At 53.6% G+C, this 70,160-nt stretch overlaps 2 protein-coding genes and 1 long non-coding RNA gene across 3 annotated transcripts; 2 read left to right on the forward strand and 1 right to left on the reverse strand.

Annotated features, from left to right (window-relative positions):
* The first annotated feature begins 4,296 nt into the window (after positions 1-4,296).
* On the forward strand, positions 4,297-10,843 carry LOC309833979. The gene is made up of 3 exons (XR_014297828.1): positions 4,297-4,555; positions 5,368-5,598; positions 10,528-10,843. It is a non-coding gene; the product is annotated as an uncharacterized lncRNA (long non-coding RNA).
* A 19,960-nt stretch (positions 10,844-30,803) lies between these two features.
* On the forward strand, positions 30,804-40,695 carry KLF11 (KLF transcription factor 11). The gene is made up of 4 exons (XM_082672644.1): positions 30,804-30,934; positions 32,529-32,798; positions 34,080-35,040; positions 38,072-40,695. The coding sequence occupies exons 1-4, from the start codon at positions 30,893-30,895 to the stop codon at positions 38,350-38,352; spliced, it is 1,554 nt and encodes a 517-aa protein (XP_082528770.1). The 5' UTR covers positions 30,804-30,892; the 3' UTR covers positions 38,353-40,695.
* Positions 40,696-45,202: 4,507 nt separating this feature from the next.
* Positions 45,203-70,073, reverse strand: CYS1 (cystin 1; the record flags this gene model as incomplete). The annotated part of the gene is made up of 3 exons (XM_082672857.1): positions 45,203-47,393; positions 51,985-52,037; positions 69,735-70,073. 3 exons carry the CDS (start codon positions 70,071-70,073, stop codon positions 47,288-47,290), a joined length of 498 nt encoding a protein of 165 aa, XP_082528983.1. The 3' UTR covers positions 45,203-47,287.
* Between the last annotated feature and the right edge of the window lie 87 nt (positions 70,074-70,160).

The following is a 70,160-nucleotide window of genomic DNA, read 5'->3' on the forward strand; positions in this document are numbered from 1 at the left end:
ATGCGCAACACCCAGAGTGAACCCTAATACAGACTGTGGGCTTTGGGTGATGATGAGGTAGCACAGAGGCTCATCAACTGTGACGAACGTCCCACTCTGGCGAGGGATGTTGATAACGGGGGAGGGAGGCTGTGCATGTGTGAAGGCAGGGGGGTAATACATGGAATATCTCTGCACTTCCGATTTTGCTGTAAACCTAAAACTGTTCTAAAATAATAAAGTCCTAATAAAGAAATGTTTTTCCCGCACAAATGCACAGACCTGCTCTCCTTCAGGCCTGAGGTGCCCGAGAACGCGCAGCCGGCCAGAACCCAGCCCGCCCTCCCCTCCTGGCTGCACACCCAAAGCCAAGGCTGAAGAGTGACCCTTTGGGCGTGCGTGGACCGCCTGTCCTGGCTCCCCATCCCTGGGCAGTGTTGGGGTGACCCTATCCGAAGGTGGCCTGTGCGCCCAGATCTTGGGCTCAGCCGTGCAGGAAGGGTGGTCCAGGTGGACACAGCCCTCTCGGCCTCCTGGGACCTGAGGCCAGTCAGCTCTCTCTGCTGCGGTTCCCGGACTTGCAGCAAGCCAGATTGTCCCCCAGCCTCACCCTCCCATGTCCACGTCCTGCTGGACCACGTGGAGGCCGTGGCCTCCTTGCCCCGTGGCCGCAGATGGAGCCCGAGGTGAGCCTGGCAGCCGGCACAGATGGCCCAGTTACCAGGCGCCCACATGGAGCTCCCCACGTCTGTTTGCATGCGGGCTGCGATAAGAGCAGGCAAACATCCTGCAGGCCACGCAGGCTGAGGGGTGTGGTTCCAGAAAGAGAAGGTGCCCCAGGGACAGTAGCTCCTCTCCAGGAGGGTCCTGGGGGAGAAGCCGAGAGAGAGGAGGAATCCGCCCTTACAGTCGGTCTGCCTTTGATTCTCAAGGCAACGCTGTGAGGTGGGAGGAGAGGGGTTCATGATCCACTTCACAGAGAAACAAACAGGCTCAGAGAGGCTCGGCAGCCTGTCCCACATCACACAGCAGCAGACAGAGCCGGCCATCCCTCAGCCCTCCCCAGAGCCGCATGGCGCCGGTGTCTGAAGACAGCCATGTCCCCTTCAGTGTCCACCCTGCTCCCAATAGCTGACTCCCATTTCCCATTTTTATTCACGTGGAGTCTGTCCTCCAAGCCTGGTGTGCCCAGCTCAGTAGAAACAGGCAGGATGCCCCCTCAGGCTGAACCAGCTGCTTCCTCGGAGGCCGGCTGGCCTGCTACTTCCCTTCCCACTCCCTCTGGGTTGGATGGGGGCCTTGAGGGGCGTCTGGTGCCCCCCAGCCCAGATTTCCAAGGGCAGCCATCTCTGGGCAGCCCTCAGAGGGCGCAGGTTGGGGGGCAGCGTGGGTGACCCTGAGCGAGCCCACAGCACGAGGGCTGCCGTCCAGTGAGGCGTCATCCTCTTGCTTTTCGTTCTTTAGACATGGTTTCCTGTAGGTCTGTGAACACATTTAAAATAACTGATTGAACACCTCTGTCCAGTAAGTCCAATATCTGGGATTCCTCAGGGACAGTTTTATTGGTTGGGTCTTTTGCCTCTTTATGAGTCATACTTTCTTATTTCTTCTCACGTCTTGTAATTTGTTTTGTTGAAACTGAACATTTTAGATAAGGCAGCACAGCTACTCTGGAAATCAGACTCTCCTGCTTTCCCAGGGTTTGTTGTTGTTTGTTAGTTCGGTGACGTTTCTGAACTAATTCTGTAGAGCCTGCATTGCACGTTGAGCATGGACACTGAAATCTCTGCTCACTTAGTTTAGTGGTTGACCGACGGTCAGAGATTTCCTGAAACGGCTGGAACCAGTGAATCGCCTAGTCTTTGCGGAGGGGCTCAGTGTGGATGCTGGGGTGCAGCGTCCCCGCTCAGTCCCGCTGCTCACAACTCTGCCTTAGCCCTCCAGCTCAGCCCGAGGCGAGGGCTCAGGGCCCCCTCAGGTCTCTTCTGGGTGTGCACACAGCCCTAGACTGTGCCTGGCCTTCCAGGCTCCCGGGAGCCTTTCAAAGCACCTATGCCTTGTCATGGCCCAGTTTTTCCCCGTAAACCTTTTGGTTGGCCTTTGTCTGCCCCACTGTCATCCGGCTTCTCAGGCAGCTGTGAAATTGGACAATTCCATCCAGATATTCTCGACAAGTACCCTCGGGGAAGAAGTTTTTGCACTGGCTGGGCTCTGAGTTGGGTCAGATACAGAGAGCTTTGCGAGCAGGGTCTTCCAGGGAACCCCCAGGTAGGCCAGATGATAACCGTTCTCTGGGAAAGGGGCTCTGAAGGAGCTCCAGCTCCTCTCTGCCCCCTGCGGTGGCTGCTGGCTGTCATCGCGGCTGTGGGTTTTGGATTTTCAAGACTCCCTTAGAGCTGAAGAATACAACAGGACACTACTCTGCAGTAAAAAGAAAAGCTATAGACACACCCAGAAACATGGGTAAATCTCAAAATAATTATGCCAAGTTAAAGAAGATGACCAAAAAAAAAAAGAAAAACCATATTATATGACTCCATTCACAGAAACCTAGAAAATGCCAACTAATCCACAGAGCCAGAAAAGTCAGTGATGCTTGAGGTTGGATGGGGGCAGGGAGGGGTGGGTGAGGTACAAAGGGCACAAGGGAGCTTTGGGAGTGATGGAGACGTTTGTCCTCTTCACTGTGGCCATGGTTTCATGGGTGTATACGTAGTCAGAACTTATCAAACTGTACCCTTTAAATGGGCCCAGTTTGTTATATGAATTCTACCTCATTAAGTTTTTTTTTAATGTAACGACTACGTGAGTTACTAGTAGTAGATACTACCTGAAAACAATTTTCTCCCTTCTCCCCCCACCCCCACAGCTCCCGTCCACCTGCATCCAGAGCTGACGCCAAGGTGCGTCTCCCGAAGTCACAGGCCACCGGCCAGGTCCCCGTGGACGTGGGCCCCCCTCTCCCCTCCCGCTCCAGCCCCTGGGCCTCTGCCCCTGCTGCTCCCCTGGCCCGCACGCCTTCCCGCGACTGGCCCCTTCCCCTTTACCTGGTGGATACCTACACGCCCTTCAGCTGAGCCGGAGCTCCCCAGGCCAGGGCCGGGTCCGCCCGGGTCTCCCCCAGCAGCTCCACTGCTGCTCTCCGCCCAGGCGCTGCACCCCAGCCCCACCCCTTGATCCTGGAATCCTGTTCGTACAACTGCCTCTGTCAGGAGCAGGGAGGCTCTCGGACGGGCCCTGGGAAGCACTTAGCAGGAGCCGGGCTTCAACATCCGCTGCTTGAAACAAACTCAGCAAGAATCTGGAAACAACCTGAATGTTCAACCCTGGAGGCCCGGGAAGGTGGCTGGCGGCGCCCCTCGGTGGGATGCTCCGTGCTCGGACAGAGAGTTCGGGGGCATCTCGGGTGAGGTCGGTGGACCCGAAAGGGCGGGATGCCTGGACAGGTGCCCCACGGGCCGCCTGTTTCCCACCTATGACCTGGCGTGGGCAGGCCTCGTCGAGGGAGGAAACTCCGAAGCTGACCCCCGTCCACCTCTCTCCTCTCTGTTCTCGTGTCTCCTCCGAGAGCCTCTGCCTCCGGTGCGGAGGGACAGTTAGCTCTGCGGGGCCTCACACCCACCAGATCCCCTGGGCCGCCGCCCCGGCACCTGGCCCTCCGTTCCCAGGAAGCCCTCCCTTTGGGAAGCCAGGCCCGAGGCTGCAGAAGCCCCGGTCAGGGGCAGGACGGGGAGGCGGCCGCAGCGGGGCCTCCGCCCACCGAGCGCGCCGGGCCTCCACGAGCTTTGTGCCGCCTTCCCGGGGCGGCCGGCAGCCAGGCAGGCGCCGGCCCGTGGGTGTCTCAGGCCCAGCTGGCCGCCGGCCGCCCTCCTCCCGCGGGCCCTGGCGCACGGCCGCCGCTGGAGCGACGCTCCGACCTTTCCCCCACTTCCCGCTCTGGCCTCCGGATGATTCCAGGCCCCTGCAGTTGACAGGAGTCACATGCGGCTGGCACAGGGCCTCCCAGGCCATCCGCTCCTCCCCTCTCATCGCTCGGGCCTGAAGGCCGCCCGACGGAGCAGGGGAAGACCTCTGGCCCCGCAGAGGGCCGGGCCTCTGGCTGCAAGGCTGGGGCCACGCCCAGTGCCCCGGCCCGGCCCAGGGCCCGCCCCGCCACTGTCAGGCTCCTTCCCGCCCCCGCCCCAGACGTCCTGCTCCCGTGGGCATCCGCCCTGGGGGCGGGGCTCAGTGACCCACCTTCTCGCGCTGCCCACGCTGTGGGTGGTCCTCCGCCTGGGAGCCTCCCTGTGGCTCGAGCCTCTGTCGTCCGCTTTTAGTTCCCTGAACACTCCCCCAGGCCGGCTCTCGGCTCCCCCGCCCAGGGTCCCAGCCCCACTGAGCTCCCTCAGCCCTCACACTCCAGACACAGCCCTCAGGACAGAGGCAGACAGCTGTTCTCTTCCCATCAGGCCCGTGACAACACGGGGACAAGGGGCTTTGTCACAGAGCCACCACGGGGCAGCAGGGCCCGGGTGTGAGCGCAGGTCTGCCCGAACCACAGCTGGAGGCGCAGATGGGGAAACAGAGGCACCGAGAGGTAAGCAAGGGCCAGACAAACTGGGCCTGGTGACCCCAGCTCCACACCCTGCCTGGACCCTGGAGCACAGAGCGGGGCTGGGGGAGGCAGGAGGGATTCGGTTGCAACCCCGTCACGCCTGCACGAGGGGCAGAAGCCGCTTCCCGGAGGGCGCTGGGCCAGCCTCGACCCTGCGCCCTGCACCGTGCAGCTCACCGGTTGGGCGGGAATGTGGGGAGGTCACCTTGGCTACTCGCGGCATCTGGAGAGGGCGGCAGCATCATGGGAGGGAGCCCCGTCCACATGGAAGCCTGAGGACGTCGGTGCTCCCCCTGCTCACCCTTGTCCTCTGCTCTGGGAAAGTGCTTCTCCCCCGCTGCTTGCTGACTGCCGGGCAGGGGCACCCAGAGTCGGGGACCTGCTCCTGGGAGAGTCGTGGGGACTTAACGAACTGGGAAGTGGCATCCCCCGGGCCTGCACCCTTCCTGCGTCTCCGGGCAAGCTCTGGTCTGCCTGCAGCTGCCCAGCTCCTGGGTGGGCTGCCCCCTGCCTTCCTGTCCCTGCAGGGACAGCCCCTGGGGGCTCCCAGGCTGCAGGGAGGTGACTGCAGTCCCTGAGCGAGCCCTTCTTATCTAGAGCTTGAAAGGACATGGTGCGAGGGGAGGAGGACCCAGAGCTGGGGGCCTGGGACAGGTGAGAAACGGAATCCAGTGGTACTTATAGAGGTGTCCCAGGCACACAGAAACACCCACGGGGCCGATGCCTAGCTGCTGCGCTTCTCTGCTGTGCGACGGCATGGTCACTGAACCTTTCCTGAGCTTCAGTTTCTGCAGTTTGAAAACAGGAGCCGTGATAAAACCAGCTTCGCGGACGTGTGTGAAATGGAGAGGGTGCTGAGCTGGCTCAGAGTCTGTGAGCCAGGGATGCTGTTAGGACGTCCCGTCCCGGCTCCAAGCGCCTGCCCCCACCTCCTGTTAAGAAACCACAGCTCTTCCCCTCCCCTCCTCCGCTCTTCGCTCCCTATCCTAACCATTTGGTCCAAAGCTTCGGGGAGGCAGAGCAAGGTAGGCATTGGTACCTGGCTGGGGGACACAGCGGCCTAGAGTGGGTGTGGTGCGAACAGGGCGTCCGCCCAGACTGAGAGGGTGGGGGGGCAGTCCGTGGAGCACGGGTGGGGAGTGGTGCCCAGCGGAGGCCCAGAGCGGGCATCATCCGTCTCAGAGACACCTCAGAATTCTCCGGCCTGGCGTCTTCCTCAAGTAGTGTGACGTCGTCTGCTCAGGGGCTTCTCCATCCTGGGGGTACTCGGTTCACCTCGCCAGTGTGGGCAAAGCCAGCGCGCTGGAGAGGGCGTCTGCAGAGAGCATCTCTCTAAGGATGCTGTCAGATTCTGGACAGAGAGCTGTGGGTGAGCCTGGGAGAGGGGCCTGGAGGGGGGAGGACAGAACTGTGACCAAATCAATGAAGGCCTCGTGGGGGGGACAGGAGAGGTGTGTAACCCCAAGGGACAAAAGGGGTTGGAGGGATGAGAAGACTGGGAGAGAAATCTGGGTCCAGCGTAGTCAGAGAACCCCACTGAAGGCAGCCCTGAAACTGGGGGTGCTCGAGCACCCCTGCAATGAGAGTGCTGGGAGGGCAGGGTCTCAAGTGGCACCTACCGCCTTACGCAGGTGAGGCGCGGCCGTGACAGATGTGCGCGTGTGTGTGTGCCTGTGGAGGGTGGGTGGCCTGGTGGGTTTGCCAGTGGCCTGGCCTCTGACTCTGGGAAGAGGTGCTGTGGGCCGGGCCGCCTGGGGCCGCTCAGGAATTCCTGAGGGAACTGTGCCAAGTCAGCCTGTTTCCCGGGACACTTTCAGCCGTGCTGTTCCTGCCCCAGGGAGGTTTGCCTGCAGGTGGCGTGCCAGTCTGGAGGCAGAGGGAGGAGGAGGCTAACTTTCTTGGGCTCTGACCTCACCCTGGGCACAGTGCTGGGTGCGGGGATTCTGGCATCTCAGCAGGCGTCCTGGTTGCAAGCAACGGAAAATACTCTTAGTCAGAGAGCTGGGAAACCATGGGAAACAGGAAAGAACCACAGCTAAGGCCACACCCACAGCGTCCCAGGACACGTCCTCCACCCACCCCGTCACTGGTGGCTGCAGGGCCCTGCACTGGGCCCCAGTTCCCCTCTGGGCCTTGCTCAGGGTGAAGGCTAAACCAAGGTCACTGCCAGGGCCTGGCCACTGCAAGAGCAGGGAGGTGAGCCTGGGCCTCCGCAGCGGAAGACAAGCCGTCCCCCTCTGTGACTTCCTACCCAGGGATTCCCGGAGGCAGGGTTTCTGGAAGGATGGGATGCAGGGTGGCCCTACATACCCACATCCCCCATGACCCCATCCCAGGACTCTCAGAAAGGTGGGGAGTTAACCGGAGTCTAGAGAGGTAGAAGCTGTGTGGGGAGGCCTGGAGACTGTGATCTGGGAGGCCTTCACAGAGGAGGTGACGGTGATTCTGGACCATGCAGGCTGGGCAGGAGCTCCCTGGGAGGAGACATGGAGAACGTGGGCAGAGAGCCGGGCCTGCTTCGGAGCGGCCGGGCTTTGCTGGGAGTGCCTCAAGCGGGAGCTCAGGCTGCAGACCTGGAGGGACAGAGTGATGGAGCCGCCTGCCTCCCCCTTAAAGGGTGTCCTTCCATGGGAAGGGCTGGGCACATGTCCACCCCTCGGCCCTGGGCCCCTCCCACTGATGTGGGCACCTTCCCAGTGGCTTCCCAGGACACCCCGAGGGCGCAGACCCAGGCCTGGGACTTGAATTTCTCACTCTGCTGCTGTGTGTGTTTGGAACTGGCCCGGAGGGAGGTGGAGCCACTGAGGGGCTTTGAGCAGGGGAGCTGCAAACCCGCTCTGGGCTACAGAGACAGGATTCTGGGTCCAGCTGGACCAGAGACAGGACATACTAAGGCCAGAGGCAGGGCTGTGAAGGCTGTGATGAAATCCAGACACAGACAAGATGGTGGGGGACACCCGTGAGAGGGGCTCCATGACTGGTAGCTGGTGGAACACAGCTTTACCTGAACAAACCTTCCCGTCGGAGGGAAGGCAGCAGGACAGTCCCTCCGGCCTGTCCAGGCAGCAGCCCTCGCACACAACATCCCTCCCCCAGAGCAGGGCCCTGGGCGGCAGGCTCAGGGCCAGGTGGCCTTCTGGGAAGGTGGCTCTGATTTCCTGGAAGAACCAAAACAGCAAACGCACAGCCTTTCTCTGCACTTCCCATTGTGCCCCGGCCTCTGCTCAGGGAGAAAAGGCTGTGTACGCAGCCACACTGAGAGGGTTGGCTGGCTTCCCCAGCGGTTGCTGGGACCCAGGGGTTGCTGGGACCCAGGGGACGGATGGCAAAAGGATCTGAGGGCACAGGGACCCAGGAGCCTGGGCCGTTCCCCACGGAGCTGCACCTCACACAGGGCGGGAAGCACGGCCAGGGGCCTGGGCATCCATGAGCAGCAGTGCAGGGCCTGGAGACCGCACGAATCACGTGCGTGTGCGCATGCGTGCGTGCCTGCACTCATGTTGGGGGGTGTGTGCACGTGTTGGGCTGCCTCACGCCTTTGCTCAACAGAGGCTGAACAGGCCCAGCACATAAGAATGTAGCAGGGACCAAGGTGGTCGAACCTGCTTTCAGGCCTCTCAGGCTATGGGGGAGGCAAACAAGATGTTACCGGGGTGCACAGGGAGACACAGGAGCACACTGATGGGCCCTGGCCCGGGGCATCTCAACAGAAGCTGAAGGATGAGTAAATGTGTGTGGTGGGGGGAGGGTCAGCGTTCTGCGCAGAGGGGACGAGCATGGGACATTCTGGATCGTTCATGGAGCACAGAGTGGGGAGTGTATGCATGTACACTGGTGAGGAATAAAACAGAAACCCAGGGCTTTCCTGGTGGCGCAGTGGTTGAGAGTTCACCTGCTGATGCAGGGGACACGGGTTCGTGCCCCGGTCCGGGAAGATCCCACATGCCGCGGAGCAGCTAAGCCTGTGTGCCGCAACTACTGAGCCTGTGCTCTAGAGTCCGTGAGCCACAACTACTGAGCCCATGTGCCACGACTACTGAAGCCCGCACACCTAGAGCCCGTGCTCTGCAGCAAGAGAAGCCCGTGCACCACAACGAAGAGCAGCCCCTGTTCGCCGCAACTAGAGAAAGCCTGCGTGCCGCAGTGAAGACCCAACGCGGCCAATAAATAGATAAATGAGTAACTTTAAAAAAAAAAAAAAAAAAGAGTACTACTCGTTTCCGGCTCCAGCCATAAGAGGTAACAGGTATCAGACTTACCTTCCCACCATAAACAACTAGAAAACTGGGCAGACTATATGAAGCAACTGTTTTCATGCACTGGATGACACTGCAGGGCAGTGGTCCCCAGAGAAGGACACACATGAGGGCAGCTTCTCTGCCTGGAGCCAGCCCAGGCACTTTCTATACCACACACAGGAAGTGAGGCCCAGAGAGTGGTGGTCTCACCAGACAGAGACAACAGAGGCTGGAGTTCAGGGCAGCTGAGGTGGCTAGAATTTATGGGGTCTCAGAAGAACAGAGAAGAGACTTCAGCCAAGAATTATGCATAGGAGGAGCCCCAGAAGGTTGTGTGGGCGTCCCCTTGAGTTTTTGGAGCAAATACTAAGCTGCACAGGTGCCGGGCAGCTGTCAAAGAGCCTCCTGGGAGCGGTAAGTGGAGGGAGACTCCAGAAGACACCCTGTAATGGGGACATCAGAGTGATAAGACCTTGCCAAACACACTAGGTATCCAGTGGTGACCTCAGAAAAGCAACCATCTTTTAAAATTTAGGTTAGTGCGGTATCATTTACATATAGTATAATTCACCACTTTTAGGTGTACAGTTCTGAGTTTTGACAAATGCATACAGGCATGTAATCACACTACAATCAAGATATAAAACACTTCTGTCACCCAAAAACATTCCCTGTGCCCTTTGACTGTCATCTTCTCACCCTCCTCCAGCTCCTGGTGAAAAAACAGCACTTTCAGTGTAGAAAGACACTAGCCCTGGAGTAAGGGCTGCTCTAGACTAAAAGCCTGAAAACAAGTCTTGACAGGATAAAACTAACTTGCAAAAAAATGTAACTAGCTGCTAAAACAAAGCTCGGTAATCTTTAAAGGAAGACAACACAATTCAGACTCTCAGCAATGTAGTTCACAATGTCCAGCATCCAACCAAAAATGATTAGACATGTGATAAGGCAGGGAACTGTGAATCATAACCAGGAGAAAAGTCAGCCAATAAGGAGCCCTGGTGAATTCATGGGGCAAGCAGGCAATACTTTTTGTCCTTATGTATTTTCCCACTGATAGATGATACAGTTGCCATAAAAGTGTTAATATTGAAAAGGAGTTCTCAGAAGCAAAAGAAAGAGGACCTCAGGCATTAGAGCCAGCCAGAACCCAAGTAGATCAAGATGGCCAGTAAGTACACAGTGTGGACAGGCCTGGAGCCAGGCACTGGGACCCAGAGATGTGGGCTACACAACCACATCCCTGAGAAGTTCAGCCTGGGTGAAGACAGACGTGAGAACTGCGCAGATGGTAGATGCCAGCAGAGAGGCACAACAAATTCTCGGGGGGTTAGAGAGATCACCTGTTCCTGGGGGAATTATGGAAGGCTTCACGGAGGAGACTCCTTTTGAATTGAGCTTTAAAAGATGGTTGGATGTCAACTGTATCTCAATAAAACTGGGGAAAATTAAACTTAAAGATAGTTGGGAAATAAAGAAAATAGTTTTTAAAATCACCCATTAAATCATCCCATTACCCAAATGTGATCACTGTTAGTGTTCTAGTAAGTTTCTTCTTTTTGAATTCTCTTTTTCTCTTCTCCTAAACGTAGCTCAAACCTTGGCTCCTCAATTCTGTTTTGCATTTTCCAGTTGAGGTCATTTCAAAATAGGATTTTCTGAAAATTCTTTGTAACATACTGTTTTTTTGTTTTTGTTTTTTTTTGCGGTACGCAGGCCTCTCACTGTTGTGGCCTCTCCCGTCGCGGAGCACAGGCTCCGGACGTGCAGGCTCCGGACACGCAGGCTCAGCGGCCACGGCTCACGGGCCCAGCCACCCCGCGGCATGTGGGATCCTCCCGGACTGGGGCACGAACCCGTGTCCCCTGCATCGGCAGGCGGGCTCTCCACTGTGCCACCAGGGAAGCCCTGTAACATCCATTTTTGACGGCTGTGAAATATTTCGTTAAATGTTTGTGACATGGTCCAATTAAGCTGTTCTCTGTTGCTGAATATTTAGGTTATTTTCAATTTCTACTTAATGCTGCAATAAGCATTTTGTTCTCCCCTGTTGATGATTAGGCCCTCAAGTTAGATTCCCACGAGTGGAATGATTGGCTCAAAAGATATAAACATTTTGAGGTTCCTGATACCTATTGCCAAATGACTTTTCTACATTTGACTTTGTACAGACTTACACTCCCTCCATACTTATTCTCTTACGTTGTAATATGTGCTTTCATGCCTTCTCCCCAACGAATCATGTCCTATCCACCTTCCTATCCTCAGTGCCCAGCACAGGGCAGGATTCCAGTGACATCTATTGCACCAATTGTAACCACACTTTTGTAAAAAAAAAAAAAGGAAGGGTCAGAGTCAGGGATAAAAGCCCTGAGAGATTCTCCAGGAGCCAAGACTCGGCCAAGTGTAGGTGGACACGTGGGTCTCTGGAGCCTGGCTCGAACACCTGGTGTGGAGATGGGGCAGCTCTGAGAGATCTGCAAGTTCAATATCTCATTTGAAAGCTGGGGAGACTGAGATCCAGGTGGGGCGGGCGGCTTTCAAGGGCACAATGCCTGTTCCTCTGCGTAATGGCCCCAGTGGTGTGGACGGGCAAGCCAGGATGTTGGGGCATCAGGCACCCACCGCGACCCGCACAGCCAGGGACCTCACGTCACAGCACTCACTCTGCTGTGCTGTGCATGTGAGGAGGTGGGACAAGAGGCAGAGGCCAACCCCCTCTGAGCCAACAGTTGGACTCAACGACAGGAGTCGGGAGAACGATATTTGACTTGGGGGAAGCAGGGTTTGCTCTCTGTTCCGTGAGAGGTTCCTCTTCTTATCGTCCAGGGAAGACCCTCTAAATGGCTGTCACCCCTTCAGAGACCCAGTGTCACAGAATCACACCATCTAAGAGGCATCTGGAGCAGGAAGCTCTTCCTCAATCTCCCAGACCAGCTTCAGCCTCTGAGAAGCAGAGACCGGGAGCAAGTGTCTGAACCTTTCTGAACCTCAGCCTCTTGTCTGTAAACAGGGGCTGGTCCCGCCTGTCTCCGGGGCTACTGGGAGCACCCAGTGGGGTGGTGGCTGCAAAGCCCTCAGGCCTTGTGCTTGGTGCAACGTCATTCAGGACCCAGGCGGGCGCTGCGAGGTGTACTCTTTAGAAACCCTGATTCCCCATCATGGCTGAGTCCCACTTTTCTCATCCCCTCCGGTTGACACCCCAGGGATCCGCACCTCCCCGTGTTCAGGACCTTCTGGGTCCGTCCCACACTGAATCTCGACAGGTCTGGTGGCTCATTTGGCCAACAGAAGGGGCCAGAAGTGAAGCTGGGCCAGTCCCAGGCCTAGACCTCGAGAGACCTGGCAGCCTCTGCGCTCCTGCAACCCAGTCGCCATGCTGTAGGGAAGTCAGGCCATCCTGCTGGAGAGGAAGGCCTGAATGCAGCTGCCAGAGTGAGGCTGGCCAACTCGGGAAGCGGGGTAGCCACGGCCTCAACCCGCAGAATCGTGAGAAAGAATAAATCACTGTCATTTTAAGCCACTGCGGTTTTCGCGGGGGGTGGAGACGCTTTACTCGATGACAGATAACTAACACCCCTGCCCTGCATCCCAGCCTTCCCTCTGGGTCTCTCCAGTGCTGTGCTGGTAAGTGTTTAACAAGCAGCTCTCTGGGCAAGGGTGGGGGGCTAATCTGTAGTGTTTTTCCGATCTCTGTGGTGTCAGTATTCTCATCACGGCTGATTTCAAGCTACAACGTGACACCACTAAACATGGGCTGGAGGGGACGTGCAGAGTCAGGGTGCGAGCCGGCTCAGGCCACCACAGCTCTCCTCCCTCCAGCACGTGACAACCCGCAGAGGTCGGTGGTGAGTGAGCTCAAGGCAGGTGACATGTGTGGCTAGAAGCATTTTTTTCACAGGCACTCAGAGTTCCGGGCTCAGCCTTACCTTCAGGGCAGCAGGTGGCGGAAAGAATTTGGAGTCACGCACACACCCGCCTCCTCCTCTCCGCCTTTGCCATGTGGAAGCAGGGCCCTCGGCAGGAGAACTGGGGCCCCTCGTCTCCGATGTGGGCAGGTGAAGGCCTGCGGAGGTGGCAGCCAGGCTGTGTGTGCCGGGCTAAGGCGTTGCCCTAAGGCCAGGGCAAGGGCCGGCCAGAGGAGATGGGTCTGAGCACCAGCCCTTAGCTCAGCCCCTGGGGAGTCCTTCAGTCAAGTCCTGAGCCCTGTAGGAGCGGAGGGCATGCATCTGAGTGAAGCCCTGGGGACTGGGGAGGCTGCCCTGTGGCTCCATACACCCCCGCCACCCACCGGCCCACACGCACACACACGCGCACGCACACACACACAGCAACCCAAAGGCGGAGAGGCAAGGACAGCAAGGGCTGAGACTTGCTCTTTGCCGCCAGGACCTCAGCAGCTCTCGGCCCCTGGGTGTGATGGTTAGTTTCACGTGTCAGCTTGGCCCGGCTCTCATCACCAGTTACTCAGTCAACACTACCCTAGGGGGTAGCTGTGAAGGGGTTTTGTCCACGCGGCTAATGTCTACAGTCAGGTGACTCTAAGTAAAGGAGGTCACCCTCGATAACGTGGGAGAGTCTCATCCAACCGGCGAAAGGCCTTAATAGCAAAGCTGAGGTCTCCGTGAAGACGAAGAAATTGCACCCGTGGCTGCAGCGTCGGTCCTGCCCAGGAGGCTCCAGCCTGCTGCCTGCGTCACGGATTTCTGACCCGCCTAAGCAGCCCTCACACATGTGCACGTCGGTTCCTTGTGACAAATCTCTCTCGCTCGCTCTCTCCCCAGATACACGTGTAATCTTATACAATATATATTATATAATACATATTATATATGGAAATCATATATATACATACAGAGATTTATTGCAGGGAATTGGCTTCTGCAATATATATATACACACACATACACATCCATATATATACACATACACAAATACATACCTATGTACAGCTACACACACACACACACACACACACATATCCTACTGGTTCTGCTTCTCTGGTGGAACGCTGCATGATACACTAGGGGTGCTCAGAATCCTGTACCATGAGTGTGACCCTCAATAGCAGAAGACCCTCGTCTCAGCCCCTCAGCCGAGGCAGGGGTGCCCCTCCTTGCTGGGGGTGAAACAGGCGAGCGTAAGGCAGGGGCTGCCCCCAGGGTACCCGAGGGGATCTGCAGTCCCAGTGCTGCGGCTGCAGACAGCGCTGCAGAAAAGCCTTATCTCCATGAACGCTTTGTGCCCTGAATCCTTTCTCCTCCCTCGAGAGAGGGCTCGGGGTTTCTGAATCCAGAGCTTGGGAAAGGCTCCCGGGCTACATCTGGGTGTAGCCCGCCCCCCGGCGACGGGCCCAGAGCCGCCATCTTGAACCTCCTTGAGCTGGGAGGTGGGAGGACTGGAGGGAAGAAAGGGGACGCTGAGAGGGACGTACAGGTGCAAGGCTGACCCTGCACTACTCGTTGGGTGTGGACGGAGGCCAGCGGAGAAGGAGCCGGGCCCAGCCCTCCAAGCTGCAGGTGGGCAGAGGGCGACACTCAGAGGGCGTCAGGGAGGACTTGAACCTGGAGCGGGGAGGGGAAGGGGAGGGCTTGCAGCAAGTGCTGACGGGAAAGGCCTCTGCTGGGTGCTGAGATCAGAGGTAGAAAAGCAGCAAAGACGCCACCTGGGTAGTTTGGGGGCAGACAGAGACATTGGGGTGAAGAGGAGGGATGTGGGTCCCTCCTTCCACCCTGATGTCTGGTTAACATTGAGAGTAGTTGCAGGGCGTGGATTTGAATTTCAAGAACCTGGACGGTGGCAAGGCTTCTCTGAAGGAGGCCACAAAAGCTGTCTCAGAGGGTCACTGACCTAAAGCTCAGAAACTCAGGTTTGTGTCACTGACGTCGTGACCTTGGTCTGTCTGGCTTCGGGTTCTCCAACCATAAAATGGAGGACATCTTACCTGCCCTTTGCGTGTCCTTTCACGGCACAGCCGAAATGAGGCTGAAATGGAAGTCAGACTCCTCTCACACTGTTGAAAAGAATTGAGGTGTGTGTGCGCGTGTGTGTCCACACTTGAGGACACACATAGACACAATCGGTGCGTCAAGTCTCCTCAGCATGGAAACACACAGAAGGTGGCTTTGACATTGAAAATATGGTCCTGACAACCCAACAAACACAAACTGGCAAAAGATTCAACCAGACACCTCACGAAAGAAGATGTACAAAGGGCCGATAAACACATGAAGAAATGCTCAGCATCACTAGTCACCAGGAAATACCCATGAAAACCACGCTAGTACGTGACTTCAGTCCCTCTGGACAGCCAGAATTAAAAAGCCTGACAATATCACAGGTTGGTGAAGTTGTGGAGCAATTGAGGCTCTCACACGATGCTGTTGGGAGTGTAGAAAGGCGGAACCATTTGGAAACACAGTTGGGCAGAATCCTATAAAGTTAAACACATTTACCATGTGGCCCAGCGATTCCGTTCCTAGGTTTTACCCAAGAGAAATGAAAGCATACATCCACACAATGACTTGAACGTGATAGTCACAGCAGCTTTATTCCTAAACACCCAAAACTGGAAACAACCCAAATGTGAATGGATAAATAAAATGTGGTACGTCCATACAATGGTACACTATTCAGCAGAAAACAAAAAAGCCCAAATTACTAATATCAATATATTCACCAACATGGATGAATATCAAAAACATTGTGCTAAGCAAAAGGAACCAGATGTAAAAGAATACATGCTGTGCGTTTCCATTTACGTGAATTTCTATCGTGACAAAAGGCAGACCACTGGTTGCCAGGGGCCCAGACAAAGGGAGAAATTCACTGCAAAGGTGGACGGGAAAGTTTGGGGGTGGTGAAATGTTGTGTCTTGAATACATACTCACCGAACTGTACACTTTAAATGGATGTAGCCCCTTGAGCAGAAATTACACCTTAAAGTTGGTTGTTTCAAAAAGATAGCTGAAGAGCATGGTCCCAGTCTCCACACACTTTCCTAAAGGGACTGACAGCCTTTCCCACAACGTGTTAGAGGCTTCCCACGGTGAAACCACCCTCATGTCACTAGCCTGCTGCTGTCTTTTGGGAAGTCCTTCAGAGAAAGCTCCAAGCCCAGCTCCCCCTGCCCCCAGCTGGACCGCAGCGAGGGATACGCACTGGGAAATTTAAGAGATTTAATTCTGGGACACTTTTTCAGTTACAAGAGTCAGAAATCCCAACTCAACTAAAGGAAAAAAGAAAAGGAGGGGGAATTTACCTGCTTACACAGTTAGGAAGTCTGCTGACATCCAGGCCTCAAATGAGTCATCAGGGCACTAATTAGGTCATCTCTGCTTCTCCGTCTGTTTTGGCCCATCTCCCCTGCTGCTGACAGACTCCCTGCACAGGGGTAGTTCTATGGCCCCAGCACATGCTCATAGCCACCCTGGAGAGGAAGGAACGGTGATTCCTACCAGCCCCAGCCCAAGTCCCAGAAGAAGCCTTATTGGTCTGGCTTATGCCACATCCTACCCTTTAACCAATCACTGTGTCCTGAGGAATGCAGAATTATGATTGGCTGTTGTTGCCACTTGGTGGGAGAGGGGCTGGTCAGATCTTGGTCACATTTTTCTGACGAGGCCTTTCAGCCCTCAGGTAAATTCCTGGAGAGGAGCAGACATGTGAGAGAAAGAGCTTTGTGCAACTGCTTTGCAGCCTCTAAACTCCCCAGGATATTTGTGGGGAGGGAGGAGAGCTCCAGGCCCCTGACCAGCCAAGAGGGCCAGCTAGGTGCGTGGGTTTGTATATAAAATCTTCTTTTTAGGTTTCCATAGGTACTGAAGGGTGTGAATACAAGTAAACAGAAGGAGGCCCCTGAGGCAGCAGAGTTCGAAGATGGCCCGCATGATCTCTCACACTGGCCTCATGCCCTGTTTAAGCCCCTCTCCTTGAGCATGGGTAGGACCCATGGCTTGCTTCTAGCCAATGGGATACGCCAAAGATGAGGTCACTCTGATGGCTACATTCCCACCCCAGCCCCCATAGAAAACTCTGTCTTGGCTGACCAGAGAGAGTGTCTCTCCTGCCGGCGTGGAAGAAAGGGCTGCCATGCTGTGCTGCCTATGGCAGGGAAATGTAGGCGGCCTCCAGGACCTGAGCATGGCCTCCAGGACCTAAGCACGGCCTCCAGCACCTAAGTGTGTCCTCCAGGACCTAAGCTGACAGCCAGTAGGAAGTCTGGCCCTCAGTCATGGAGCCGCAAGGGAAGGAATTCTGCCAACAACCTGAGAGACCATAGAAGCAGGTTCTGCCCCAGTTGAGCCTCCACATGAGAACACAGCCCAGATGCCGCCTTGACTGCAGATTAACGAGACCCCGAAGAGCAGAAGCCCCAGCTAAGCTGTGTCCAGACTCCTCTTTTATTATCTCATGGAAACTGAGATTTTAAAAAAATGTGTGTTGCGCTTCCCTGGTGGCGCAGTGGTTGAGAGTCCGCCTGCCGATGCAGTGGACACGGGTTTGCGCCCCGGTCCGGGAAGATCCCACATGCCGCAGAGCGGCTGGGCCCCGTGAGCCATGGCCGCTGAGCCTGCGCATCCGGAGCCTGTGCTCCGCAACAGGAGAGGCCACAACAGTGAGAGGCCCGCGTACAGCAAAAAAAAAAAAAATGTGTGTTGTTTTAAGCCTCCAAGTTTGTGGTAATTTGTCACTCAGCATAGAAAATAAAACACCCGCATTTTTTCTCTGCAGCAGGGAACGACTGCAGTGGCCACAGATGGGACCCCCAGCTCCCAGCCTTGCACCTGTCAGTCTGCTCTCCACACCACAGTGAGAGGCATGGTCCTAAAATGCAAATGGGATTGCCTGTTCCTGTAAGTCCTATCAATGGCTGCTCTCCGCTCTCAGTATAAAATGCAAACCCTTTAGCATAGCCTGCAAGGCCCTTGATAATCTGGTCTTTCAAATGAGTTCCCAACTGCCACCTGTCTGTGTGTGGGAACCGGAGACCAGTTCCCCCCAGCCCCTCATGTTCCAGGCTTTCATGATCCACACACACACACACACACACACACACACACACACACACTCCTTTACTCTTCCTTTTTTCTTTCCTCCTTGAAGCTCAGCTCAAATATGGCCATGAGGCAGGGTTCTGACCCTAGGATGAAGTGCGTATCTACCCTGGGCTCCCCCTTCCCCGAGCAGTTCCTCTGGCCCAGACCCCAGTGCCTGGTCACCTATGTGTCCCCCCAATCCCCATCGTGCGCCAGACTGTGGACTCTCGGAGGGCAGGAAAGGCTCACTGTCTCTGGAACCTGGGAGCAGCTCAGGGCTGGCCATCAGGAAGGGTCTGCTGAAATGAATTAGTGAATAACACGTCCACTTTCTGGATGGGGATGACGGTCATTTAACCCTTTTGTGCCCTCTAAATGAGGAGTGGGAGCTACACATGAATGGGGCAGGCTTGGGAACAAATGCGCCCCAACCCCAATCCCTGATCTGAACTGCCATGGCATCTGCAGCCCAGCTGACGTTTGCTGGAACCCAGAGAGCCTGGTTGGGCTCTTTGATCTGTGCTTCTGCCGGTCCGTTACCACCATACCAGCAAGGTCCTCTCATACCCAAGAAGGGGAAACTGAGGCTGAGGCCAAAAGGAGCCTGCCTCACCATGACCACTGCCACCCCTCCCCAGTGGCGGCCAACAGCCTGGGTGTGTCCCTTTGCAGGGGAAGCAGGCCAGGCCCACCCACAGGCTGGGGAGAGATCTTCCCCAGGGTGGGGCATTTCCTGCTCTCGGGGTACCAGACAAAGCCCTCAGTGGGCCCTGTGGGACCAGGAGCTTCCAGCACTCCTTCCCACGTGCCTCCACCCCGAAGCATGTGCTGGGCCTGTGACACCCTCGTCCCTCCCTTCTTTCGCCGCCCAGAGCTCTGTGAACCAGGAAGCCAGAAGGTGGGGAGACTGAAGGGTCTCCAAGCCCCGCTCTGAAAAGGCTGAGCAGCAAAGTGTGTGTGTCCGAAAATGCTCGAGGGCCTGGCTGCAGGATGGGGTGCCCTCTGAGCGTGCCCTGGGACCACCCCAGCTGAGGCCGGCCCACCAGCCAGGCGGTGCAAACTCAGTGGCTTTGTTTCCTACACCAGCGTTCCGGAGGTGCTTCCCCCAGCCCTGTGGGACTCTAGCCCCTGTCCCTGCCAAGGTTCCTGGGGGTCCCACATCCGGGGTGATGGGTGCCGTCCCAGTGTGAGGTTCCCAGCTGCCCCCTTCTCCCTCAGTCATAGAATAAGAAGCTCTCCCACCCCCAAACTCACAAGCTGGTTCTGACATGAAGGCAAGGCTGGGTCCAACCAAGCCAAAAAAATTACCTGCTCGGGATGGGGATAATTTGACTGCCTATAAGGGCCATGTTTTGTGGAATATCACCTGCAATTCTTTTCTTTTTTTTTTTGCTGTACGCGGGCCTCTCACTGCTGGGGCCCCTCCCACCGCGGAGCACAGGCTCCCGATACGCAGGCTCAGGAGCCATAGCCCACGGGCCCAGCAGCTCCACGGCACGTGGGATCCTCCAGGACCGGGGCGCGAACCGGTGTCCCCTGCCTCGGCAGGCGAACTCTCAACCACTGCGCCACCGGGGAAGCCCCTCACCTCCAATTCTTAACACAACCCCGCTAAGGAGGTATGATTGCACCCATTTTAGAGTTGAAGAAACTGACCTAGGAAGGTAATGGTCGCCGCCCGGGTGACCACAGGAGAAAATGGAGGGAAAAGTGCTCTGTAAATATGTGTGTAAGGGAGCATCATGACGGCTCATGTGTGCCGGCTCTTAACTCAGGTGGCCCGAGATCTGGGGTCAGGCCTTGAGATCAGACAAATCAGAGGTCAGAGGTTCCCACTGGGAGAGAGTCAAGCCTTCCTGGGTCCGTAATCGCTGCCCAGGCTGGGGGACCTGCCCCTGGGAAGCCGTCTTCCCGCAGAAGGTGAGGTGCCTCGTCACCTGGCAGCTACCACGGCTCCTCAAGCCTCCTCCTGAGCCCAAGTGCCGGGGCGTCCAGTCGCCTGCAGGGCCCGAGGCCCCAGGAAGCCCCGTTAAAGGAGCCCGGAAGGCAAAGAGCAGGCCGGCGTGCTGCACGCAGTCCGGAAGTGGGAGTGCGAGGAAGGCGCTGGAGGGCGGCTGGTGTGATGAGTGAGGACTTCCTGCTGAGGCTCCCTTCCCTGGGGGTCAACCCCTGCCTGAGCCAGTCAAAGCGGCTTCCCAGCACCAGAGAGGATTGGGAAGCAATGCTGCTGATGAATACGGGCGAGAGAAGACGGAGGGCATTTGCCAAAGACGAGGAATTTGAGTCTTTCTCCCGGACCCTCGGCCAGCCTGTGGGGCTGCCATCTTGGTAGACGCCTGATGAGGGGCCATGAGCTTCAGAATGATTCCCTGGCAGGCTCTGCATTTATCGGGTTGGTATATATGCCGGAATGGGGGTATCAAGCTAAAACTGCATCCCCGGGACTTGTAGTACCTAGCTAATGACAGATAGCACGGCCAACTCAGGCAAGGGCTGAGGAGGGACTTCCTGGTGAGAAGGCTAACGCTCTATATGAGAATGGGCTGCCAGGTGCGGTCACACAGTCTGGAGGCCTGTGATACTGTGGGGTCCTGGGAGGAGCTGCCCAAGCCCCCAGAATCTCAGGACTGGCCCTGGGGCCCCAGCAGCCAGCGTACCCTCGGCAGGAATCACTCCACAGCCCTGATGGATTTCTGCCCTTTCTGGCTTGGGCACATCTCAGGTTGGGGAGCTCGTCCCTTTCAGGGCATCCCTGCATTTATCACAATCCTAACACATATTCCCATTCACTATCGGTGCAGAGGGAGAAAACACGGCCAGTCCCAGAGCTGGCTGCAGAGCTGTTCTTGGAGGAGAGCCACCTACGCGTGGGTCACTGGTTGTGGAGAGAGAGTCCCCAAGGCCTGACCACTCTGGGTTGGGGGTGGGACGGAGTTAACGGAGTGGGGTTGAGGGAGCCGGGGACAAGAGAAGAGGGGGGCACGGCACGTGGAGAACAATCCCTGGAGGACAGAGGACTTGGGCTTTTGTAACAGGGATGTTCCGTTTCATGTTGTCATTGTTTATCCCCCCTCCTTCAGCGTGACCTTCGCTCAAGGCGTCCACACACTTGGCCGTGATGGACAGGGGCTTGTCCAAGGGGAGTCCGTGACCAAGAGATGAGAAGAAGAGGAGAAATTGGTACAAACAGGTCTGAGAGCCAGAGGTGCCTGGGAGAGATGGAGCCCTCGGGGGATCCCTGGTGATACTGGAAAGGAGGCAGATTTCCAGCTGGATGAGGGCTGCACGTGAGCACTTGAAGCTATTCTAGCTGAGTCATAAGGAACAGGGGGGCTCGGGAGCGCTGAGGGTCTGGGAACAGCCACGGACAGTACTGTGGATGGAGATTGCTGTTGGGCAAAACAGGCGTCGGTCTCGCTAAGAATTGGGGTGTCAGCTCTGCGTGGTGCATCCCCTTTCCTGGAAACCCAGGTTCCTCAGGGTGGTTGACAGAGGCCCCCCGCAGCGGCCCCCGCCTTCCTCCAGCCTCCCAGGACTCCCTCCCTCTCGGATCCAGCCACACTCACAGTTCCCCAAAACTCCATGCTTTCCCCTCTGGCCCGCTTGGCCAGGTATGTACTGCTCCCTTATCTACACGTGCACAGGTGCACACACACCTGTGCTATCTGGAAAACCTGCTCTGATTCATCTCTTACAGTGAATTATTTTTAAAAATTTTTCTTACTCTGTAATAATTTTAGATTTACTGAAAACCTGCAGATAGTACAGAGAGTTCCGGTACGCCCTCCACCCAGCTTCCGCTAAGGTTAGCGTCTTACATAACCGTGGTTCATTTGTCAGAATGAAGAAATCAACATCGGGACAACACGACAGACTAAACCGCAGACTTTATTCAGATTTCACCGGTTTGCCCACAAATGCCCTTTCATTACTTCCGGATCTCATCCTGGATTTCGCGGTGCATTTAGTCCTCGTGTCCCCCTAGTCTCCTCCGATCTGTGATGGTCCCCCGTCTCTCCTTGACCCATTTTGAAGGGTCCTGTGAAGCATTTTGTAGAGCATCTTTCAATCAGAGTTTGTCTGAGGATGCTCATGGTTAGACTGGGGTTGTGGAATCAAGGAAAGAATGACACAGACGGGAAGTGGCCTCCTCGCCTCACCTCGGGGTCCTGTAATGTCAATACGACTTATCACAGTGAGGTTAGCCCCCGTCACCTGATCATGTCTGCCCGCTCTCTCCACTGTGAAGTTTCTATTGCCCTTTCCATACTGTATGTGTTAGAAGTGAGTCACTACATCCAGTTCCTACTCTGGGGGAGAAGATTTAGGCTCCAGTCCCTGGAGGGGGTTATCTCTGCATGTCATTTGGGATTCTTCTTGGGGGAGAATTGTCTCTTCTCTGCCATTTGCTTACTTACAATGCATTTTAATGATCTCCGCTTTAAGATCTTCATTAGGTCTCCTCCTTCCAGTTGAGCTGAGTGGCTAAGACAGCTCCCCACCCCCCATATTTCCACAGCCTGCTGTGCTTTCCGCTCTTGTTGCACTTACCAAACTATACCGTTATCACTGCTTTCCTTGTGAGCCTCCCTATCACTGGACAGCTTTCCTAGTCATCATTTACGAGTAGTTATGCGGCAGGCACCTCTCAGTGTTTGTGTGAGCATCATCTCATTTAATCCCCACAACATTCCCGTAAGTAGATGTTATTACCATCCCCATTTTACAGAAGAGGAAACTGGGGCTCAGAGAGGCTAAGCAGCCTGCCTAAGGTCACACAGGTAGTGAGCAGAGTCCGTGAGGCCAGGAACTGTGTCACACCTATCTCTCCCTGGTGGCTGGCAGAGTGCCGGGCTTCACCATCAACTTGCTTGCCTTGCAACAGAAAGAGCAAAAGCCAGAGCTGCTGTTGTCCACACCTGCTTGGGGGAGCTAAGCACAGGGGCCAGGTCCTGCTGGCTTACTGCCCCAAGTCTCCGCGAGGCCCCCGGGGTGGCAGCACCAGCAGAGGCGTCGCTCCTGGCAAGGAGGTTCCCACCACTCAGCGTCCCTGCCCGTTAGGAGGGAGAGAGAAGGGCAGTGAAGATGGCTCCCAAATCGTGAGCCCGAGCAAACTACCTCTCTCAGAGCCCACGATGGGGTGGCAGCCTAGCGAGTGACCCGAGGGACCCAGCGGGGATCCATGAGTGACACGGAGCCAGAAGGGTGTCCAGGCAGGGGCTCCGGACAAATCAGGGCATGAGGCATTTTCTAAACTCATCCTGGCTAAGCAGTTCACTCATTTCTTGGCCCAATCAACACGGGCCTGCTCTGAGGTCAGAGCTCCCAGTTGAGGGTAGAGACAAAAGGGTAAATAAACAAATGGTAAATATAACAAATGTCACTGTAGAGATGCCGCACGGGGACACCGAGGAGGGAGGGGCACTGACTGCACCTGAGACGGGGGCTTCATGGGGAAGACGAGGGGCTTCAGGGCAGAAAGGGAGCCGGGGAGCAAGGGCCACCACCCAGGAGCCCCTGGTACCCGGGAAGCAGCGGGCAGCAGGACCAGCCCACCCGAGGGAAGCGGGGCTATGCCCCCTGGTTCCGCTGTGCTCAGCTCTGAGCTGGGAGCTGGTACCTCCTTCGAGGGTTTAAAATCCATTCCTATGCTGAGTCAGGCCAGCTTGGGACCACCGGGGCAATGCAGCCCAACCAAGGCTCGGCCTGGCGCTCCCCAGAGGCCAGGCGTGAGGAGCTGGCGTCCCGGCAGGTCCCAGCTCAGGCCCTGCAGGGCCCGTGCAAGTCCCCCTGTGAGACGCTTCTCCACCGGCCACTCTGCCAGCACCTCGAGCTGCCGCCCGCTGGCCCTGCTGCCCGCCTGGGCTGGTGCCAGCACCGCACTGGGTCACTGGGGAAGCCGGGCTGGCAGCACCTCCAGGTACAGGCCATTGGCCAGGCGGACAGCCTGGGCGGCCACGCGGACACTTGGAAGGCTGCCCGCCTAGGCCAGCAGGTACTTGGTGCTGTTGCCCAACACCGCACTGGCCTCTGAGGGCTTGCTTCTGGGGCTGTTCTCAGGACAGTGGCCCTGGGGTGTCCTCCAGGGGGCCTCACAATGTGGTGGAGGGCACTGAGCCCGGAGGCGTGGGTTCTGGTCGTTTGAGAGTGATTTGGATGAGTCGTTCCCCTCCTCTGGGTCTGTTTCTCTTCCCACAAAAAAGAGGACGGACGGACTAGATGAGTACTTCTCGCAGCTTGCTCCCTGGACCGGTGGCAGCAACGCCATCTGGGAACGTGTTAGAAATGAAAACTCTCTGACCCCCTTGGAGACCTGCTGTGTCAGACGCGCCGGGCTGGACCTAGCAGTCTGTTTTGACGCAGCCTGCAGGGGGTTCTAATACTGCTCAAGTGTGAGAACCGCTGGACTGGCTGCTCTCCTCCCAGGTCTCTCCCCAGGCTTATTTCCACCTATCGGGCACCCGCTGCCTAGGCACAGGTGAATGAGGTGTGTCGTCAACACTGAAATGTCACCTCCGCTCCCTGGACGGCTACCTCCCACTTGTCCCTTAACACCAGCTCCAATGACATCTCCTGCAGAAATGGTCCCAGACGGCCCTCCCGCCAGCTCCGCAGGCAGAGGGAGTCAGGTCCCCTCTGCTCCCTCCGCACCTGCGCCTCCAGTGTGGCCGCTGTGGACAGTACATTCCCTCGTTTGTAGGTCAGTCTCTCCTGCCGAATGGTGGGACCAAAGGGGAGGGGCTGGTCTGGTCCCTCCATGGTCCCCTAGCACCAAGCACACAGCAGGGCTCTCCTTCCCCACAGCACCACAGGCTGTCCTGCCCAGGCTCTCAAGGCCCCACTGAGCACCCATCCCCTCCGAGAAGCCTCCAGGGGCCCACTACGCCCACATCCGCATCCCAAGCTTTCCTTTGGCAAATGTTGCAAGTTGGAGGCCCCTCTACCCGGGCCTGGGGACCTGACATACACACAGCCCGGTTCTCCCTCTTAGAAGGTCTGAAGATGCAATACACAGAGAGGTCGTGCCCTGGCCTGGGGACACACAGAGAGAAGGCAGAGCACAGCAGCCACGAGGCAGCCGCAGCCACCATGAAGGGGTGTGTGTGTGTGTGTGTGTGTGTGTGTCTGTGTGTCTGTGTGTCTGTGTGTAGAGGGAGGAGCTGACCTTCCCCTTTGTGTCTCGTGGGAGCTGCCAAGGCCCCCGCCACCACCCAGGTCCACTCACAGGACTCACACGTGCTCTTAGTGCCTGTTTTCCAGGAGGAGATGGTTGGGAGAAAGATGCACTGGACGTGGGTCTGAGAGATGGAGCCTGGCTCCACCTGTGCCAGCCAGGGCTGCTTCATCTCTCTAGTCCTCAGTTACTACCCCATTTTACAGATGAAGAAACTGAGGGTGTTAGGAGTGACGGATGCCTGCTGTCAGGTTGGTGGATCAGTCATCCAACAGGGGGGTTGGTGGGTCGGTGATTCATTAATCCATCCACTAATCAATCATTGATTAGGTCGCTTAGTCAACCAGCCTGCTGGTCAAGCAGCTAGTCAGTTTACACCATGTTCCGGTCCTTGTGTGGCTTCCAGACAGTGAGCTCAGCCCAGCGAAAGAGAAAGGCAGGAAGGATGGGCCGGACCCAGGCCTTGCCAGCAGCCAGCTCTCCCCTCCCAAGCCAGCTCTCCCTGGCCCTCCCACCCACCCTGGCAGCAGTCGGGGCAGGGAAGGCAGCCTCTAGACTCGCTTTGTTCCTCTTAGCTCCACAGCTGGGCTCTGGCCAAAGGCTGAAACACTCAAGAGCTGGCAAAACCCGGGCTGGCCAGCGTGCCACCTGGAGAGGGGATGCTGAGGGTCAGAGGAAAGAGCCTGCCTGCCCGCTGTGGGTCCCTGCCTCTCGGCAGCTGCCAGGCCCAGGCAGAGTGAAGTGGAGTCACGCCAACCATCTGTTTCTGACTAGGCCTTGAAATCAGCTCCTCCAAGTTCAACGTGGAAAGGGAACGACCCTTGTGGAACCACGGTTATCCAAGATGGAACGGACCTCCAAAAACATCTAGTACAGAGATTCCCAGATTTGGGCATTTCACTGACCATAAAATATCAGGACAAGTTTGAGGTGCTGCCATAGGGTTGCCAGTGTTTTGTTCTCACAACTTAGAGTATGATGTACCATCTGCTATCACCATCGCTTCCTAAAAGACGTGACACTGTAACAAGAAAAAATAGGAGGATACGATCTCTGAGTAAGTGAGGGTCTGCAAACTGGGCTTAACTATAGGAAGAAATGTATTCTTTGCCCTTATTTTTCTCATTCATAACAAAACCTTGAAAGCTAACTTGATCACAATTCAAGACTGATTATTTTGCAGGTCAGGAAACAGGCTCAAAGATGACAAAGAGACCTGCCCAGGTGATCCAGCACTTTAATACCAGGAGCTCGGACACCAACCCATTACTCTGTCCAGGGTCACTCCAGCATCCTAACTGGGTCCTCAGTGCAGTGGGCAACTGCTGTCGCTCTCCCTGGCCAAGTCCTTAACACGTTTCCCGCTGAGTCTGTTCCAAACCTTTCTCATCTCACTAGGGCCCCCTCCCCAGCAGATGGCTCCTAACGTCACCAAGAAGGTAGATCACAGGTCATCACCCTGGCCGTCTCTCCTCTGCATCCCAGAATCTTCCTGACTCCCCAGCCACCTTCTCTTCCTTCCCCTGTTCTCTGATGAAGCAGGTCCTTCCTCCTGCCCAGGGCCAGCCTCCCTGTTAAGTGCTCTCCCAGCCCTCCCCTGACACCACTCCCCAACCTCCTTCCCTTCCCTCTCCCTCTTGCGTCACTCGTTTTCCTCCTCTGAGCCCTTCACTTCAGTGTACAAACACGCTCAAGTTCCTGTACTGTCATTTAAAATTCCTTCAAAGTTCACAGAAACCGAAATCACGATGGCTTTCAAATACATGAAAAACTCTCAAGGAAACCCCACCAAAGAAATGCAATCTACTGTTATGAGTTCTCATTTTTTCCACTGAGCTTGGTAGAGGTCAAAAATTCCAGATGGTTCAGTATTAGTGAAGGGAGAGGGGACTGGCTTTGCAGTTCACTGTTCACGGGGTAAATGGACACAAAAGCATGTTTGGAGGGCAATTTGACAATTTTCCTCAATTAAAAATGCACATACCCACGTATCAGAATTTTCGTAGCAGCTTTACTCATAATAGCCCCAGACTGGAAAGTCCTGATGTCCATCGACAGGAGACTAGATGGACACTGTGCTGTATTTTATATCAACAAGAATAAATGATCTTCAACTACATGTAACTCCATGGCAGACCCAACAGAGAACAAACCATATGATACTCTTTGTACAAGTTTCAATACATGCAAAAACATCCTATCGTGTTAGAAGCCATGATAGGGATTATCCTGGATGGGGTCAGGGAGGGGGCTTCTAGGATTCTGCTAATACTCTGTTTCTTGATCTCCATGCTGGTGACACAAGTGTGCTTGCCTTGTGAAAATTCACCGAGTTGTACACCTAAGTTTTTGCACTTCCCTATATCTATGCTATACTTCGATAAAATTTATCAAAAGGGAAAAAAAAGGGAAAAGGAAAAGAAATGCAAGAGCATTTCCAGCAATTCCAATTCTAGGAAGTAATCTTGTAGTTATTTTTGCATGTGGGCAAACAATGAATGGACATGATGTCCTGGCAAACTGGAAATAGTCTAAATACCCCAGTGATTTAAGCAGGAGTGGTTAAATAAAGTACAACACGTCCATATAACAGAATAGCATTTAACCGTGATAAATCACGAGGGTGACCTTTTTGTACTGATTTGCAACAGGCTCCAAGACATGTTGTGAAATCAGCAAGCAAGATGCAGAAGGTGCACAGAACGCTGCCTTCTGTGTAAAAGTATTTTTTCCGTATACACAGACTCTCTGGGAGGACCCACGAGAAAGTGGTGGCCGTCTAGCTGGGGGCATCATGCTCTACTTTATCCAGGAGTTATCTGTGTCGAGGCCCAGTCTGCCTGCTGGACCGCGCTCTGCCTGAGGGTCTGTGGGGCCTGGTGCCAATGAGGGCCTCGGTGATGGCTCTGTGTCAACGACTTGTAACTGTCTTCAGTTTATAAACATGTCAATATCCACTGACTATAGGCAGGACCAGCATCTGGGGTTTGGCAGCAACCACAGACTGGTGTGTGTGTGTGTGTGTGTGTGTGTGTGTGTGTGTGTGTGTGTGTGTGTGTGTGTGTGTGTGTGTGTGTGTGTGTGTGTGTGTGTGTGTGTGTGTGTGTGTGAGAGAGAGAGAGAGACAGAGCGAGAGCGAGAGCGAGAGAGAGAGAGAGAGGGAGAGAGAGAGAGAGGCGGGGGGGGGGTGCGGGGGAGAAAGGCTTCATGGAGAAGCCGTATCTGGGTAGAGGTGGGGAAGAAGAGAGAAGGGACAAGCATAAGCGAAGACCTGTCTCTCTGTCACATGGACCGATGCAGGAAGGGTAGGGCCTTACGCTTGAAGAGCCCCGAGCCAGCCTGCTGCCCAAGTTTCCAGGTATTCTTGCTGTCCAGGGAGCAGAAACTGAGCTGGAGGTGAGAGAAGCTTGTGCTCCAGACTCCTGGAGAGTCGATGCCACCTCCTATTCTGCAGAGACATAGCCGGCCACATGGCCTGGCCACATTGGCAGAGCTGGGATTTGCATCCGGGTGTGACGCCAAAACCCTGCACTTAGCACTTGGCTGAGTCGTCCTGCTGTTCGGGGTTCAGGAAGCGCTTTGCTGAGGAGTCACACTGCAGTCTTACAGAGTAGAAGTGGAGAAGGGTTGTGGTGTTCCACACAGAAGGAACGCCACGTACAAAGCAGAAGACAGTGATCTGACCTGATGTGGGCGGCACAGGGTTCCCTACGGAGGCAATGGGGGCAGGAGGGAAAGGGATTTGGGGAACTGGCCAGAATGATGCAGCACGCACTGGCTGGGGCCTGGTTACGCAGACTCATGGATTCCCACCTAAGGAGTAAGTTTCAGTCCCATAGCTGTTTGGATTCCAAACTGAGGGTTTGATTATGGGTTCGGTACCATCTCTACTTCTAGAAGATCATTGTGGCAGTGAGATGAGGCACAGATTACAGGTGACGAAGCCAGAGGTAGGGGGACCCGTTGGGAAGCAGCGGAATAATTCAGGTGAGAGAAGATGGTGGCTTGGACCAGAGCAGGAGTAGGTGATGGAGAGAAGTTAAGAGTTTGAGAGAGATTTAGGAAGAAGAACACAAAGTAATTGGCAGAAGGAAGCAAGTGCAGGAAAAGGAAGGGTCAAAGGTGACTCTCAGATTTCTGGGTGAAGGAATGAGGTATCTGGTGGTGCCCTTCTGGAGGCGAGAAACCCGGATTGGGGTAGAATGGAAGTTGAGTTTCAAGGACATTGAAGTAGAGGGGTCTGCAGCATGTCCAAGTGGGCAGGCCAGGTGGTGCTGGCCTTCATTCACTCATTCAACCAGTGGTTACTGCGTACTTGCAGCGAGCCAGGCACTGGGGGTTCACAGTGAATTAAACAAGGTCCCTAACCTTGGGAGGGTTCCTTCTGGTGGAGAGACAATTAACAAATAACCGAAGAAACAGAAGTTACAGGCCATGAAAGGTACTGCGAAGGATCTGAAGAAGATGAAATGGAGAGAAGCTGCAGGTCAGCCTATGCTCCCTCTGCCCAACAGAGCAGGCCTGTTGAGGAACAAGCTGGCCAGAGCCCTGGGTCCCACCTGCTTCCTTATCAGTTTAAGGGGGAGGGCCTGGTGCTCAGATGGCCTGTTCCTTGGGCCCAGAGCTTCTCTTGCTCAGAGCCAATCCCCACAGTGCAGGGATCCTCTACTTTCACCTGCTCTTAGCTTTTAGGGTCAAGGCTTCTGCACTGTGGCCTCTGCACCGTGCGCTGTGCCGAGCCATATCGAAACCCAGCAAATGTGGGCCACGTGGATGGATGAAGGGCTGTCTCATGCCTCGCTGCAGGTTGTGAGGGTGCACATAAACACAGCCTGCACTTCAGGAACCTGGAGCTGCAGAACTGGATAAACCGCACCCTGAGAAACAGGCAACCGAAGTACTGGGGGGAAAAAAGGTGTCCTAGGCATCGCTCTCATTCAGGCCTGAGGACTTCCCATAAGGAGTGACGCTTACACCTGGCCTGGGAAGAATGGGTTTCACCAGGAGCCTCTCGGGTGGGCACCCGTCTTGCCCCCCACCCCCACTGAGCTAAGCGGAAACTGCAGCCCAGAACTGCCTGGGGACCGGGGTCAGCGGCAGACACAGGCCTAGAAGCTGCGGTAAGCAGCAGATGCAGGCGATGTCACCTGGAGCTAGCCAGCTTTCAAAACTCTTCCAGGCCAGGGATGCACTCCTAAGAGCGACAGTAGATTAATACCAATTAAAAAACAAGAAAGCAAAATCTGGGTTGAGGTCTCCAGGTGAGCCGCCTCTTCTGGACGGATTCACTTCATGGGGACCTGCGCTCCGGGAGGCTGCGGGCGGTGGCCCCTTTAAGCGTAATCCTCCTCCCAGCCGTCCCAACACGCTCGGGGAGTTCCCCGGCCGCAGCTGCGTGGTCCCCGCCGGCCGCGCCGCCGCCGTGGCCGCCGCCGCCGCCGCCGCGACCTTTCCCCTACTTTCCAGGGCCTCAAGCTCCGCCCCCTCGCCGCCACCAAAATACATGCAGCATCCCGCCCTGCCCGATCACGCCGCTGCCAGGCTCTGATCACGCGGCTCCCCGCGGCGCCCATTGGCCGGCGGCGCACGGGCTAGGTGCGCATTGGCTGGCGCCCTCCAGGCCCCGCCCCGTCGGGGCGTGGTGTATTTTGGTTTGCCTCCGCGCTCCGCCCCTGCGGCCGCTCCCTCCCCAGCCGCCCCGCCCCTCCCGCACCGCGAGGGCCGCGCCAGGGCAGAGCCGCGCGGGCGGGCGGAGGCGCACGCCGGCCGCTGGAGCTCCGGGTCGCCGCCGCCCGCCGTGCACGTGCGGCAGCTGCTGTACTGAACTCCCGCCGCGCGGCCGCTTTGTTGCCTCCGGGCCGCCGGCACCATGCACACGCCGGCCTCCGCGGGCTCGGGCGACGCACGCGCGGTGAGTGGCCTCCCATTGGAGCGAGGGGCGAGGCGGGGACGCGCTGCCAGTGCGGGCCCAGGGCGCGGAGGAGGCCAGAGGCGCGCGGGGCATAACCGCGCGCGCACCGTTAGGAGCCCGGGCGGCTTCGGGAGTCGAGAGGGGCGGTGGCCGCACGAGGCCGCGCCGGGAGGGGCGGGAAGTGGGCGTGTGCCTCGCGCTGCTCTCTGCGCAGCTTTGTCTACCGCTCCCGCAGCGGCCCCGCCCCGCCGGCTTCAGGTGCGGGGCTATTTCCAGCCATGACATCACCAGGCCCTGAGGAGGTGGCCGTTGGGTGGGGCGCGGCTGGCGGGAACGCGGCACGCGGGCGGCGGGGGCGGGGCGCCGGCGAAGGGGCAAGGACTGTGGGAACGCGGCGCACGGGCGGTGGAAAGGGCGAGGGGGCGGGGCAACGGCTGGCGGGAAGGTGGGGGCGGGGCAAGGGCTGTGGGAACGTGGGGGCGGGGCAAGGGGCGGGGAAAAGGCCGGCGGGAAGGCTGCACGGGGCGGGGGGCGGGCCCCGGCGCCTCAACCCTGGCGGGCTCCGGTCGGGACCTGAGGGCTGCGAGGAGTTCGCTGGTTGGACCTGGGACCTAGTCGAGCCGCGCGGACCGCTGAGAGGCCGAGAGAGAAGTGTGGGAGCCCCGCGCCGCCCTGTCCCTGCCCGCCTGTGGGCCAAGCAGGCGGTAGCCTGCACGTCTGTGACTTCGCAGTTCGTTCCGAGGCCCGGGCTACGGGCAGAAGTGGGGCTAGAGCGGCGTTTGTAAAGGCGGCGGCGTTGCCTGTGTGCTTTGGGGGACACCTGGGCAGGACAGGTTGGATGTTTAGGCAAACTGAGTGGAAGTGTGTATCTTAGTAGATGTAGAATTTCTCTGCGAAGAGATCATTCAGTCGCTTCCCGCCCCGCTCTTGCTTGACAAGAGACGGTCTGCTGCGCTGGGAAGTCCTCGGGGCCCGGGCTTGTGGCACATCTTACACTTTTTTCCTCTCCCCGCGCTGGCCTTGTGGCGTGAATCGGTGCTCCTGGGTGTGGGGACCGGGGCTGAGCCAGTGCAGGCTCTCCCGCCCAGGGCTCTGCTGAGTGACGGCCTCACTGGTGTGGAGCCTCCGGGGTTGTCGCAGATGCGTCTGTGGGGACGCTCTGGTGGCTTCGCCGACTCAGAAGGGCTGCGCTCTCATCTTACCCAACCTCAGCCATCAGTGTCTTTTCCTCCTCCCCCGGGGACAGTTTGGTATTAGCTACTGCAGCTCACACTTCTGGAAGTGTTATTAATCATTTCCCGAAGGAGAAGCTAGCTTAATAACCTTTGTTAACGGTCAGGATTTTCCGTGGAAGCCGCTGGCGGACCGAGTCCATTCCTCCTCCTCCCCCCACTGCCCCCCACCCGCCGCTGCAGAACGCTGGCTCGGAGCGAGTGGTCCTCGGCGCTCGGCAGGCATCCTTCCCTGGAAGCCAGAGCGCGTGCGCGTGCTGCCGGGGGCGGGGCAGGCTTCTGGTGTGCGCGTCCCCGTGCTGTCCCGGTCCCCCCCTCCCTGTGTTTCCAGGGACTCAGCCACTGTGTTGTGTCGACTTTAGGTTGACATCATGGACATATGCGAGTCAATCCTGGAGAGGAAGCGGCACGACAGCGAGAGGTCTACGTGCAGCATCTTGGAGCAGAACGACATGGAAGCTGTCGAGGCTCTTGTTTGTATGAGCTCCTGGGGTCAGAGATCCCAGAAAGGGGACTTGTTAAAGATAAGACCCCTCACACCTGTCTCTGACTCTGGGGATGTTTCCACCATTGTGCACGTGGACGCAGCCACACCCGAGTTACCAAAGGACTTCCATTCTTTATCAACTCTGGTAAGAGGAGGGGGAGAGGAGCGATTTGTGCGACGGCTGGAGTACCTTCAGTAAACATGCTGAAGAGCTCCTGGGGAGATTCACCCGATGCTGGCAAGCAAGTTCACACCCTCCCCTGTGTGGGTCCTAAGGGTGGAAACTTCTTTTATCTCTTGAAAATATGCTTTCCATTGATTGATCATAGCTTGCAGCCACGGGGTGAAAATGTCCGTAGGCTGAAACGTACAGATTAATGGGAGAAAGCAAAATGTACTCATTTCCCTGGGGAACTGAGGGTGGAGGCTTAGATTCCCCAGATACCCCAGGCCAGGGTCAGGATCCGCTGCCACAGCTGGGGAAAGCCTGTGCTTTGGCACTGGACAGCTTTTGTTAGCTGGGTTGAGACCCTGGCCTCTGCCACCCTGTGGCAGCCAGCTTCTTTCTTGGGTGAGTTGGGTGTAGTCAAGCACTGGTTTTGGTTTTGGTTTTCTTAACTTGCTACAGCTCTGAAGTTACTGGGGAAAACTGCTTCGCAACTTGGAGAAGTCGAGAGCTGTCAGTTGCTAACAAAACTGAAAATTATAATCTAATTGTCCTGGGCTGGAAGCCTGCCCTGGAAGGAGAGTGTGGAAAACCGACTTGGAGAGAGAGGGATGAGAAGGGACTTGGGGGTAGTGGAGAGGATTGTACAGGTAGTGGGCCTGGCTGCCCAGAGCACGTCACAGCGTTGGGATCGTCCACTGAGAGGCTGAAGATAAGTGGGAGTGGTGGGGGAGGTGTTACAGAGGCTCACTATAGGCAGAACCCCTGGTTAGAGCAGGGCCTTTTATGGGTCATTCTGACAGGTTTTACCTCTCATCCAATAGGCACAGGATACGTGTGTGATTGATTGGATATGTGTGTGTTAAATGATTACCACTGAGATTTTTAAAAAATTTTTGAGAATCTAAAATTATTGTGTAAAGCTTTCATCTTGAATATAAGTTTGATTTCTCATTTGCAGCCCTAATATGCAAATTGTTCATTTCAGTAGCTGTGCGAGGCCAGGAATGGCACTGGCGTCCTTATAACCGAGCAGATGGATGGGTTTGAGAGAGGTCGGGAAAGGGAGAGAAAGCTAGAAAGTAAAGTGTCTCATGCAGCTTTTATATTCACTGGGTGTGATTGTGAGCAGACTTTGACCAGTTTTTTCTAGATACTTCTTTGTAAAGACCTTGGGGACAACATGATCAAAGTAAGTTCCTTAAAATTTAACCAAAACAACCTTTTCACACAGTACTTTTTTCTTTTTTTTTTTTAAAGTGCATGACTCCTCCTCAGAGCCCTGACCTCCTGGAGCCGTCAACAGGGACAGTTGTTCCTTCCCAAGTAACTGATTCCAAAGCACCTGTGGTCGTGGCTGTCGCCCCAGCCTCTACTGGGGCAGCCGGAGTGCTGAGGAGGAGGGCAGAGAGCACCCTGCCTGCTTTGAAGGCAGAGCTGCTGGAGCCGGCTGTCAGCCCTCACTGCAGGGCCACGGTGACAAGTGTCATTTGCCACACTGGGGGGAGTCCTGCTGCTGCCCACGTTCCTACCACCCAGACTCAAGCACACCAACTTTCGGCCAACGCGGAAGGAGAAGCGCAGTTTTTGGGGCACGTTGAAGCTGTGCAGGACACACACCTCACAGACAGTGTGCTCAGCGCTAACTCAGCATCCTGTCAGCCTTGTTTGCACAAGTCCAGTGGCCTGAGCCCCACCAAAGACCAGCAGGCAGGGTGGCCCGTTGCAATTCAGACCTGCTCACCAAAGAATTATGAAAATGACTTGCCAAGGAAAGCCACCCCTCTGATTTCTGTCCCCATTCCTAGTCCCCCTGTCCTTTGCCAAATGATCCCTGTGACTGGACAAAGTGGCATGTTATCAGCTTTTTTGAAGCCATCTCCCCAAGTGTCTGCAGGGACTGTCAAACCCATCTTACCCCACGCTGCTCCAGTGCCCCAGCCTGTGTTCGTGGGACCGTCTGTGCCTCAGGGAACTGTGATGTTGGTTCTGCCCCAGGGGGCCCTCCCGCAGCCTGCCACGTGTTCGTCGAGTGGAATGGCTGTTGGGAATACCAAGTTACTGCCCCTTGCCCCTGCTCCAGTGTTCATTGCATCCAGTCAGAACTGCGCCCCTCAGGTAGACTTTTCCCGAAGGAGGAACTATGTTTGCAACTTCCCAGGCTGCCAGAAAACCTACTTCAAAAGTTCCCACCTCAAGGCTCATCTTCGCACTCACACAGGTGAGAACTGAAGCAGGTAGGGCATAGGGAATGTCGGATCCCGTGATCGGGAAACACACGTCCAGCCGCCTTTGAGTGGGAGCGAAGCTGAGAACCGCTGGAGAAGGTGGCCATCTTTCTTTGGTTCTGAAAAGCCTTCATAGTCTTGGGGTGAACGTTAGTACAGCTGTCAGTGGTTTTCCTGGAACATGGTATCTGGTCACCCCAGTAGCTAAAATGTAATATAGTTCTGTGATTGTGAACCTGTGATTGAGAGGCTTTTAGGGTGAGGCTCACATTCCCCCTTTCTCTTCACATTGCAGTAGACATTCTTTCTTTGCATTTTAGAAAGTGTCCATTCACGTTCAATAAACATCAGTGTGACTTACTTAGGCTTACTATGGGGAAAGAGCTCTCCAAAGTATGGGAAAGTTTGAATTCTAGAATATTTGAACTTTAAAGGAATATTGTTTTTTTATTTTTGGAAATATGTGGTTTTAATTCAGAAGGACTCACACAAGAAACTAACTAAAATGACTTAATGATCTCTTCATTGTCCTGTCAGATCCAGTAGAGTTTTCGGCAGTGATGGAAATGTTCTCTGTCCATTAGGAGGGTAGCCACTAGCCACATGGACTTGAAATGTGAACAGTGTGTCTGAGGAACCGAAGTTTAACGTTTTCATTAAGGTTGCGTTTATATAGCTACATGGGGCTGGTAGCTACCATGTTTAGCGGAGGTGTGAGGTTGCCTGGTAGGTAGAACTTCTGCTGTAGTTGATTAGGGCAGAACGTCTCAGGTGTTCTGTGACACTCTTGTTCTTTGAGTTAGTGTCACTTGTTTTGTTTTCAAGGGTCCTGTGGTTAAATAGTCTGCTTGTTAAACTCACCTTTCAAAGGTTCACACACATATGTATATATAATAAGCCCAGTTAACAGGACGCAGGTTCTGCAGTAAAGATGTGCTTCGTAAGCTGTCTTGATCGTGGAACCCCAGATGCCGGCTAGTGGCCTGGGGGACAGCAGTGAATTGTGAAATACAGTTTAGGAAAGGCTGAATTGGAGGGAGTTGTCATAGTACTTTACTTTGAAATGCTTTCCTGGTAGAGTGGTTTCTAATTAACACATTAGAACTCCAATCGTGGCAGCTCCCGCTTGCAGAATGAAGCCGCATCTGGAAGGCGGGCCTTACGGAAGGAGCCCTGCTGTCCTCCACACTGCGGAAGGGGCTGTGTGCTTCCGGGCTAAGGCCCCAAACCTGGCCTGTGAAGAACTTGCCTCTCTGCCTTTACTGTCTCTCTCCAGTTCCACATTTCTGCCCTTCACCCTCTGCCCTCTGCCTGTCTCTACTTACTGAAAACCCTTTAAGGGCCATCCCAAAGTTAGTTCTTAGAACTCTTCCCTGATCTCTCCTTCTTTATTTGACCCTGGTGGTTTGTTGTGTTTTTCACCTTATTCTCCCTTTGTATTTTTAGTTACGTACATAGGTGTCTGATCTCACTGGATATAAACTCTTGGTTTCTGTCCCAAGAGCCTGGCGCTAGTCATTGGTGATGCAGGGTTGCTGTCATGGCTGTATCGGTGTGAATGGGCACCCCTAAGGGGCTCATTGACTTGGCAAGCCCTGCTTTTCACTGAGACTGCTGAGGTGAACTTCAGATCACATCCAAACACAGATTCCACATGTGGGGAAGCGCAGTGGAATGAGGTTTTACTGTTTATTCAGTCAGCTTCCCTTGGTAGGAAACTAAGGTGATCATACAAGCTCTTTTCAGGTTTCCCAAAGTACTTACATTTAAGTAACCATAAAGGTTCTGAAGAATCAAATTCTTGTGTTATTTCATAAACACTAAATTGGAGTTTTTGTAAGAAATAGAAATCTTGGATAGGTTTACCTTAGATAAGATAGTTTTTCACTGTACCAACATGAAAATTTGTTTAATTAGGATACGGTCGAGTGAGCAAAGGCTACATTTTTGACATGCTGAAAACATAGGGCACTTTGTAAATCCCACGCCAAAGGGTGTTGGTTCTCTGTCCAACATCTGGCCATCTGGTATGCTGCCAGCACTGGTGGTAGTTTCCTGGGAACAGGTAACCTTATGCTTTCACCATGGGGTCTTTGAAATCCATCACAGCATCACTGTGATAATGAATTTTCCTTTTAAATCAGCTTTGAAAAACATCAGATATTTAGTTGATCTCTCTCCAACACTCATTCATTCAAAACCATTTATTCACCACCTGTCATACAAAGTGCTGTGCCGGGGGTTAAACTGTACATAGATGGATGAACTAGACAAGTCGTAAACCTTCGGGAAGGTAGGTCACATGACAGCACGCAACAGCATTTATCAAATCCCTTCACAAGGTTGCACAAGCGGTCTATGGTGGTCACAACCTGGTCAAGATCAGGGCTTCAGGATGCAGGAGATGGAGCATTCCTGCTGGCTAGAAAGGCCCAGGATTCTGCGGACAAGGGCTTCCCACTCACCTCTGTACCTCCAGGAAGACACAGTATGGGCAGGACACCTGCCGGGGGCTCTGAAACTTTGAGTGAATGACAGATGCTTGAAGCTTGTAACAACAAGAAGGTAGCTGTTAGAATTCTAACCTGTTCTGCAATTAACCTCTTTGTCAGTGTAATAACAAATATGAAAATGGAATTAATGATTCTGAGAAGTCTTGCAGGTGCTAGGAGGGATGATTTTTTTATATGTGCAGCTTCCAGAGAGGGAAGGAGTCATTCCTTTCAAGAATTTACCTCCTACCCCAAGTTCACAGTCAAAGATTTATTTTTATTTAAAAATATCTTTAGAAGGATTAGATTAGTTTGATGTCTTTGGGCCCTGACATATTACATCTTAGGTGTGGCAGGAAGAAATGCATCTTGGACGATTTCTTGACTTCCAAATAACCTGATACCAGAATGATAGGGTATTACTTGCTGCTTAGGTTTTGACGAATACAGTTTTAAAACGACATGAATTAACCTGTCCAATAAGGTGCTGCACATTTATGTTTTCTTTACTTTGTGTTTTCTTATCTCTCAGGAGAGAAACCTTTCACCTGTAGCTGGGATGGCTGTGATAAAAAATTTGCTCGTTCAGATGAACTCTCTCGCCACCGCAGAACTCACACTGGGGAGAAGAAGTTTGTATGCCCGGTGTGTGATCGGCGTTTCATGCGCAGCGACCACTTGACAAAGCATGCCCGGCGCCATATGACCACCAAGAAGATCCCTGGCTGGCAGGCGGAGGTTGGCAAACTGAACAGAATTGCCTCAGCAGAGAACCCTGGGAGCCCGCTGGTGCACCTGCCGGCCTCTGCATGAAAGGTCCTCCAGGGAGTTGTGGATGGGAATTTTTCAAAGCCTTTTTTCAGGAATGGAAGTGATGGTTTTCTCTCCAAAAGAAATTGTCTTGAGGGCTAGGGGAGCTGGTTCTGATGAAAGTATGTTAACTTGTCTTTTTTGGTGGGGAACCCTGTTCAATATCTTTTGTAGTTTCAGAAGTTGTTTTAAGGAAAATGGAAGAAAATTTGATAATCTAAATCACCAGCATTCAAACAAACATTTCGGCAATAAATTTTACAAAATCTGGATTTTTTTACAACCTTCCTACTCCTGTTTTGTAGAAATGAGACACGTTACTAATTTTTATACTGTTTTTTATAAAAAAAAATTTATATTGTTGGTTCTCAAATTACCAATTTCTATATAGATGATTTTACAATCTTCTTTTCAATGTTTAACGATGTTTTTATAATAACCCTACTTTTAGTAAAGTTGGCACATTATTCAGACAAAAAAACTTTACAACTTTGTAATCAGGCCTTTTAGATCTAAGAATTTTTTAGAATCAGAACTGGTTGAATAGGGGCCTCTTAAAGAAATGGGGGGAAAAAACTTCGCAGTCAGCTTCTTCATAACATTTCCAAGGGAAATTCCAGACAACTATTTCTTTAAGGCTGTAGCCCAAGGAATTAAAATTTTCATTAAGTAGACCTTAGTCACCTGTGTCCATGGTGTGACTTGTGAAGAATGTACCCCAGGGATTAACGTAAAATACTCGGTAGATACCCGGTGAGCAGAGAGCTGATGTAGGGTCTGAGTGTCTGTACTCTGCTGAGAGCAGACCATTCAGAGTCTCCTGTTTGTACCTCAAACCCCCAAAAAAGAAAATGTAAGCACTCAAACCCAGCTGCTTTGTCAGTTGTCAGTTTGACTTCTTTTGCTGTGGCCTTATCCAAGTGTTTTGTGGGTAGAGTAACTTAGAGAAAAAGATGTCCTTAGTAGTTGGAGGAACTTTCCACCAAAGTAAAGCTTATGTAAGGTGAAGCGGACATGCGTATGGTCCAGCTCCAGTGTTCTGATTCCTTTATTTATTAAGTATTAAGAACGACGGGAAATGCAAGTTACACTAAGCGGCAGTAATACTACCAAGCTGTCCTTTCATTCATTTTGTTTGAAAGAAATTGTTTTGATCAAACAGAAAATTACTTGGAATGGGGTATTTTGCAGTCTGGCTAGAGAATAGACCATGGGCATCACTTTGAAGCTGTGAGCACAGGTCCTAGCATTACAGAGACTGCGCCCCAGTGTCCAGGTGTCCAGGAAGCTGCTGAGACTGCTTTGGTTGGGCAGCGTTGGGAATCCAGGCAAGAGAGTGCATGTAAGGAACACAGCGATACTGCTCTGCCCTTCGAGCCTGGGAATGGTTTTTATTGTGCCGTGTGTATTTAGATTTTTGTCTTTGCCTCTTATTTATTTGCATTTACCTTTATTAAAATGACGGTAAGGTGAAATATTGAATAAATATCAGGTTTTGTGTTCAGGTCTTTTTAGTCTAATAACCCTTGCCTGGTCATTCATTGTATGTTACTTGATACCCATGAAGTATCAACTGCTAATTGACATACAGTTCTGTAAGCGCCGGCTGTGTGTTTAGTAGGCTTCCGTGTCTTTGGAGACTTCTGTAATTGAGTATTCCTACTGGTCATGAGACATGCTACAGTTGGAAGAGAACCAGAATTAAATGTCTATAGTTCGTGATTCCCCACCACCCAGTTCTTTCTTGCACTTATATCTTAAATCAGCATAAACATTTCTTTGTGTATGCTGTAAGTGGCATTAAATCTGGATATTTTTAATTATACAAAGTGATGTTAGTCCTGCTAAAGTTCTGGTAGATAATACAACGTCTTTGAGTATTTGGTTGCTTGTCACCTAGAACTTCATTCTCTGAGCAGTGTTGTTGCTAAAGGATAGATGTGTTAAAAAAAAAAAAAGTTTTGATTTACACTTCCATTTCCTGATTAGACTTTGAAATACCTTCTGTAAACAACATTTTTGGCCCTCTGTGATTGAAAGATTGTAAATTGGGAAACAGCTTCATCTGAAAAATGCAACGTGAGAACCAGAACCCCGCGGTGCGTGTTCAGCGTGGAGTCCTTCCGCTGCGGCCCGGGCATCGGAGGAGGGCGCGGGCGGCACGTCCCCCAGTGCACTTTACTGCCTGAGCAGTTTTGCTTGATCTTTTTTGACTTTGAGCCTTTCAAGTAGTTAATAAAATGTTAAATGTTTCAGAATTATGTTTTATGTAACAGACTTTGACTTATTATTTAAATGAATATGTGTGATGTAACTTTTTTCTTTGGATCATATAAAACTTTTTTGATTTGCAAACTGGACTTGTGTCCTGTGTCATTCAACTGCACTCCGGTGTACCCAGTGCCTGACCCTCCTCTTTGTTTTCTTGGGTTCTGTTCTACTTTCAGGGCACCCTTTGGCTTCTTTGGAGGGTCCTTTGTGAAGGAGCAGCTTCTGTGTTGGCCAATTTGACGTCAGGACCGGTCTTGGCCGTAGAGGACCATGGCTGCTGGGTAACCCGTGACCCTCATCCTCATGCCCTCCGTGTGTCAAGAGGGGAGTATGGGAGGCAGCCTCTTCCCTCCCTTCCCCCACCCCCAGCCCAAGCTTTAAAGGTACATCAGGGAGCCACAGTCTCCGCTCCTGCCCCTGGAGTACGTTCTCTCTCAAGCTCGCTCTGCTGGGGCTGTGCATCCACGTCCTGCGAGGGGAGGCCTCGTGGGTGTGGCCAGGCACTCGCGTGGGCTCAGCTCCTGGTGCCCGTCGTGCTTGTCTGTGAACGGCACTGGACAGGATTGGTGGGTTCCCCTGCAGGCCGCACCGTGCTGCTCTCTTACCTCGCTGCTCCTTCGCCGGTCCCCCTCCTCTCCCTGACCCCTCTTCTATTCCCCTCACAACCTTGGTGATCTTTTCCAGCCTTGGCACTTAGATAAAAATAACTTCTCTACCATGAAGAGCCCCGCATGTATGTCTCTCCTTTACGCTCCACACCTGGCTTCAAATTCCTGTGTCCAGCTCTCTGCTTGACACCTGTCTAACCAGCATCCCAAACTTGAGACGACTGAACTCCCCATCTCCTCCACACTTGCTTTTCTCACAGTGACCCCGCTGCCTTTAAAAAGGACAAGGAGTCCATCCTTCTAGCTGTTCAGGTGCAAAACCTTGGAGGCGCCCTGGGCTCCTTTCCCGCTCCACAGCCAGTCTGTCACTACCCTGTTGACTGACTGCCTTCCCAAGCCAACCATTCTGGAATGTGACTCCATAAGCCACGCTCGTCCCGGTTATGCGTGTGTGCGTGTGTGCGTGTGCAGGTGTGTGGGGAGGCGGTAAAGGATCAATGCGCTTTGCATTTAGCAATCCACTTAGAAAAGTCTCTCCAACTCCAAGCCCCTTTGCGCCTAGGTGCCGGCCACACACCCGTTAGCCTCAACTCTGTGACTCTGTACCTGCTCTCCTCCCTCTGTGCCACCAAGATTTTACTTTCTGGCTGTAACATCCACTGTTCCTTTGCTGTCAACCTGCCTCTTTGTTTAGGGACTTCTTAAATTAAGGACTTCAGACATGTTGCTAACACCCAGGCCCCATCCTGGGAGGAAGTCCGGGCACCAAGGACACCACACCCCAGGGGGGTGAGACACACTCAGTCCCTGCTAAGTTAGGGAGGCTCGTTCTCAAAGGCCTCTCACCACTCTGTAGGAAGCCTAGTCGTCCCAGAATTGCCCAGAGCTGGCTCTGCAAACAGGTTTCCTCTCCCCAGCATGTTCTCATCTCAGCAGACAAACTGGTCAACAAGCAAAGATGATAAGGAAGAAACAAGTTATAAAATAAACGTCACAGGGATGTAAGGTACAGCATAAGGAATATAGTCAATAATACCATAATAACTTTCTATGGTGACAGACGGTAATTAGACTTACCAGGGTCAGCTTTACGCAATGTAGAAAAATATCAAATCACTATGTTGTACACTTGAAACTAATATAATATTGTAGACTATAATTTAATTTTAAAAAAGAAGACTGTGTTTAAAAAAAAAAAAGAAACAGGTTGCTACAAGTCCAGTGGTGCTGGGGGAGGAGATGCACAGGCAGAGTGAGATGATGACAAGGTGGGGCAGTGGCAGCTAAGCTCTCACCGCCCAGCTCTGGTGGTAGCCTCTGGGAGCCTTCCCAGGGCTCCCCTTCTTTGGACTCCTTCAAGACTAGAGGTTCTAACCACTCGGAAGAACTTGCCAGTTTTATTGAATTTGATTGTAAGTCTTGTGGGTCCCACAAGACTTGTGGATGGGTGGGTAGGGGTATAGATGGATGGATGGATGGATGTGATGTGATTTCTATCACAGGGCAGCTTACATTTTAGCAGGTAGATTAGACTTGCAATGTTCAGTAAAATATGGCAAGTTCCTACTGGAGCGGTCAGAACCCCTAGTCCTGAAGGAGTCCAGGGAAGAGGGCCTGGGAAGGTCTACCAGACTCCTGGCAGGCTGCTTTGGTAGGTGGTGTTGATTTGGCCTGAGGCAGGCCTGGGTGCAGGTCTGACTCCATCTAGCTCTGTGTTGCTGAGAAAGGTACTCTACCTTTAGACTGCTTATTTATAGTGAAGACTAGGTAGAGACAGCAGGTAGTGTGCCTGTCTCAGGGTCTGGCACTTCTACTTTGTACGTGGAAGAAAACCTTAGTTTTCTATCAAAGGGAGCTAGGGCCCAGAAATAACAGAATGGGCTTAGAGTATTCCTGTGTTGCCGGCTGCCATCAAGAGTGTCAGGGACTGTGCTAAACGGCACAGGGGCTCCCACTGGCCATGTTGTGACAGTTTAAACATTAAAGTGATAGTAATATGAATTCCACTTCTGCCCATGATGGAGTAACAGGAAACAAATATACCCTCACACCCAAAAAATCCAGACAAAAGGTATCAAATGAGAGTTTTCCAGGAGCTGGACCTTAGGTCATGAAAGACAGTGACCCTGAAAGACAGGAAATAAGTGAATCTTGTGACTGCCCAGATTTGCTGCCTTGAGGAGGTTTCCAGATCGTGGTGCAGGGACAGGAACTCAGCAGGGACCCAGAGGAGTCCCTGAGTCGAGGAGATGGAGCTGAGGGTCCAGGGATGCCAAGGCATTGGGGGTGAGGGGCAGACTGCCAAGAAAGAGAGGACGGCCCAGAAAACCCTGGAGATCTCCAGACGGGGCGCCTGGGGGGAGGAGAACAGCCTGAAACCGAGGCGAGTCCTGTGCGCGGGGGAGGGGTGGGGGTGGCGTGTGTCCATCTCTGGGCCGAGGAGCCGTCTCTTGCACCACTTCTCAGAGGGCCACCCGACGTGGTTAGAGGGCCGCCCTAGCGGATAAGGCGCTCGGAGAGAGCATAGAAGGCGCACGCGGTGGGTCAGGACGTTGGCGGGGCCTCGGGCTCAGTGTGCGCGCTCCCCGACCCCGTGCCCACCTGGCTGGATGTTGGAACCCAGGGAGATGGCTCTGCGTGTGGGAATTACGCGAGCTGTGACAGGTGGTGCCCAGGCGGTTCTTCTGAGAGACACCCCTACCAAAAGGCCACAGCGGGGCAGCAAGTCCGCACACGCACCTCTGAGCCCCCGAAGAACCCGGGACCCGGGCTTCAGCAGCCGCGCAGCCCGCCCGCTGGGCCTGGGGGCCTGCGGGCCTGCGGTCGGCCTCGAGGGGGCGCACCCGAGCTCGGCTCCCCGCGCGGGGGACCCAATCCGCAGAAACCGCTCCGGGAACCCTCAGAAGCCCCTCTGCCGGGAAGATTCCTGCCGGCATGGGGCCGGGCTCGAAGCCAGGGTCCCCTTGAGTGTCTGCAGACCCGGGTGGGAGCCCGCCCCCAGCTCCCTCCACGCGACGCCCGCGGGCTCGGCACCCCCGCGACCCGCCCACCTCTCATCCGCGTGGCTCCGCGGGGTCCCAGCGCACGGCCGTTTGTCCCTCAGGCTTCCCAGTGACCGGGGCGGAGGAAGAGGCGCCGTTGGGCAGGGAGAAGCTTCAGGGCCTCCCCGGGGAGCCCAGTCCCCATCACCCAAGCTGCCCAAGGACGGGGAGCAGCGAGGATGCTGGAACCCCGACAGCAACGGCTCTTCCCACCTCACTCTGCTCACTCGCATCACATCTTTATTTTATCCCCCAGGGCCCACCTGGCACAGGGCCTGGCCTGGAGCCCGCCCTCTTCAAGTAGATGTTGGATAAATTAAAAAAAAAAAAAAAAAAAGTAACATGTCTGTAACCTGTGCTACTAAGGTCATGTTATTTTTATTTTTCACTCAAATCCTCTCCTCACCAGATTAGTAGAAAAGTCAGCCCCTCCCTCTACAGTTTCTCCCCTTCCCTGAAAATAGTCCTAAACCTCTCGGGCTTAGTTATCCCAGGCTGGGGTCTTTGTAGCCGCCACTTTCCAGGGACAGAGACACCCAGTCCAAGCGGACACCCTGCTGTGTGGACGCCTTGCTGCCACGTGGTGCCACTCTTGACAGCCGACCACAGGCCCCTGATTTTGGTGGTTTGGACCTTGAAAGCGCAGCCGGGTGCCCTCAGTGCCACACGAAACCACACGCTTTTTCCGTCTCATGTGCACACCCTGGGGCACCAGCTCCACAGGGTGTCCATCGGATGTCATCCACCTCTTGAGGACTTAAAATGTGTCACTGCTCCTTCCTAGGGTTCACACGTCACAGAAAAGGCAGCTTTTTGTTTCCAGAGGGGTTTCATCACACCAGAAAATTGAGCCCCGCCCACCTGTTAAGGTCTGATTTGGTGCCGGGGGTCCAGGTGTCACCACCCCAAAGGTCTGGTTTTACATCGTTTCCTTCCTGGGAGAGCGCAGGACGTCCGGGCCTCAAACGTTATTTGTCTTCTCAAAGGCAACCAAGAAGGCTTTTCTCCTGACTAACTATTGCCAGCCCAGAAAAAGAGCCACATCCCCAATCCACAGAGGCTAGATCTTCAGAGGGCTTTTGGCTACAGTTCTTTGACAGCCGTGAGTCCATGTTTACAGGTGCGCCTCTAGAAACAGCATGTCCTCACTAGTGGAGACCAGATCTTGCTACACGAACCCTGGCATCCAGCAGAGGGCCGGGCTCACAGCAGCAGGGGCTCATAAGGTCAGAACGAGTGGGGGGGTTGAACAGAAATTCCCCAGGGGCGTCCACCCAGTGGTGCTATCTCACTGGATGGCAGCCCAGTGAGAAGTGGCTCTGAGACTTCAGAACATCAAAGGGGAGTGTCTTGGAAAAGCTCACCTTAGGTGAGGAGAGGGAACCTGAGCCAGGCGGGGCCCCTTTGAGAACTCGTGCGAGGGGCAGAAGGAGGGCCGTGGCCTGGCTTCTTCCCCGGGAGGACGGGCACAGCATTTCTCAGAGCTGGGAACGGAGCGTGTTTTCTAAATCCCTGGGCTTTGTAGCATCTCAGAGGCACTCGCCACCACAGAAGCCAGGAGACACGTGTGTGGCACTGAGACTTTTCCAGACATCGATGTGTCATTGTCACCTTCGACATGGAGATGTTTTTCTTCCTGCCTCTATTTCAGCCACATTTCCCCACCCCCCCCGCTCCCCTTCATGAGCAGGTTCCACACTCAGCTCCAGAGCAGAAGGCTGGGGCTCAGAAGCAACACCCAGCGACCAAGAGAAGGCCTGGGGCCGCGCTCGGCACCCAGCAGGCCCTCTGTGCACGTCTCGTGCAAGAAGCACTCGCCTCCAGGCCCTGCCTGATTCACAGGGTGTCAGCTTTCTCATCAGTCAGCTGGGAATGTTCTAAGGCTCTCCTGGCCTCACTGCTGTGATTTTCTACCTTCTTCCAGGTGGGAAGAGCCGGCAGCCCTAAGGACCCTTTCCAGGTGTGGCCAGTGGTCACCCTCAGCAGGGAAGGCAGTCCCGTGCCCCCAGGGGACGGGGACGAGAGACCGAGGAAGCCTGGGATTGTGTGATCCCTGATGGTCAGAGCTGGGGGACGGCGCGTGCCTCCAGGACTCACTGAGGACCAGAGGGGGGAAGTGACCGCAAGGTAGTGCAAGAGCGAGGATCAGAACCGGGGTCTCTGGCTCCTGTCCCACCGCACCCACTGCAGGGGCACAGGCCTCTCTTTGGGGAGGTGGGTGGGTCGTGGCTCTGGGCAGCCTCCAGCACCGGGGAAGGAAGAGTCAGCCAGGCCTAAAGCTCAGACAAGGTCCCTGCTACTCCAGGCATGGCTGGGATCCAGCAGCCTGGGTATCGCCTGGGAACTGGTTAGAAACAACGCAGACTCTCAGGCCCTGCTGGAGACCCACAGAATCAGAATCTGCATTTCAATAACATCTCCAGGCGACTCATTTGCAGAACAGAGGGTGACTCCCTCCAGCTCGCTAAGGCATACCTCCTGGGTGTGCCCTCCAGAGCGGAACCTCCTTGGGGCCCTCTGGGACGTGTGTTAGAGTTCGCAAAGTGTCCAGTCTGAGCCACGCTCAGTAAAGAGGCTTCTTCGGAGCAGGTGGCAAGTGGGCCTTCAGAAAGGGGAAGCATTTCAAGACCCAGGAGAACCTTGTAGACGGATCTCCCCAGAGACTGAGAGGAGGGGCAGGTATCCGGCAGGTCACCTGCCCACGCACCTGTGGGGCAGCACCTGTGCCTTCCTTGTGGCCTGGATCTGCACAGCCGATCACCTCTTGCCAGCAAGCATGATGGCCAGCTGCCGGCCACGTTCAGGACTGTCTGAATATGGATTTGAAGAGGGCAGTTGTGAAAGGTCTGGGAATAACTGCATGTTGGAGGTGGCTAAGCTCCAGCTAGAGCCCTGGGCAGGGCAGGGGGATGTGTGCGCCCAGCCTAGGTTCCTAAGAGACCCAGTCGGCTGGGGCTGGGGCTGGGAGGAACGGTGCACTGGCCGCTGGCTGACCACGGGGCTGCTGCAGCACCAGCCTTAGCAGCAGTACTCCTGCTCGATGCTGGCCATCAGCTCCTCCTCAGAGTAGTCGTATGTGATGGCTGACTGCCTCTCAGGCCTCCTGTGGCAGCTGCCTGGGGCTCTGTGGGTGAGAAACATGGACATGGGAAACAAGATGTTACCTTCAAACTCCACATCTCTACTGGACAACCACGGTGGCCCCTGTATGGAATTCTGATCCATCCTAAAACTAAAACTGAAAACCTCTGCCCCGGGAACACCTCCTCAACCTCTTCCATCAGCAGGCCCCTGCCTGATTCTCTGGTTTCATCTCCCCAATGTTACCCAAGACCTTACGCTGTGAGGAAGCCAGTGCCTCTGATGCTTAAGGGTGAGGGCCCGGGGATGGGAAGACCCAGCTTGAATCCCAGCTCTGCCAGTTACTAGCTCAGTGATAATTTTCTCTAAAATAGAGCTGTATTCTTAAATTCATTCTGAGGCATAAATGAGCTAATGCATGGACAGCGTGTGACACTGAATTTTGCACCCTGCCCAGCCCTCAGCAAAGGTGAGCTGTGTCTTGACCATCCATCGGCCTGACTCACGCCCTGTGCCTGCCCCTTGGGTGGGCGGGGGTGTCTCACAGGAGCTGCCACGCTGGGACAGGATTGGGCGTCAGGATCCTGGCCACTCCCCCAACCTGCTGGGCAGTGTATTAAGTGACCAAATCTCGGATCCTCATCCTGCCACCTGGGCCCCTGGAAGTGGTTCCCACCGGCCTGGATCCGGCTGCCCACCCCCTCTCCGGCTTTCTGGACTCTGTTGTGCCCCCGACTTCCCTGTCCTGCAGGCTGTCCCACGGCGGTGTCCACCTGTGCCTGGCCATGGCCTTGCCCCCTTCAGCACCTTTGACAGGTGGGAGGGTGTGAAACCTGGGCCGAACTGGGTGCTGCCAGCCTGAGGGGCTACCTCTGAAGGAGGAGTTAGGCCAGAGCTGCCCACTGCCAGCTAAGGGACCTTGAGCTCCCACCTGCCAGCCAGAGACGTGCTGCCATGTGAGCTGGGGGGCTGGGCTGGATGATCTCTAAGGCCCACCTGATCACTGCCGTCGCGCTCCTGACATGTTCAGAGCGGCCTCCAGGGCCCTGTCTGCTGTCGCGGAATGCAGGGCAGGAGCTGGGCTCTGGGCCACTTGACTGTCACCTCAGGGTGTGTGCCGCCTAACAGGCCCCCAGCGCTGAACAGCAAGGATGAGGGTCTAACGGCGGGACTCCACTTCCCCAAGCCCAGAGATGACATGTGCCTCCCGCACAGCCCTCTCTGGGCTGGCACAGTCACCCAGGCCAGCCCCCTCTCTGTGGATGGGGGAGAAATGCCTTGCCCACGGTCCCATGGTGACCTGGCTACAGACCGTCCTCACCCGGTCCCACAGCTCAGCAAGGCCTTTCTCTCTAGGCACCTGACGCTCCCTGCAGTTGGGACATGGGGGAGAAAGGGGGTGAGGAGGCAGGGCCGGCAGGGGAGGCTAGCAGGGGAGGCTGGCAGGGGAGGCCGGCAGGGGAGGCTGACGGGGGAGGCCGGCAGGGGAGGCTGACAGGGAGGCCAGCAGGGGAGGCTGATGGGGAGGCCGACAGGAGGTGTTGCAGCCCCAGCAGCCAGGGCTCCACTCGGCCTCACGCCATCCTAGCCTGTCTGGTGGGCAACACTGTCCACCAGCGGCCGTGGGGCTGCCGGCCCGGGGGCCTGAAGACCGAGGTGGGGTCTCCCCCTACTTGGGGGAGGGGAGCACGACATTAAAAGGGAGAGATGGTTCCTAGAGGAACTGAGGAGTCAAGAATTGAATCTTTGTTTAAATTATAATTCACTATGTCAGAGATTCCTAAAGTCATGCAAAACAAAAACCCATTACTCTTCCCCAGAGAGAGCAAATCAATTATAATTGGGCTACAGAGCCACATGCAAAATGAGGTGAGTCATTTATACTGTCTGTTGGGTCTAGAATTTACTGGCCCTTTGACCATGGGCAAATAATACCTTGCATCTGTTTACTCATTAGGAAAACGGGGTGCCTGGCCTAGGCCTGGCTTATAGTAGGCATCCCACAAGCATTTACAGAATAAATAATGAGCAAATTTCAGCAGCAGCTGCTGACAGAAGGCTCCTGAATCCCTGTTTCCCCTCCACAGGCCCTAGGCTTCTGCTACCGGATCCTCACAGACTTCAGGTCAGGCCAGCCCAGCCCTGTCCTCAAAGCCAGCCCGGCTGGCTCAGCTCTGTCGCTTCCACACCCCAACCCTGGGGAAAGGGCGTGGCCGACATCGAGGATGGTCAGGACTGGGGGTCAAGGCCCACAGGCCCAGGTTCACACCGAACGTTCCCTTCAGCTGCATCTGTGAAGCACCCGCTCTGGGCCTGGTGCTGTGAGGGCCCAGAGATGCGGCTGAGAGTGAAGAGGTAAGACAGGCTGTCACAGGTACCCGCTGCGTTACACGTACAGGTGTGGTATGAACTGGAGCCGGCACTGCTGAAGGAGGGAGACTCACCAGGTCGACACGGAGGGAGGGGAGGGTGAGAGTCTCTGAGGAGGAGATATTTGAACTGAGTTTGGGAGGATTTTCCTCTTCAACCTTTTATTACGAAGACTTTCAAGCATACCGAAAAGTTGAAATCGTGGATTCAAAAATTAAGTAAATATTTTTCTGCTACATTTTGCTGGGTTTACTTTATCCCATGTCTATTACTTTATCTGATTTCTGGATGCATTTCAAAGTAAACTGCATGCATTAGGACACTTCTCCCTGAAGCGCTGCTTTGAGGGGTTCTGGTGGTGGAGAAGGGGACGGTGGGCTTGTCTGTGGCTGGAAGGGTGGGCGCTGCAGGAACCAGGAGAGGAGGGTGCTGTGGGCTGCGCTCTGTGTGCGCCCAGTCTGGGGGGCGGGGAGGGAGGCGCACGCTGGCTGTGTGGAGGAGCCCAGGGCCGGCCGCTGGCAGTGAGAGGCCACAGTGGACGTGGTGGCAGGACACTCGCCGCTCCCTCCTCAGAGAGGTTCCCCTACAGACAGGGGAGCCCAAGTTTGGGGAACAGAGGAGGGCGGCTACTGCCAGTCCAGACCCTGGGGCAGGCCTGTATGGCTTCAGAGCCTGCTCCTGGGAGGCACAGCCCTGATCTCACCTTCATGACGCTCTCCCCTCTGCCGCCAGTGAGCCAGGACCAGCCTGGGACCCACCCAGCCTGGAGTCCAGGGCCTAGCGTGGCACTCAGGACGCTCCCACTAAAGTATATTGAGGGAGTGAATGAATGAATGAATGAAGTACTCCTAGTGAGGGATGTCCTGGAGTTTGCATGTGAGGTGAAGGGACCTATTCATTTAAAAATAAGAAGAAACAGCTAATTTGTTCGAGGCAGAACTTAATCCTCCTAAAGTCCCTGGGGTGATGAAAACTTAAGAAAGTCACTGCCAGTTATCTTTACAATCAGTAGAAATATGCAGGCGGGACGGAGCTCCATTGGCACCGCGCCGGGCCCAGGTCCTCAGCCGCGCCACGTGCTCGGGCGTCCAGGTCAGCGGAGCAGAGGCGGCCCTGGCGCCCGGTCACTGCAGCGAGACACAGCGCCCAGTCCAGCACAGGAGTGCACGGGGGCGCTGAGCCCACCCGGAGGCAGCTGTGCTAAGCGGAGCCTGTGACGGTTTGCAAAACAAGTGAAGAGCAGGGCCTGTGAGGGGGGACCGGGAGGGATGCTCCTCTCTGCTGAGTGAAGCGCTGGCCTTGGCAAGGGGCGGAGCCCGTGTACCCGTGCTCACCGCTTCACCTCCGCGGCCACGGTGGAGTCCCAGCTCCCAGAGCTGACCCCAGCGTCCTCTGACTGGACAGCAGTGGCCCACGGTTTCAGCTTGGCCTTCAAGGCCCTCCTTCTCCCCCCAGACCCTGTGCTAAATGTCACCAGACTGTGCGTGGTGTCCTGTTCAGACCTGTGTCTTGCTTGTGGAGCCCACCACCTGGAACGCACCTGCCCTCTCTCCTTGGTGAAAATACGTGTCCTGCGAGCCACTTAAACATCAGCTCCTCCACGAGCCCTCGGCAGTTCTGTCCCCTTTCAGACCTCCCTTGAGCCCGTGTGAAGAGACCCCAATCTTCGGGAGAAGGTCTCCTCAAATGTTTGTTAAATAAGGGAACCCGGCAAAGTTCTGGCCCTGAGCCGTTTGGAATTGGTAATAAAAATAGCTGTTGAGCCAGAATTTTCACATCTCTGGTCGTGAGCATCACACTCACCTACCTCCCAGTGACCCAGGGCCGATCACCGTGAGCCAATTAGAGACGAGAAAGCCAAGGGCACGATGAGCCAGAGGCCCAAGGTCACCCCCGCACAGCTTCCCGGTGCTGGCTGCTCCTGGGGCCCTGGAATCCTCCCACAGCCCAGGGCCGTGCAGACAGAGAAGGCCTGGTCTCTGGGCCTGGGGTCCTCAGATGACACTTTCCAGGGGTTTTAAATGTGTTTTCCTTCTAACGCTGTAATGGGATCACGGGGGACCCACCTGCCATCCTTCTAGGCTGGAAACTCCTGAAGGCCAAGGACTGTGCCTCACTTACAGATGAGCCACTGCAAATAGCTTCTGAGTGAATGGGCGGGGCCAGGGCCGGGGATGCGGAGGCGTGGGGAGGGCGGGGGGTAGGGTGGCTGTGACTCTGGTGGAGATGTGCTTCCCCCCCCCCCCCCCCGCCCCTGTACTTACTCAGAGACACTGCTGCTCTCTGGGTGGTCTTCAGTGCTCCGTTTCGGGGACACCTTGAGAAAGACAAAAGGAGGAGGCATCAGAAGGTTGGCAGTGGTGCAGCCTGTCTTTGCCCTGGCTTTGTGCTGACAGACGGCCACCACATTCAACCCAGGGCTGAATAAACCAGAGCTGGAAAGTGGAAAGGCTCCCCTGCTGTCTAGTTCCATCCGCCTATTTTGCATGTGGGAAGCTGAGGCTGGGAGAGGGGAGTGACCTACACAGCTCACACCAAGAGACTCCCCACCTCCCCGGCAGCTAACGGCCAGCATGTCCCCATCTCTCACGCCAGGAGTCGAAGTCCTGACGTCCATGTAAGCACTGCCCGGCAGCCTGCCCTGCTGCTCGGCTGTGCCTTCTCTGTTCTCAGTCAAGGGTGCACAGACGTCGCACGTGTCTGTCTGCAAACTCTTCCAATGGTCCATGCCTGTCCTGTGCCGGCACCACCCCGTCTCAGTTACCACAGCTTTAGAATAAGCCTGGACTCTTCCCGGTTCTTTGCACCTCCTTATATGTGTACTGCAGTCAGTTTGTCCCCCTTGGGGATTTTGTTGGGGTTGAATTAATATACAGATCATTTTAGGCAGACTTGATATCTATAATAACAAGTCTTCCAGTTTAAAAACAAGGAACACCTCTCCATTCATTTAGGATTTCTTTAATGTCTTTTAAGAAGTCTTATTTTCCCTGTAGAGGTCATAGATATCTCTTTTTAGACCAATTTCTAGATACTTGATATTATCCTTTTTTAAATAAAATTTTATTTTCTTCCTGTTTGTTTCCACAGATATATGATTGAAATATATACATTTTGTGTTCACCAGTCTTACTAAACTCTCTTATTAGTCCTAATAACTTATTTGTAGATGCTTTTGGACTGTCTTTCTTCCTGTTCACATTATCTGAGAAAAATGGCCATTTGATTTTTTCCCTTCTGGTCCCAGAAGGGAAACACACTTTTCACCTAGCCCTTCTGCACTGGCTAGGACCTCCAGTACTACCTTGAAAAGAAATGATAACAGGCATCTCTGCCTTGTTCCTTTATTGAAAGGAAAAGTTTTCATTATTTCAAATGTAATATTAGGTTTGCTGTGGCTTTTTCTCAAGTTGTCCTTTATCAGATCCTGGTCTCTCTGTGTAGGTCATTTCTTCAGTTCTGTCTTCCAGGGCACTGATCTTCTCTTCATCTCTGTCTAATTTCCTGTTAACCCAAACCATCAGAATCTTTAATTTTGTTTATTGTATTTTTCATTTCTTCAAGTTCTATCTGGTTCTTTTTAAAATATGCTAGGTCACTTTCTAGAGGTCCTGGTCCTTCAAAGGTATTTCCCTTAAATAAGATAAAATAAACATAGTTGATTATAATCTGTGTCTGGTAATCCAAAAAAATAACTGAAGTCTTCATTGGTCTATTTTTGTTGTCTTTGTTTCTTCTAGTGTTCACTTGGTTCTCTGGTTGGTTGGTTATTTTTTCTTGTTTGATGCTCATTAGCCTTGAAAACACTTTGTGGGTGGTCTCTGTCCTGAGAGGAACATGCCTTCCTCCAGAGAGGACATGAGCTTGCTCTGTCCGGGCACCAGGGGACACTCCTGGTCTGGGGCCACTTGAAATTAAATCCATGCATTCAGGCATTTTGGACCACCTGGGTGATGGGAACTGGGGCTGCAAACCTGAAGAGGCAGCTAGATTGTGGCTCTTCTTCCCTCCTTCACTGTTCTGTGCTGTGATACTTTTCCTTGCCGTCCCCCGAAGGTCCTGGATTGATGAGGGCAGGATCTACTATAACTTTCATTGGGCCCTAAATTCTGTTCCCTTTACTGCTGGACACCATCAGCCCCAAAGCTCAAGTTCACCTGAGGCACATGCAGCCCAACGTCTTATTTGCATCTCTGATTCTGCCTTTCTTGGATCTGGGCTGGTAATTCCTCACTATCTCACCAGCCACTTAATGTTTCAAGGACACTCTTACTACATTAATTATATCCAGTATATTATTTTCAGCAGCAGAGGGGTCTGAATAACCTTCCATACTGTGTTCCCAGCATAAGGCACTTGAGGGCACTGTGGACACCAGCCTTTGACCCATGAAGCTGAGCAAGGCCATGGCCCAGCCAGACGTCAGCCTGCTTTGTGCACAAGATCTCCCATTGGCACGAGCAGTGCCCCCCAGGACAGGCCACGACTGTCAAGAACCCAGTCTTCAAGGAGCTCACGGTTCACAGGGAGAGTCTCATAAAAATGCAATGCGATGCTATGTGATAAATTATGTAGCCGAGTTATAAAGGGCTGGGAGAGGAGGGGAAACCAACTCTGAATGGGAAAAACACCATGGGAGGTTTCCAAGAAGAGTGGCAAGAGTGACATTTTAGCTGGAGTTTTGAAAGAGTAGGGGTTTACCAGGTGGAAAAGAGGGGAAGGGCACTTCAGATAAGGAACATATTTGCATATGCAAATACACGGAGTCGTCAGAGGTCGTGAATAAGCATTCATCAAGTCCATGTGCCCTGTTGTGCGCCATGTTCTATTATCCATACAGGATATGGTCCTTGCCCAGAGCAGCTCACAGCTGGGCAGAAAAAAACTAGCGTGATGACACAACTAGAGAAAAATCCAATGCCAGACACCGAGGTGTGGACTACAAGTGCACGGGTCATCAGAAGCCGTGATTACAATGGTAAACCAAACATGCAGGCCCGCTTCCCGCTTTCATCCCAAATCCTTAGAAATGACAGAAAAGGCCATAAGCAAAAAACAAAACAAACCAAACAAAACAACTCACAAATCTCTAACAGTACTGCAAGACTAGAAAGTAGTAGAGCTTTTTTTTATATAAATTTTTAAATTTTTATTTATTTTTGGCTGTGTTGGGTCTCTGTTGCTGCACACGGGCTTTCTCCAGTGGCGGCGAGCGGGGGCTACTCTTCATTGTGGTGCACAAGCTTCTCATTGCAGTGGCTTCTCTTGTTGCAGAGCACAGGCTCTAAGCGAGCAGGCTCAGTAGTTGTGGCTCACAGGCTCTAGAGCACAGGCTCAGTAGTTGTGGCACACAGGCTTAGTTGCTCTGTGGCATGTGGAATCTTCCCAGACCAGGGCTCGAACCCATGTCCCCTGCATTGGCAGGCATATTCTTTTTTTTATATATATAAATTTATTTATTTTTTGGCTGCATTGGGTTTTCATTGCTGGACGCAGCCTTTCTCTAGTTGCGGCGATCGGGGGCTACTCTTCATTGCAGTGCACAGGCTTCTCATTGCAGTGGCTTCTCTTGTTGAGGAGCACGGGCTCTAGGCACACGGGCTTCAGTAGTTGTGGCTCATGGGCTCTAGAGTGCAGGCTCAGTAGTTGTGGTGACCAGGCTTAGTTGCTCTGTGGCATGTGGGATCTTCCTGGACCAGGGCTCAAACCCGTGTCCCCTGCATAGCAGGCAGATTATTAGCCACTGTGCCACCAGGGAAGCCCAGTAGTAGGGGTTGTTGGAAGACAGACTGGGTTAGATCGATGGAGGAAACCACAGCCCCCAGCACACACAGGAGGGGGCTGCTGGACAAAGCAGCAGCTTTGGGGGCTCCAAGTTCAGAGGAGACAGACACCAGAGCAGGAGAGGGCCTTGGGGCAAGGATCAGAGAGGAGGGGCCTGCTTGTGCAAATGACAGGGCACAGAGGTGCATCCCCCAGACTGGGACAGGAGAGGGGGGGTAGCATGGGCAGCCGCTGACACCAGGAAGCACAGGAAACTGTTCCCAGACCACTAACGATGGCCACACTCACCAGGAGCATATCCTGACCCTCCTCTGTGACACGTGGAGGCAGGAACCAAACTCATCAGTTCAAAGAATTAAACCTGAGAAAAAAGTGATCCGAGCAGACTGAACGTGACTTTAAAAGGAGAATGATTCAGTCTCAGCCAAACAAGAATAAGCTGTTGTGCAAGATAACCAGCTAGAGATTTTGGAAATGCCATCTACGATGGAAGGAAGTAAAACCTCAGGAGGTGTTCTGAAGAGTAAATTAGACACAGCTGAAGAGAAGCTCAGTTACCCGGAAGGTCAAACTGAGAGAGTCTCTCTGGAAGCAACACAAAAAGACAAACAAATGGGAGAGAGATACTAATCCTAAATAAATGATTAATCAACAGTCTTATTCTGACGTAGTCTGCAGACATTGGGGAGTTTTAAAGGTTTTGTTTTTTCCTTTTAACAGTAGAGCAGGATGAGCTTCCTTCCCACGGTGCTCCCTGGGCACATAATCCTACACCACCAATAGGCAGAACTGGGCTTTTGCCCCCACAGGAATCTGCTTACATTCTCTCCAAATTCGTTTTTAAAGTCCCCCTCCATCTTCCTATTGAGGCTTAATCCCAGGGATTAATCAATCGCCAGGGATTAATCAATCATCAGTACCCCAGTGTGCCCAGTGCTCTGTCAGCTGCTGTGGAGACCCACACCCTATACTTTTGAGGTGCAATGTCACCAGAGAAGTTAAGTCTTAGACATGTTAACAATGAGCAAAATGATAAGAGCACAGACTGGGGGCTATAAACTTTGTGCAATCAGTTTAACCCTCAGTTTACTCATTTGTGTAACAGGTACTTAGCCTTCAGGGCTGCAGAGATATGAAAGATAATCTGTCTCTTTCTCTTCTGTCTCATCCTTAGTACAATGCCTATCCTGTAAGCGACCAGTAAACACCATTACAAACATCTGACCCAACGTCCAGCCCAGAGTAGCCTCTGACACAGCCCTGCTAGAAGAGAACCTGAAGGCGTGAGGAGGAGAGCGCAGGGAAGACCTTGGTGTTCAAGGCCTGAGAGGTTCCAGGACAGCATACGCTTCCCTGAGAACCTAGTTCTGATGTGTTTCTTGGGAGATGTTCGTTAGTGGTGGTTAGCAGAAGCAAGTCTGGTTGTGTCCTGCCACACAGGCCCTGTGGCATGGGCCGCGGCAGCCGCCTGCCACTACAGCCACCCCCACGCATTGGCCACACAGGCCCTGTGGCATGGGCCGCGGCAGCCGCCTGCCACACAGGCACCCCCACGCATTGGCCACACAGGCCCTGTGGCATGGGCCGCGGCAGCCGCCTGCCACTACAGCCACCCCCACGCATTGGCCAGAAGAGCCTGTCCTGCCTGCCTGGCGCTCTCTCCACGCGGAGGTGGGCTGCGCAGCGAAGGTGCACAACTTCCTCCCAGGGGTACCTGTGGGGCTGGCTAGTGTCTGCTACTGGCTAGTGACCTTGCCCCGGGGACTCAGTATTCCCTGCATATTCCTTTGAATATTCGTGCCTTTGGGGAGTGTAAAGATGAAGAGGAGATGACTCCCAAGTCAGCAAGGAATTCACAATGGGAAGAGGGACAGAGGGTAGGGAGGGGCGACGAAGATGAGAGAGAGGAGGGCAAGTCACACAGGCACGCACACGTGTGCGTGCACACGTACACACACGCACTCACCTCCACCACCTCCTGAAGCAGCCCATTCCTGCTCAGGCAGCTCAGACTAGCTGAAAATTCTTTTTAATTTGTTTTATTCAAAAAACAATTAATTGTGGTAAAATACACACACCTTAAACCATCTTAACCTGAAGTTTACCATCTTAACCATTTGTAAGCGTACAGTTCCGTAGAGTGAAGTACGTTAACCAATCTCGCAAACTTCATCTTGCAGAACTGAACCCCTGTCCACATTAAACAACAACTCTCATCCCCCAAACCCCAGCAACCACCCCTGTACTTCCTGTCCGATAGAAATGGGTCCTTTAGCGCCTCACCTGAGTGGAATCATACAGTATTCGTCCTCTTCTGCCTGGCTCAGTTCACTCCGCGTAATGTCCTCGAGGTTCATCCACGTTGTAGCACGTGCCAGAACCTCGCTCCTTTTTAAGGCTGAATAATATTCCACTGCACGTGTATACCACGCTGTGTTTATCCATTCATCCACCAAGGGACACTTGGGGGGCTTCCACTTTTTGGCTATTGTGAACAATGCTCCTATGAACATGGGTGCACAGATATCTCTTTGAGAGCCTCCTTTCAATTCTCTTGGGCACATGAGAAAGTTCTCTCGTATAATATTGACACCAATCTTCCTCCCTGCAGTTTTCAGCCACGGAGCCTGGTTATTTTCTCAGGGACAACAGAGAAGTAAAGTAATCCTTTTACTCAACTACCCTTCAGCTATTTTTTATGAAGTCATCCAACAGGGGCCCTAGTTCCCTCTTGTCCATTTCTGCTGGAACTAGCTTTTGCCATCACCTGCTGGGGCTTTTCCTCTCATCACCAGGTTTTGTAAGAGTTGTTACATATATGGTTTCTCCCATCAGGAGGGCAACTGAGTGAAGGAGCAAGAAATCGGAATCAAACATTTGCATCGTCAGCCAGTTTCCTCTTCTCTGCGCTGCTCTACTCACTACTAACGGGGACACGCTGCCAGCTGCAGGGCCGCGATGATGTGGTGCATCAAGTATGTGGACTGGACTCCCCAAGGCTGCACTCACACAGAGGCCATACTCTTTCTTTTCTAATTTCCCTGACAACTCAGCTTTGTTATATCTTTCATTTCTTTACCTGTGTTTCTCTCTGTGGTTTGAACGTGTGGTTCTTCCTCTCGTCAGTTTAAGCCTTTAACTTGACTTTCTCAGACGCAAAATGTGTTAGGCAGGCCTCCCAGAAGATCCAACTTGCTGAAGCAGCTCGGGAGCTTGTGAAAAGCAAAGACACAGCAGCCCCTGGCGGCTGCTCCAGGCCTAGTGCAGACACAAGCTCCCAGCCAGCAGGAAGCCTGCCACTCCTGCTCCGTAGGACACATCTGGACCCCGGGGAGGCCATGGCGCCTGGACTGGGGCCGTGGGAACCCGGCTGAACTCAGGATGAGCATGTGATGTGTCATCACTCGAGATCCTAGGGGGGCTTTGAAAAACTCACACCACAGCTGAACAAGAAGCAGAAAACATCTGAGGAAGAACTCAATAAGATGATTTCTTAAAGTCTTCTCTGGGACTTCCCTGGTGGCGCAGTGGTTAAGAATCCGCCTGCCAATGCAGGGGACACAGGTTCGAGCCCTGGTCCGGGAAGATCCCACATGCCGCGGAGCAACTAAGCCCGTGCGCCTCAACTACTGAGCCTGCGCTCTAGAGCCCGTGAGCCGCAACTACTGAAGCCTGCGCACCTAGAGCCCGTGCTCCACAACAAAGCCCGCACACCGCAACTAGAGAAAGCCTGTGTGCACCAATGAGGACCGACGCAGACAAAAATCAATAAAATAATTAATTTAAAAAAAAAGTCTCCTCTGACTCTTACAACTAGGGTTTTTTGAAAAAAAGTGAAGTATCAGTGGTTAATCTTTAGAAAACCCACTGAATATTTTATTTAACAATATGTGTATCCTGCTTCTTCTGTTTAAAGAGTTCTCCCCTTAACTCTTAAAGTACCCATATCAATAATATATATAGTTGACCTGGAACAAGCTGCAGGCGTCTGCAGAATACGATCTGACAGGTCTGACGGGTGTGTCCACTGTTGAACCACATCCATCACCCCCGGTGATGCTCCCTGCTTCCCTCCTCCGCCCTCCCATCTCCAGGCGGCCACTAGTCGGCCCCTGTCACCACACACCCGTGTGCCTCTCTAGAAGCCTAAAGACATGGGGTCGGACAGCATGCACCCTTCTTTGCCTGGCTTCTTTCACGCTGCACGACGAGCCTGTTGTGTTTTATCAGTAGACTTCCCCCCTCCTCTCTAAGAACTGTCCTTCTGTGGAGCCCAGGTTTGCTTATGCTTCATTATGGAAATGTTAACACCTGCAGTGGAGAGAAGAGTGAACTGGGTCTCCCGGTACCGAATCTCCCGGCCTCGGCAGGTTTCAGCACTCTCCCAGTCGGGTTCAGTCCTCTCACCCCCGGGGGCGCTACTGTCCCCACACAGCTCCACTTCATGGCTTCCCAGGCAGCACACGCTGCAGGCCCAGTGGACTCTGCTGGGAGGGCTGCTTTGCGTTCCTAAAGTGACAAAGGACTTTCGCAAAAGGAGGCTCTGACTCTGAAGCCACCAGTCCCAGGGCGCCCACCTCCCCTCACCAGGCCTTGCTTCAGTAAAGTGCTTCCAGAGACAGAAGGCCGGGGAGACCTGGAGAAGGTAAAGGGCGGGACTGAAGGAAAATAACGATAAATTACGTATCTACGGCGTTATAACACCTTATGAAGCACCTGCAAACGCATTTTCACACGGGCAGCCGGATCCTCACCCCCGGAGGCAGATGACCTGGCGTGGATCCTGATCCTGCTGGGGATTTGGGCAATCACCCTGCTGGGACCCAAAGGCCTGGGATGTGAATGAGAAGGTAGCCCCGGTGGTCTCTAAGGTCCCTTCAGCTCCAGCAATCTGTGATTCTCCAACTGCGAAGGAACCGAGGCGGCCGAGTCTGCTGGGAACCTGAATGGTAGCCTTGGGCTGGAGGCCGCCTTCCTAGCACGCAGGTGCTGAGGATCTCCGTCTGCAACAACCACTGCTGACCGTCCGCACCGGAGTCCAGCGAGGGCTCGTCCCAGGCGCTGGGGGAGCCCGAAGCTCCTGGGCAAGGAAGCCCTCCTCAGCGCCTCACTTTCCTCAGCGCCTCACTGAGACGCTGCAGGGACGCCCAAGCCACCTCGCTCCCCCACCTCCCGGCACCAGCACTCGGCACCAGCCGCTGGGGCCCGGCCTCAGGCAAGGCGCTGGAGACCCCGCTTCCAACCTTCACTACAGTCAGGCTTCCCACCATGGACGAAGCCCACATCCCGGAACCACGGAGGGAGGGAGCCCTCTGGGGTCACACCTCTGACCCCATCTCCAGGCAAGCGCTTCTAAACACTTTTAAATCTGGCTGTTTCCGTACATCTCCTGAGAGGAAGCGTCTTCCTCCGGTTCCTGGAGTTCTCCAGGGCTCCAGCTCAGGACTCTTCTCCTCCCACCCACATGCTCTCCCTCGTCGCCCCATCTAGATGCTGAAGTTCACAGAGTTACGTGCCAGCTCCAACCACCTTGTACAGTGGACCTGAGCTTCTGACGGCCCACGAAATTGTCTGCCTCACACCCCAAAGCCACTTGCACAACACTGAGCATGGCTGTCGACGCTACGACACCAGCAGGAAACCCGGGTGCCTCTGCGGCAGCCCGCCGTCCCTTGCTCCCACAACCAGTGTGTACCTCGCCTTCTCGCATCGCCTCTTACCTGGATTTCTGCAGAATCTCCCACCTGGGCACCCTGCTTCCCGTGCCATCGCCTCTCATCCTCCGCCCTCCTGCCACCCCTTGTCTTTCTAAACAGAGGCTGGGGAGGAGACACAAGGACTCGATAAGGTGGGCGTCTCTGGAGAAGTGAACTGGAGAGAGTGGGGGACAGGGTGGAGGGGAAACTTTCCTTTCAGTGTACCTGTTACATTTTCTCTCATGTGCGTGTATATTACCTATTCTGATTTTTTAAATAATCATTTAAAAATAAAAAACACAAAATTTCCACTAGCTCCCTGTTGCCTACAGGATAAAGTTCAACCCTTTAGCCTAGAAGGTTGTGAAATCATGACCCAAACCGATCTCGTTGTCTTTTGCGCTCCGTCCAGCCATCATCACCTTGCTGTCCAGCCATTATGGACAACATGCTGTTCTCCTAAAGCACTTGGTCCCTCTGGGTTCTTCTACGTGCTGCTCGCTCTTTATGGAATGCTCCCTCCTTTACTGACGGCTGGAAAATTCTACCGATCCTTCACAACCAACTCAGATGTCAGGTCTTCTTGGATGCGAAGACTTCTGCCTTGGATGGGATTATTCAACTCCTTGTATGTAATAATTCCTACTTACCTCCACTCCAGGGCTTCCATGAGGAACGCTCACTTCACAGCCCTCCCCCAACACGGTATGAGCCTTGGGGGTCCGCACTGCGCTTTACTCTCCTATGACTCCTAGGTTGATCAAATGCCACTTACTGCCACTTAAATTTGTGTTCTTTGCGAGAGATCTGAAAGCGGACAGATGGTAACTGTCTTCAAAATAGTGGTTTTTTGCCAGAAGTCCATTAGAGTATCCGTCACTTTCAAAGCCCTCTGGCGGATCTGCTTTCCGGCCACGGAATCATTTTGATGCCTGTTTTCACCTTCACATCCCACAGCAGCTGTGAGCCAGGATTACTGGGAATCCCTGGCTGACGGTAAAAGACAAGAAAGAGTCATCCTGGTCCTCCTTCGCTAGAGCAAAATGGAACCTTTGCAAAAATGGTGGACAGTGGAGTCATTCAGCCTAGAAGACAGACAATGATCTTCCCTAGATCTTGATTTACTAGGCGGCGGTGGGGAGTATGAATTATCATCACCTGGTAGTAAAAACACTGAATTTATATCTATTAGACTGAATCAGAATATCCTCTTTAAGGGTACCCTTGAATGTCACTAGCACATTTAATCCCCCAAACTTCTTTTATCTAGCCCATTCTGGGACTGAGAGTTTACGGTTAATTCAGTGTCCTAATGGAGCCATCTTTATGGCTACCCACCAACACTGCACTGTAAAAAGAACCTTCCTGAAAGCCTTGGCTACTCTCCAGTTCCCTGCCTCCATGAAGGCCAGCCCATCAGGCTTCCCGCACCGCTCCACTGAAACGGCACTGGCCAAGGCACCAGGGACCTCCAAGCCGCCAGATTCCATGGTCAGCTCTCAGACTTCACCTCACTCGTCCCATCGAGCAGCGTTTACAAGAGCTGGTCACTACCTCCTCCTTGACATACTTGCCTCCCTTGGCTTCCAGACCTGCATCCTCTTGGTTTTCTTCCCTTTAGGATGTCCCCTCATCTTCTCTACCTCTGAACACAGGTCACACACATAAACACCCAGAGCAGTACCTGGCACACACTCAGGTGTGAGCCGACCTCAGTATTACTGGTGGGCTGATCTAATCTCAACCCTTCTATGTTTTAACGGCCGCCAAATTTATAAGTCCAAAGCCAGCCTCTCCCCTGAACGCCAAACTCTTACAAAGATCTTTTCCATTGATCTCTCTATGTAGATGCCTAGCACGCACCTCAAATTTAACATATTCTAAAACAACTTCCTGATTCACAACATTCAAACCCTTCCCCTTCCACATTTCCCATGTCAGTTAATGGCAACTACGTCCTTCTAGCTGCTCAAGCCAAACACTTTGGGGTCCTCTGACTCCTTTCTCACACAACCCACAGCCAATCCATTAGTAAACGGGCTGTCTCTAGTTCTAATCTAGGTCCATATGCCAACCAGTCCTTCCCAGCTCACTCACTACCACTCTAGTCCAGACCAATCCCTCTTCTCACTTGGATTCCTGCAAAAGCTTCCCAGCTCTGCTCCCAGCTTTGGCCCCTCCATCCCACCCCAGGCTGTCTTCAACAGGGCAGCCAGGGTGAGCCTTCAAACAAACCAGATCATGTCATCCGCTGTTCAGAATTCCTCCAGCCTTCTCTACCTCATTCAAAGTAAAAGCCAAGGCCTTGGACTTCCCTGGTGGTCCAGTGGTTAAGATTCTGCACTCCCAATGCAGGGGGCACCGGTATGATCCCCCCCCCTACCCCCCCAAAAAAGCCAAGGCCTTCCGGTGGCCACAAGGCTCCCTGTTCTCTGCCTGGGCACCAGGCCACCACTCCTGCTCTCCCCAGCCCCTACTGCTTTTTTGTTCTTTATACTTTATTTTGTGCACTGTTGGACTTCCATGACCGAAGGTTAGTGAAGGTTTTGTCTGTTTAGTTCTCTTATGTATAACCAGCACCTAGAACAGTACCTGGCACACGTAGGTGCTCAAAAAAGAAACGTTGAATGGATACACCAATATTAGATGGTACATTTTTCTAATTAATAGACCACTGATTGAGACAGATACTGCTGCATTTTTTTTAAAAATCACAATTTGATTAAATAACTTAATACAAGACAAATCCAAACCCTTAGATTTTCACACATAATTCTCCCACCCTAAATAGTTTTCAGTTTCAATATCTCACTAAAATACTGTTGATTTTGAAGTTCTTCTGACTTTGGGAAAGGAATTCTGCCTTGGGCACCTAAGACTGCCCAGGAACAAGTTGAAAATTAGTCTAGAACAGTAATAGATGCTTTAGTGAATTAAAGTACGTGAACTTGATGAAATATTTTTCAATCATTAAAATAATAATGAATAATATCATGCAACAGCATGAAAAGCCGCTTATGAGATCGATTACGTAAAAAAATTTTAAGACTGTTATAATTCAATGATATATATCTTTAAAAGCTGTGACAAAGTGAGAGAGTGGCATGGACATATATACACTACCAACCATAAAAGAGGTAGCTAGTGGGAAGCAGCCGCATAGCACAGGGAGATCAGCTCGGTGCTTTGTGACCACCTAGAGGGGTGGGGTAGGGAGGGTGGGAGGGAGGGAGACGCAAGAGGGAAGAGATAATGGGAACATATGTATATGTATAACTGATTCACTTTGTTATAAAGCAGAAACTAACACACCATTGTAAAGCAATTACACTCCAATAAAGATGTAAAAAAAAAAAAAGAACAAAAGAAATGAAAACAGGTGACAGCTGGTAAGTTAAAGAGTATAGTGGGAAACATTTTAATCTGTTAATGATGCAGTATGGTCTTTGCCTATACAATTTTCTTCAGATTCTCAACGTTACGGGAATTCTCTGGTGGTCCAGTGGTTAGGACTACACGCTCCCATTGCAGGGGGCACGGTTCAATCCCTGATCGGGGAACTAAGGTCACGCAAGCCACGACGCGGCGTGGCCAAAAAAAAAAGATTCTCAATATTGGCAAAAAATAAACAAACAAAAAAATCTACCTGGAAACAGCCTGAATGTTTCACAATAAGAGATTAATTAAATAACACTACTTCTGGATGGTGGGCAAATTATGAAGACATTATGATGGGAGAAATGCTTATACTATAATGCTAAATAAAAGGATGCTATAAATTGTATATCTACACTACGCTCTTTTTTTTTTTAAGGGAACTTTATTTTTTTATTTATTTTCGCCTGCGTTGGGTCTTCATTGCTGCGCGTGGGCTTTCTCTAGTTGCGGCGAGCAGGGGCTACTCTTCGCTGTGGTGCGCGGGCTTCTCATTGCGGTGGCTTCTCTTGTTGTGGAACATGGGCTCTAGGCGCGCGGGCTCAGTAGTTGTGGCTCGTGGGCTCTAGAGAGCAGGCTCAGTAGTTGTGGCGCACGGGCTTAGTTGCTCCGTGGCATGTGGGATCTTCCTAGACCAGGGATCGAACCCATGTCCCCTGTGTTGGCAGGTGGATTCTTAACCACTGCACCACCAGGGAAGCCCTATGAGCAATCTTTATTTCCTTTTCTATACATTTTTTTATTATATATATTTTTTCTGTTTTCCAATTTTTCTGCAATGAGCATATATTCCTTTACAATTGTAGAGTGAAGCTAATATAGGGCTTATCTTTTTATTTAAAACCTCTCATGTGGGACTTCCTTGGTGGTCCAGTAGGTAAGACTCTGCACTTCCAATGCAGGGGGCCCAGGTTCGATCTCTGGTCAGGGAACTAGATCCCGCATGCATGCCGCAACTAAGAAGCCCACGTGCCACAACTATGAGCCCACATGCCACAACTAAGACCTGGCGCAGCCTAAATAAATAAATGAATAAAATATTTTTTAAAAAAACCCCACATCTCCCATGAGTAAGATCATTTTAAGTATTTTATTGCAGAGAACAACCAAGAACAATTTTTTTCTCACGTGCATGTATATTACCTATTCTAACTTCAAAAACAAACACTTAAAAGTAAGCATAACCTTTTCTGGGCTGAACACATCTTTAGAGACTGGAACACATCTTGTACACAATCACGGAAGCCAGGGTATGGAGACCTATCTCAGAGAAAAACTGAGCACCAGAGGAATCAGGGAACAAGTGAGAATCCCTCCTGATGGCAAATTCACTCAGTTAAAACCAGTATACACAGTGCTCTACAGAGGTATAGTCAGAACGACTCCGACTGGCTCTTTCAAACTGCACGATACTGGCCAAGTGAACTACCTCTCTGGGCCTTGTACACTCCCCTCCGACATGAAGTTGGGGGGAGGCGACACCAATTTGGCAGGAACCTATTCTGATGAGGATTAAGCAAAGCAATGGATGTAAGGAGCTGGCTGTTAGAATAGCCTGAATAAATAGCGGCTGCATTACAACATCTGAAGAATTTCCGAGTGACTGTAAGTGAACTGCAAAGCCCTCTGTTTCATAGGAATCAAACCTGATACAGGATGGGGAAAGGACTCTTTCTGAGTCTTTTGCCTCTTTGTTCTTCTGCTTCTGCCGCCGTGCAACCAGCAACATGCTTACACGCAGGGGCTCATGAAAATGCTCAAGTAAAAGGATGCTGGTGACAGATGTACTAAGTGAATAATTGGGAGTCTCACAACTTTTAGTAAAAACTGTATGACCCCTAAGCACCTAAACATCTGAATGAATAAGGAGGCTGCCGAAAATAACATTCAGGGGGTATTATGAGGGCAAGACGGGTGGTACTTTTATCAGACAAAATACAGGTTCTTGATGAGTTTGCTTGGGGAATGCTAGGGATTACTGAACGTTAAAAAAAAAATCGTAAAGAAAAACAGGCCAGGCATTAGTGCCACTGTGAGCAGAGCACTGGAAGTGCGGGATCTGCCTTGTGACTTGGACATCTGGAAAATGGAAAAGGCATGGAACGTTCCAGGTTGTCTACGGAGGGGCTGGAGCCCGGCAGGCCTGCTACAAACTCTGCTACCCCCACTTACTGGCTGTGTGGCTTTGGGTATGTTATCAATCTCCTGGGACTGAGATGGCCTTGTCTGTAAAATCGAAAGCACTATTTATCTAAAAGGCTGTTTGAAGAGGGGAACGTGCGACAATGACCAGGAAGTACCTAATTCAGTCCTTAACACAGAACAGGTGCCCAACGGACGTAATCCTCCTTCCCCTTCTTTACTGTGCACGTCATCTGACAGGAAACCGAACATCTCATGCGCATCTCTGCAGTGAACACGCACCCAAACTTAAAACTGCATGAAGGGAAAGACTTCTTTCTAGCTGACATGTACTGGTACCAAGAGTTTATGGAACTGGACTGGAAACTAGGAATGTCATGGAAATGCTCTTTATTTGGGGAAGTGTCTCAGTAGCTGTATTTCAGTGAATGTAAATCCACACACAGACTGTCACGGGTTCCCCAGTGGCCTTGGCCTCATTCATCCCATTTTCTCCCTGAGATCCTGTTTCTTGGACATGGGGATTTGTAACACAGCCCCAGTGCAGAGAGACTACTGTATCCTTCACATTTGTGTCTTACCTCAAATTTGCCCATAATTTTTCCTAAATTTACAATCCAGAGTGAAAATCCTCTTACCTAGTGTTTCATTACAAAGTATTATAGTTCACAGACAAAAAAAAAAAATTTAACTGAAAGTTGCTTCTACCAAAATGTAAGGGAAAAATTTACCTTGATTTGGAACATATACACAATAAGAGCTGAAAAACTCCATGGTTAGGGGCTTCCCTGGTGGCGCAGTGGTTGGGAGTCCACCTGCCGATGCAGGGGACACGGGTTCGTGCCCCGGTCCGGGAAGATCCCACATGCCGTGGAGCGGCTGGGCCCGTGAGCCGTGGCCGCTAAGCCTGCGCGTCCGGAGCCTGTGCTCCGCAACGGGAGAGGCCACGACAGTGAGAGGCCCGCGTGCCGCAAGAAAAAAAAAAAAAAGAAACATCTATGGTACAGAAGCTACAAACAATCCGCACCCAAAAGAGCGACCCCAGCGGGCTGCCTTCACCTCCTAGTCTCTCGACTCCATCCCCTTCAGCCCTCGCACTGCGCTGCTGCCCTCAGCACCTGCCCGTCTGGACCGCTGAAGCAGCCCCAGTTGGACATCCTGCCCCTAGTCCTTACTCTGCCCGGTTCATCCTCCCCATGGCTGTTGGTCCAACCTTCCTAAGACACAAAATGTCACTCCCCTTAGTCCTTCAAAGATACCCACGGCTTTTACGGTAAAGTCCAAACTCCTCAGCAGGGAATACTCCTAGCGTGACATGTCCGTAGCCTGGCATTCACCCTTCCCAACCTCTTCAACTCCCGTGCTCCCACCCACACCCTGGGTACCCTATGCCCCGGCCGGCACTGCCTTTGCTCGCAGGCTTCTCTCTGCCCAAATGCCCTTCGCTGCTTGTTTGCCTGGCTAGGGCCACAGACCCTTCCAGATCCAGCTCAAGTGCTGTCCTGCTGGTATGCCGACCTGACTTCTCCAGAGGACCAGCTGCTCCTCCTGTGGACTCTCTCTACAGGCTGCCCACAGGTATTCTATTTTTTGTTTGCAGATCCCTCTCCCCCATTACACTGTCAACTTCTTGAGGGCAAGGACTGCGTGCCATCAGTGTTCATCTCTAGCACCCAGAGCGATGCCCGGCACACAGTAAGTGCTCAAGCCAATACCTGAGAAATGACTGAAAGAATGAGTAAGGCAGCCCATGCACCCTAGGAGTTGCTGTGATACTCAGCGAATGGGGGTGGGGACGGGGGAGGGAAATCCATTCTCTCTGTTTTCTTTCCATTTTCGCTTCTGAAGTTTCCAAAGCACTTGACAACTGATCCCTAAAAGATGGCTTCCATGCCGTCTCAGAATTTCCCCCAAAATTTCTCAACTGTTTATCCATTTTGAGGGTTATATAATGGAACTCTGATGTAATCTTAAAGGAATCTTGTTATATAATTGGGTCCCACTTGCTGCAGCTCACTTTGGGAGGGCAGCAGGGGCTGGGCAGGAGGACAGGGGAGGAAGACCCTGCAGTGCCCAGGTTGGCCCAGTCCTTTCCACCCACCCCTCCCCACCTCACTGAGGAGCTTCCAGGATTCCACTGCTTGGTGGCTGCCCTGGAAGACACCTCCCTCTGGTCCCAGCAGTTGTTAAGCAAAGCCTGCAGGACTCCGGGGAAGGGGGGAACTGCCTTGGACATCCTCCTCAAGCCCAGGAGCTGATATCACAGATCTTGTTCATTCAGCTCTGCTGGAGTGAAGGCTGTTGCCATGCGAGAGTGCTCACTTTTATTGTTTTTCTAGAACAGCGGGGATGTTATTACAAGTGTTCTGGAAGAGAGAATTGGGAAGCCAAAAAGAAATTGCACAGCATCTCAAAAATAGCCAGTAGTATGCAAACTGCTTGACCACAAGGCAAAGATCCTGATGTGTCTGACGCGAGGGGCCTTTGTAAACACTGTTTGGCTACCGGTCCCACCTCTTAGCATCCTCCTCCGACAGTGCCCGGGGAATGGCCAAGGGGGAGGTACCTGAGAAGAAAGCAGCCCCGCTGGCCAGCCCCTACCTAGGCTGGAAGGAGCCGCAGTTCCAAAAGGAAAAAAAGGCAAGCTCTGGCCAGAAGCAAGCCTGGGAGATGCATTTCTGCTAAGGGATGTCTGTCTCCCTGCCTTTTAAGGCTGCTGCCAGCACAGCACTGTCACCCCCCAAATTGGAGGCAGTGAGACCAGCACCCAGAGGAGGCAGAGAGGGGAAGGGAGCGAGCAGGGAGAGCGCGGCGGGACGGCCGCGGGGGCTGGAGGACAGGGCAACAGGGCGGGGGCCCCGGAGGGACAGGGCGCGGCGTGCGGGCCGGCGGGGAGGGGGCTCCGGGGCAGGAACCGGCGCAGCTGCCCCACCGACTCCGCGGGCTCCGACACTCACCGGGCTCTCGGCGCCGGTTGCGGGTCGGGGCCGCGCCGGGCCTCGCGGGGCCAGCTCCCCGGGGCCCCAGGCCGCCGACTCGGCCAGCAGCTGGTCCAGCAGGCGAAGCGTCTCGTCCCCGCCGTCGGGGGGCGCCGCGGGGCCGGGGTCGGCCGCCCCCTCCGCCGCCGCCTCCCAGGCCTCCTCCCGGGCCGCCGCCGCCGCCGCCGCCGCCGCCGCCACCGAGACTGGCGGCCCCGTCCCACCCTCCGGGGTTGCCCCGCCGGGCCCCGCCGGCCGGCTGTCGGGGCTGCGCAGCCGCCTCAGGGCGCGGCCGCTCCGGCTGCTGCCGCTGCCCATGGCGCACCCGCCTAGCAGGCCTGTGGCGCCGCCGGAACGCGGCCCGGGGGCGGGGACGCGGGCCGGGGCGCGGCCGGGCCGGGGGTG

This window comes from Grampus griseus (assembly GCF_964374135.1).
Source record: "Grampus griseus genome assembly, chromosome: 15".
Lineage (NCBI taxonomy): Eukaryota > Metazoa > Chordata > Mammalia > Artiodactyla > Delphinidae > Grampus > Grampus griseus.

Coding starts and splice junctions, on each gene's coding strand:
- KLF11 (XM_082672644.1), top strand. CDS start 30,893: ATGCACACGCCGGCCTCCGCGGGCTCGGGCGACGCACGCGCG. Junction 30,935..32,528: donor GCTCGGGCGACGCACGCGCG/GTGAGTGGCCTC, acceptor TGTCGACTTTAG/GTTGACATCATGGACATATG. Junction 32,799..34,079: donor TCCATTCTTTATCAACTCTG/GTAAGAGGAGGG, acceptor TTTTTTTTAAAG/TGCATGACTCCTCCTCAGAG.